The sequence below is a fragment of the Papaver somniferum genome, chromosome 9 (assembly GCF_003573695.1).
Source record: "Papaver somniferum cultivar HN1 chromosome 9, ASM357369v1, whole genome shotgun sequence".
Taxonomy (NCBI): domain Eukaryota; kingdom Viridiplantae; phylum Streptophyta; class Magnoliopsida; order Ranunculales; family Papaveraceae; genus Papaver; species Papaver somniferum.
The window spans coordinates 54,798,342-54,870,430 of record NC_039366.1 but is presented as its reverse complement, the minus strand read 5'-3'; the positions used below and the strand labels follow the sequence as shown (position 1 = coordinate 54,870,430).

The following is a 72,089-nucleotide window of genomic DNA, read 5'->3' as shown; positions in this document are numbered from 1 at the left end:
CGTCTCCGCTTAATCGACTCTTGAATACATGTTTGCCTGACATTTACAATATATAAACATGGATTACGTACTGGAATTGAGGATGGATCGGAGAACAATACTGACTGAACCTTCCTTCCACACTAAGATTATAAAGTAGAGGGGGCCTTTCCGGATACCAGCTAAACAATCTCTGACAAAGAGAGCTGTGAAACTGCGGTCAATCGAAGTGGATACCAGCAATAAGGGCATTGAGCAGAAACCCTCTTTAGCTCCTCCCACCAGTCAATGATTTGAGGTCCCCTTGTTTTAACTCGAGGTATTTCCCGAGCCTGAAACAACAACACAGTAGGTAAGTGTGGAGCATTAAGCGAAGTGGAGACATATGACTTGTGCATATTGTGAAGAATCCCAAATCGAAAGTTCCCAGAATGGAAGTTAAAAAAAGGATTACCCAAGGTCTGAGGGAAGTCTATAACCTCCTATCCGCAGACGCTTCAGACAGTGGATCTGACAAAGGACAAGAATTAGCTAGAATTTAAAAAAAAAACAGTTTCGGATTCATACTGTATATAGGCAAGGTGTACATGGATAATTGTAAGAACGCCTAGCCAAGAAAAATAACTGTTCAAGAATCTATTGTAAAAGTGTTAACGACTTAACGTCACTAATGCTTATACACAACATAACACTGGTGTAGGTCTTGGCAAATAGTAGTATATGTTTTACTTTTTCTGAAGATCAAAATAATTGAAGTTACTTGATTTGATACATTAATTGCAATTTCTTTTGAAGATAAGTTCTAAGGGGATAATTAAAACCATGAGTTACAAAAGTTTAGCTTGTACGTTTTAAGCCTGAAAATATGATGTTAAGAAACCAAATTTTTCAATAAGCTGACTAGCTGAGAACATTCCTAAGTAACCTCTAGCCTCATTTCTCTTCTTTTTTTTAAGGCAAGCCTCAGTTCCATTGATTTCAAAGACAGGATAGATTACAGGACTATGATCGGTTACAGGACTGACCAGGAGGTTTCCAATCATCACACACATTTCAAATTTTTGAAACAGACAACCTTCACGAAGACACTTAACAACACAGTTACAGGACAAAATCCAATGTAGAATCCTAACCACTCCATACAATTTTCTAAGTAACAGAACTAGTTTAAATGGCCTAGTTTAGATTGAAAGTAGCATAACCAAAACATGTAACAAATCTACAACTGGTAGAGATGTTAGAATCCAAAAATCCAACCATTTCTGAAGGGTTTTTTCCAGAACATGGTAAAACATATGATATAGGTAAGAAGGGATCCATAGATATCTTATGCCAGTCCCAACTTTAAGTAAGAAATTGCATAAAAATAGAAAACAAGAATCCTGCTTGTTCAATAAACAGCATACCTTAAGTCCAGCATTCTTCACAAGTTCTCGGACTTCATGATTTCTCCCTTCATGTACCTATAGGAACATATAAATGGATTCAGTTGTCTCAATCATGTTTTTAATGAAAAAGGAATATAAAATAAGTGTCAAATTCAACAAAAATGTACACAGACACTAGTTAAATGATACTGGCGAGTCTAACGTACCACAATTCGAAGCCGAGATCTAGATATATTTGGCTGTTGCGGTAGTAACTCTACAGCATCAGGTATACATTTGGCACCATCAATAACTGTACCTTCACTGATGGTTACTAACTGTCGTTTACTAACAACACCTTCAACGGCAGCAATGTATCTGCGTTTACAATATGTTACTGCTCAGATCCCAGGATAAACTATTAGAGTGCCACTAAACCGATAGTTTGAATTCAAAAAGTACACAAATAGTTGGGAACAACAAATGTACAAAATATCACAAACTGGTGGTAGACCTTTGTATTTAACACCAATAATAGCTTCGATAAAATCCATCAAAAAACCTAGTGCAAAAAAGGCACTCAAACCTTTTGGCTAGCAAAGTTGATTGTATGAGAAAAGGAATATAGGAATGGGTGCAATCTTACTCTTTTGTTAAGTTGGATGAAGGATGTGAAAGTTTTTGAGCGAAATCCCCTGATAAAATCGGGAAAATAAAGGTTTTTTATTAGCACCAATTAAAATATATAATTTAATAGTGCAATACGAATAATTCTTCCACTAATTTTTCTTCTATAGCTCAATTAATTTTCACTGTCAAATCAATAGCTCCAATGCAAGATACAGATTAGTGAGCACCAATAAGTATTCCAGAAATTACCATCATTAGTAACAATAATCAGCCCAGTAGTGGCAACATCAAGTCTACCGACAGTGAATAGCCGAGGCCTTGGCAACCCTGTATTTTGTTTACTCTGAAAATGCAACCAACTAAGTTACACTTCTGTATAAGTACAACAAAAGAGCTAATAAAGAGTAATGTTTTAAAAAATCTCATAATTCAGAATGCATCTTAAGAGAACATGGAGGGAAACTTAAGCTTATATTTGAAACTCGGACATACCCAACCCTTCCAGTAATCATCAAGCAATGCAAAGACAGATTTCAACTCCTTATCCACATTAGAACAAATATAACTACATTTTTTTAACGAAATGTTAGACAAAATTGAACTTCAACACCTCAAAATTAATGAGCAGAACAAAGCAAAATAGAGTATAATGAGTCCAAGTATTATGCGAAAAGGATGAGAACTAACCCTTTTGGTTTATTAAGAGCTAAATACACCTTTGGAGGAAGCTTCTTAGAAATGCGGTTTCCATTAACGTATATATTATCCTTTGCCAGGTCTACTTTAGTCTACAAACCACACAACCAATACTTATACTTAATAAATCAGCTCAATGTATCGGAAAGACGCAGTTAAACAAAAGATACCTGAGGAGTGTTACAAACAGAACCATTGACGGTTACACGGCCATCAAAAACTAGCTCTTCGCATTTCCGCCTTGATGCCACTAACAAAAAGAAATATTCAATTCAAAACCCCTAATTACTAATTGAACAAAATTAGGGCTAAAATCATCCAAAAAAATGTCATAGAAACCATGGAGTTGTAATTGGGGAAAATTTACCTCCAGCAGCAGCAAGAACTTTACTTATACGTTGAGGAGGATCTCTAAAATTCTCATTATAAAACCTTCTTGCAGCCTTTGAATGTTTAGGTACAGAAGTCAAAATCCCTTTAGTAGCACTGACTTTCTTCTTCTTCTTGGTAGGAGTGGATGTATTTGCAGTAGCCATAGCATGAAGTAATGGAGCAGGAGGAGTAGATTGCATTTGAAGTTTCCCATCTTCACCACGAACAATCCAAGGAATTAAAAATGGAACTGAGGGGGTTGACGATGATTCAAAACTTTTTGATGATTTTTTTGATGAATTTTCTTCTTTAGGATTTAAGGTCTTTGTGGTACTTCCAGATGAACCAAAAGAAATGTTAAATTCAGTTTTCTTTGAGGTTGAAGATGATGAAATGGCAGACCTAATAAAGGGAATTCTTTTAATGTTTCTACAATTAAGATTAGGTTTTGAAAAAATTGATGAAGTTGATGATATGGATAAGGATGATAATGCTATTGATGCTGCTGCTGCCATTGCTGATGCTGCCGCCATTGTAGGTGTTTATTTCTTTCCCGCGCTGGCAGAGCGATGTTTTGGGAGTTCTTAGTTTTCCAACTCTCTACTACGTCGTCTACAAGATAATGTGTACTGAGGTGGGTGATCTCTACTGCCCTGTGAAAAGGGTTATGGTCATTACTAACCTTAGACGCGTAAAAGGAGGAAGGATTTTTACGCCCTCGTATTAGGACGTTCGGTTCGGACACCGCATGTTCAGCCCAAGCCCGAACGTTCCGTTAGGCTCGAACCCCATCATGGGCTGGTCCAGCCTCACCGGATCTATTTAACCGGCCGACAAGAATAAGAATTTCTTTTTTCATATTCTATTGTGTGTTCTTTGCTTTCTTGCTTTATAGTTTCAGAACACGTTATCAGCGGAGGCGTACTTAATAAAGCAATAGCTTCGGAACAAACAAGAAGTCAACATTCCTCCCAAGAAATTAAATCAAACACAATATATAACGTGGAAGAGTTCTTATCATAAACCTCTTTTTCTTTTGAGTAGATATGTATTATTCTTTTTTCACTCTACATCTTTAACATTATTTAAGTTACTATATATGTGAAAAGGAAAGGAGTTGGTACCTAGTATATCACCAACTTTTTCGTTCGTGAACCTACAACACAATCCTTAGATAATTTTTATTTAAGATTGTAATCAACAAGGATGATAACGTACTTATTTGATTTTACTTTAATTATAAAATAAATTACAATGTGGAAATAAAAGTAAAGCAAACACACCAAGATTTTTTTGACAGAGAAACTATAATCTTGTAGAAAAACTCGGGACCTAATCCAGACTGAACGCACATTGATTTAATTTGTTACATTATTTTCCTACTATCATATACCGACTAAATGTAATCGAGACAAATTATATCCTCAAAGTTGCATACTTCAGTTTTATTCAAGCGCATGTTGAACTCCTAGCCGAATCACAATTCTCTTTAGAAGATTCCCTAGTAAATATTCTAGTAGAACGCCAGCTCTTTATAGAAGATACTTCATAGTCCTTAGTGGAGACTAGTCACACCTAACCTCCAACATGACACCTATTTAATTTCCTACGAATATGTTTCAATCAAGGTAATGGAAATCTATTTTCTTTTAAGGATCCTCAGGTAATAAGGATATCAAGAAAACTTCAAACAATTAGGGTTTAATCTCTTCAAAAGGTTATAGAGACGCTTAGTCAATTTTGTGAGAGCATTGCTTGGTTGAACTCACTGGCGTTGGTACATCAAGTCTATTTTCAAATTAAAAATCAAAAGGCATTATTGATTTAGTCTAGTAGAGCAGGTTTCAGCTAGATTAGGTTTTACATGATTGCTTGGTTGAACCCACCAACCATTGGTATGTCAAGTTTGTTCCAAAACTCAGAGTCACTTGAGGAATTACTAAAGTCAAGTTTGTTAGGTTGGACTGGGAACATAGAAATGATGAGACTTTCTATAATTACTCATGAAGACGTATCGAAGATAACGAAACAACATTCTTCAATTCGATGTTAGCAATTATAGACTTGACTTGTTCCATATTTATCCTTTGTTCTTTCAAGTTTATATTCATGGAAAACATAACATGCAAAGTTAAGTTTTTTTTCAATGACTTTGTATTGGTGACTTGGTTATTACACTATGATCAAAGTATCATTAGGAAATAGTATACAATAGTTGTTTCTACAACTTAAGTATATGGCGTTACGAAGTATATATTATTTATGGACTTCGTGTTCTCGACACTGGTAACTTGTTATTATTTAGGGTGTTGAACTTCCAGATGAATTCAAACCTCATAATTATGTTTGAATGCAGTTTCGAAAACATAGTTTAAGGAATTAGTAGAATTGCGAAACTTGTTTCATAGTTGAAATATGGATTGAGGATCAATCACAGGATCGATCCTAAATTTAGGACCAATCCTTGGAGAGGGATAATCCCATGACTGATCCATTGTGGAAAGGATCCATCCCCATACCGATCACAGAACCGATCCTGATTATGTCTGACTTGTTCCTACATTTGTCTGTTATCTTCGAACTTCTACGAACATCGAGATGTACATGAGTTATACTAGGAATGTTCATATATGTGAATACGATGATTTGAACATGTGCTAAACCCTAATATATTATTATTCAAGTTAATGCTTTTGATATTCAACGCAAGATCCTGGAAATCAATTATTCAATACCTATTTTTGTATCGAATTATATGCTTACTATATCCCAAAGGCTTTCATATCTCTATATTTCAATACCTACCCTCGACACTGAAACCTAAAAAAAAATGTTTGGTTTTGCTGATGTTGGGTATCTCTCTGAACAACATAAAGATCGATCCCAAAATGACTATATATTCACCATAGAGACACAATGATATAATGGAGATCTACCAAGCAAACTCTCGTGGCTACCTCTACAAAACCACGCTCAAATCATTGCCTTAATTGAGGTGGTTCGTGAGTGTATATGAAAAATATTTAAGGGACAAGTGGTTTGAGTTCTACCATTTAAGATCTGAATTGTACTTGTGAAGATATTGCATCTTGTTTCGTACAGATAAAACAAGGTAAATCAAGTGTGATAATACTTTTGCAAAACATTTACAAAATTTCTTTTGCACTCAGCAACAATATTTTCTCTTAAACATTCAAGTCAGCTAAGTAAAGTGTGATGAGAATGTGGCAGACTTACTTATTAATTTAATTGCTAACTCCTTATTTTAAAAGCATATGAAGCTTGTAGGACTAAGGAAATTTTTAAAACTCCCCTGAGAGCAATCAGGGGCGATGATGTCATCAGGATTAGTATCCAAAGATATGATGTATACATAGATAGGTATTTTGAAGTGTTTTTCCATTCACCGAGATTCCTTGTTCCCACTGGGTTTTGTTACTCGACAAGGTTTTTAATGAGACAATATCAAGATTATAATTTGTCTATTGAGGTTATTCTTTTTCCTCATTTTTTAATAGGAAAAGAAAACTTATATAAATCATATAGAGTTTACATGGAGTTCCTTTCTAATGAGAATTTATAGCCAGATAGGACCAACGGACTTTCAATTCATTGGAACAGTACTACTACTTGCTTCCTTAGCCAACATGAGTTATACTATTCATTTTTTTAGGAATATGAGAAACAACCCACTTATTAAATCTTTTTAAAAATTCTAAACAATCTCTATTAACGTAGTTATTTTTCCACTTGAAAGCCCCTATTTGTCATTCAGAGCACTAACCACGTTGAGACATAATCCTTTTAAGTGCATTTATTATGATCCCATTTGATTGCTTCGAAAGAAGCTAGTGCTTTAGCTTGCTCCGCGTCCTCTGCTAAATCTAGGATTCACCTTGCTCCACAGAATTCACCTGCATCATCAAGCATAATCATACTAGATCCTATATATTTGTTATCCTTGTAGAAAGAGGCGTCAAGAGTTATTTTGTTAATGGAAGAATCAGGGATACTCCATGGTATAAGAATGACATTAGATTTAACATGACTCCGCCTAGTAGATAGTCTCCTGGTATTCTCCTTCTAGTCATGGATTGACTATTTAATTTGATACACTAGATTTTCCACCTGTATCTGAGCATTATATCACAACACATATGATCTTCCATGTATGCCATAGTGCATGACTTGCAAGTAAAACCATATTATATAAGCCATTCATGTTAGTACCAGTTCCATTAGAAAACCAGCTTGTTATCCAATCTGACATAGATAATTGTTTAGCAATCCTATAAAGTTAAAGTTTAGAAAATTCTAGATTTATTTAGCTACATGATATTCAAGAAAAAATGATCCAAGGACTCAATAGGATTGTGAGGTAAGGAGCATTGGGGATTTATATCAAAAATGTGCCTAGCAATTTTATCTTTAACATGAAAACAACCTTGCACATACTTCCAAAGGAAATGAAAAAGTTTTTATGACAAGTCAGCCTTCCAGAATTGGTTCCATGGGAAGTTCACAGGACCACTAGAAGCATTATAAGTACTACTTACAACATCAGCAGTTTTATAAGCACTCTTGACATAAGATATTCCATTTTGAGGAGGTTTCCAGATAAATCTATCATACTCTTTATAGGTATTCTAATTTTATATATCTCACTAATAGTACTACTACCAAATAATGCATTTAAAGTATCTAGATTCCGGGTATTACTATTAGGGTGCATAAGTTGGTCTACAATTTACATTTGTGCAAAGCTAAACCTATAAGAAAGTAGTTAAGATCTATAAGGAACCTACTTGTACGGCCGAATTGATATATTCTTCATATCACCCACCTCCCAATAGAAGATTTATCTAACTATATCAAATCTCATACAGACACCCCTACACACCCATGATCCATGTTTACTAGCATGATGTAGTGGATTGTGTTCAGAAAAATATTTATGCTTAAACACTTGAACCCACTTGGAATCAGGATCTTTGAGCATACTCTATCTAACTTATCAAGGAGTGTATTATTCAAGATAACAGTCTTCTTGATATTCAAACCACCATAAATTTTAGGTTTAAAAACAAAATCCCTCATTTCATAGTACATACCCATATCTCCTTACTTATTATTCCACCAGAAATTTCTTTGAATTTCATCCAACCTGTCAGTAAATTTCTTAGGCATGGGGAAAACAACAAGATGGTGAGAAGCAAGAGAACCTAAAATAGAATGAACCATGACAGTTCCAGCAGACTGATCCAAATACTTATCTTTCCTACTAGCTAGTCTTTCATGAAATTTATTGTGCAAATGACCAAAGGTTTCCATTTTATTTTGTCGAATAAGGATATGAACTCCTAGACACTTGTATTTAAGAGAAATATTTTTAATATTCGAACTACCCACAATTTGGTTATTGATATTACTGTTCATCTTTCGGTTAAAAGTCACTCCAGATTTGTCAAGATTTACAGATTCGAAAGAAAATCTACTAAAAGTTTGTATAATAGTATCCAACTATCTAGCACCTTTAAGGTTATCTTTGGAAAAAATACGGCAACATCCACAAAAAATAGATGACTTATAGTCGGACTAGTTTAGAAGCATTAATACCCAACAATAAATTTTCATTTCAGCTTTAAACAACAATCTGCGAAAACATTCCATACATATTATGAATAAGGAGACAAAGGGGTCTCCATGTATATAACCCCTTGTAGGATAGAACACCTCCCCAGGAGAACCGTTAAGTAAGACAGATGTTACACAGTTGATATCCGTTCAAATATCATGTTATACCACTCTTCAATCTTCATGAAAGCCTAATTTCCTAAATATTTCAAACAAAAAATCTCACTTTATTCTGGCAAAGGGTTTTGATATCCATGATCCCTTTTCTAGCTTTACATTTTCTCATGGTATCAACCAATGCCTAAATAAAGAAAAAGAAGCTTAAGGACTGATAGATTTTTCCATCACCAATTTAAGTCTACTAAATAGAATCTTACTAATTCTATTGTAAGTTACATTACTAAGACTAATTGGTATAAATTCAGAAGCGTGTTTAGGAGAAGCATTCTTAGGAATCAAAGATGCGGAAATTATGATTTAACTGCTTTAAGAATGATTCGACCATCTTCACAGTATCATCACCCACAATATGACACATTTTATGATAGAACCGGGAATGTATCCATCTTGACCTGGAGAGGCCCAAGGTTACATTTGGAAGACAGTGTTTCTAACTTCCTCTTCAGATGAAACTCTAATTAGCATATCATTCTCAATATCAGTGATAAGGGACAATGTCACTAAAAAACAAGTAGAATGCACGTGCGCTGCACGTCGATAAAATTAAAAATTTTGATAATTAATTTTATGACGTTTGTCGCTCATTTATTTAAGGTACAAAAATCTTTGTTTTATTTTTTGTTTTCATTTCAGTTCTCCAGGAATAAAAAAAACTCTAAAGTGCACGTATAAGTGGCTTTAGGACCAACACATGAAACTTGGACTTGGGCCTAGGGCTGAACATGGTTTCGGTTTTCCGCTGGAACCGGACCGAACCAGACCAATTAGGAAGAAACCAAACCGAACCATCTACTAATGGATTGGTTATGGTGTAGAAAGTGGAAAACCGATAGTGTTGGTTTTGGTTTGGTTTGACCTCTAAAACCGAACCAAAAACCATTGAAAAACCGATTAATTTTTAAATTTAGTTTCTACCTTGATTTACAAGTATTAGATTCTACCCATTGATTTAGAGGATAAATAGAAACTCTAAATCTAATATTTCATTATGATACTCTCCCTCTTTCTCTTTCTCCTTCTCTCAGTCGCCTCCCTTCTCCACCCCTAACTACAACAGTCACTGCTGCTACTCGACTTTTTTCTTCCCTTTTTTATTCTTTTTTGTTTGTCAATAACTAAATTAAGATATATTATATATCTTCTGTTGATCTCTAGATTTAGAGTAAGCTTTAACTATTCTTGATATTTTTTTATTTATTTTTTTGTCTGTAAATTTGTGTAAACCAATATTATCGGCAGCTACGATTTTTTTATCTGTAAATTTGTGTATTTTTTTTTGTTTGAGTCGTTTGACATAACTATTGGTTAACCAAAAACCACTGGGACAAACCGAAACCGGATGGAACCATTTGGAAACCGAACCAATGATTAATGAATTGGTTTGGTTTAGATTTTTAGAAACCGATAGTATTGGTTTCGGTTTTGGTTTGACTAGAAACCGAACCAAAACCGACCATGAATAGCCCTACTTGGGCCACTTGGCTTAATTCTCTGGGTTTATAGCGACAACTGTTACTTTCTTTTGCTTACATGTTCCACACGGTTAATGCAAAAAGACTAACCTTTACCTCCTTTTACTGCTTTCTAGGTGGCTCTGTTCCTTCTTCTTTATCCCTGTCTGATTTTGCCTCTCATCACTATCTCATCAGGCAAAACCAAAATTAAACAAAAAAAAAAAAAACGTCGTCTTCCATCTCTAGAGACGGAAGATGTCAACATACTCTCAACTCTTTCTTTGTGCGACCAATTTCTTTGTTTTTTTCTTCTCATTTCAATAGGTATATGTATGATTTAAAAAAGAAATGACAGATTAAAATCTCTATCTTTTGTATACATGGGTTTTCTTTTATATCATGTAATTCATTTAATTAATATTACTCTTAAAAAAAATCAGATTAAAAACTTGTTTTAGGTCATATTTTCCTGAGTTTCTCCATCTCAGTAAAAAAAATCTGAAATCAGTAATATGTATTTGAATCAGGTAGAAACAGAGAAATCATGTGTGTGTGTGTTGAAATCATGAATATGAATAATGGTTTCAATTTCATGAATCCCCAATAAACATTTTTAATCTTTCGATCTAATCAGAAAATTGCACGATCTATTTTTCAGATCATAACTGAGAAGGTTCGTTTTTTAGAAATTGGTTTGTGAAGTGAATGGGTTAAGATTCTGGATGTCTGAGAAGAGAGAGTTGAGGCCTGAGGGAGAGAAGAAGAATCTTCGATCGAATAAAAAGAAAGAAAAGGGTTTTTGTTTCAGTATAAATGGTACTTTTGTAATTTTGCAAATGAGTCGAATCGGACGGCTGTAATCGGAGTTAGACTTAATCCAACGATAAAGACGAAAAATACGTGTGGGATACGAAAAATACGTGTGTGAGGTGAAAGATACGTGTGTGGGTGGGGTGGGGGTGGAAACTTGTTAATGTTTTCGGGAAATCCTTGTTGTTATTAAAATGGGGGAGATTATCAGGATTGAGGGAACTAGTAAGATTTAACAATCTCAAAAAAAAAAAAAAAAAAAAAAAAAAAAAAAAAAAATCACTGGCTATAAAGGCTCTGTAGATGGTGGATTTTCAACAAAGGGCAAAATCGTAAAATCATGAGGCATGTTTTTTGACGCGGCTTTGAGACATGCAACGATTCATATATTTACGAAGCCATGATGAATATGTTTTCGAAAAGCCTCCACCAGCTGAGCGTTCGATCCCTGGCATTTCATCGTGCCCTCTATGCATAATAACATATTTGGGCGGTTCTCCGTAGATTGAGGACTTAACGCCTTCAGGACGTCGGTGATACTCATTGTTCCCTGACTGCAGGAGAGTGACCCAACTCCACATAGAAGAATAGTTGGGCGGCGGACACCTTCAGGACGTCGGTGACACTTCACCTTTTCCTGATTATGTGGAGAGAGTGCATAGATTCAAGCGGTTCTCCGTAGATTGAGAACACTAACGCCTTCAGGTCGTAAACAACATCGTGACTCCCTGAATGTGCACCACTCAGAATAGATGTGACGCTTTAACTGGCTAATTGGCGGGCCCGGAAATGTGTATAAAAATGATGCAATGAAAACGGGCCTACAGTAATACCGCAAGTGCACGGTTGTCGGTTGTAACTCGTGCAAGTACGGGTCGATCCACAGAGATCGGGTGTGTTTCGGAAGTGTTTTAGCTAAATGGGTTCCTAGATTTGCTTTGGGCTTAGAAGCCCTTTGGAAGTGTTGGGCTTAATGTACTATTGGGTTTGAATGCCCTTTGAATGGATTGGGCTTAGTGGGTTTGTTAAACATAAAATGAACTGAGCTTGGGCTCAGTTATATTTAAAGTGCAAATGGGCTTTGGGCCTTAGTGAAATGGACCTCAGTGAACTAGACCTTGGGCTTTTGGTTCAGTCAAGAATCTGGGCCTTTGGGTTTCACTGATTTGAATTGGGCTCAGTTGGTTTGGAACTTGGGTTGGGCCTCAGTTTGTGCTCTGGGCTTTTGGAAGTGAGCTGTGGAGAGCAAAGCAATCAGCAGCAATGCAACAGCCCAGAGAACTGGATTGGCAGCAGCAGCTGCAGAAAGGCAGCAGCAACAGAAGAATTGGCTTGGCTGCAGGAGAAGAAGGGGCAGCAGCAGCACTTTGGCAGAGCAGCAGGCAAAGAAGTGGCAAAACAGCACAAGGCCAAGAAGAGGGAAAAACAGTGCAGCAGCACAAGTGCTGCAGCAGCAGTTGCAGCAATAGAAGAAATGTAGCAGGGAAAACGAGTAAGCAGTGAAGATGCAAAACAGAAAATGCAGGTAAACTAAACAAGTGAAAGGAAACAAGACTATCAGTTGAAGATGGATTTATGGATGACAGGGAAGGTTGATGGCAAACTAGGGCATTGATTCCACCTAGACTAAGTTGGATATTCCAATTGCAACCAAATTGTCCTCCCAAGGTACTAGCTATCTGATTAAAGCATAACTAGTCTGAGGGTTGGACTATAAGCAATTAACATGGGCTGCTGCACTTTCAATCACAGGGGTATCCTAACTACAATGTATGCCTGACATACAATGTGAGAGCAAAGTGATGAGAGGCCAAAATTGTAGTCTCCTACACAGTGGCATTAAGGTTTCATCTTCACCCTAGTGGTGAATTAGAACATGCTAACACCTAGAACTAAACAGGAACAATTACAAATGAACAGGAGCATTAAACTAACAACACATCAACAATTACACAACATCAAACACAACACAGTGAACAAGAAGAAAAATATGCAAATGATGAAAATTGACAATGAAATTAAAATCAAACCTAACCCAATTAGGGGGAAACTTGGCTAGTCCAAGAACAAGTTTTTCATTCTACAGCACCTCCCTTTTATACCCAAATTAACAAATTAGGGTTTCAACACATTTTCCCCAAAAATATCACTACACAGTACAATTAGGGTTTAACTTATTACCCAAAATTTAGCTTCCAAACTCCAAAATTTGCTCGACCCATGCTTCTTGATGTCCCTCTGATGCTCTTCCTGCTCCTATTGTCCCCTAATTTCTAGCTATTTTACTCACCCCAAAACCTAGGGTTTCAGAGGTTGTGAGATGAAGAAAATAGCTAGGCTAGGGTGTTGTCGGGTGTTGGAGATGGTGGTGGCAGTGATGGAACTGGTGGTGGTGAGGGAATGGTTGCGGCAGAGGAGACAGAGGAGGAGGTGGTGTTCTGGTGGTGGCAGGACATGGCAGGGGGGTTGCAGAGTGTTTGGGGAAGAAGAAGATGGTCGACTGATTTTTGGGGAGAAGGGGGCGTTTGGTAGAGGTGTAGGGTGTTTGGTACTGTAGTGTTGAGCGGTTTCAGCGAGGGATGATGTTTCGCGATCTGGTCCGTGGGATGTGATGATGGTAGGTAGATCGGATGGCTAGGAGAGAAGCAGTTTGTAGCGACCGTTGGATGCGGAACACAACGAAGTCAACGGTTCTAGATTAGGTTAGGTGCTATAGTGTTGGGCGGAATCATCGGGATTTGATGCACAGGCATAGGAGCGACCGTTGGATTCAACTACCATCTAATCTGAAGGCTTGGAATTTCAGCGCTGTGGTGCTTGGCAGAGACTTCCGATTTTGATGCTCTATGAAGGAGCGACCGTCGGATGCTTCTGAGAACTGATCTGATGGCTGAGAACGGAGGCGCTTTTGTGTGTAGAAAATGAGGTTGTGCGCCCCACTCTTCGCGGTTTCCTTGCGTAATTTCTCCCGGCTTTTCACTACTTTTCTGCTCTTTTCGCTCCGCGACTCATCCGAACTTTATTTATTACCTAAAAATGCAAAATTAATTAATAAAAATATTTATTCTTGAAAACAATGAAAATACAGAATATGGGATAAAATGTAGAATTAATGCGCAAAAGATGAGTTAAAATGCCAACAAAAAGGGATAAATATATACAATATTTGGCACTCATCACTAATATCTTTTCTGAAGTAGATTACCTCTGTCGTGACATTCACTACCGAATTCCAAGAATAATCTATCATTGCTCCTATTCCATGGTCGAATCCACGGCCTGATCCCATGGAATGGCAATAACAATTGCTCCTATTCCATGGTCGAATCCACGGCCTAATCCCATGGAATGGCAATAACAATTGCTCTTATTCCATGGTCGAATCCGCGGCCTGATCCCATGGAATGACAATAAACAATTATTCTGATTCTATGATCAAATCCACGACTTGATCTTATAGAATAGCAATGATACAACTGTATTATCTCATTACTCCGTTTTCATCTAGTGGTCTCATGAAATGGTGATAGATAAATCTTAATTACTCTGATTCTATGGTCGAATCCACGATCCCATAGGATGGTAATGCTCGTTTTATTATTCTGAATACATAGTCGAATCCACATCTGATCCTATGAATTAATAATGAACAACTATTCATTTTTATTACTCAGTTTCATGAATTATTCTCCACTGAATTTCATAAATTAGTAATAAATACTCAACAATCGGGCATCTGGACCATCACTGAGTAAGCCCCACAAAAATGTTGCAAGTGTACTCGATAATGATGCACGACTGAGCACCCAGATGCACGAACGAGCATCCAAAAATATGAAACAATGGGAAATCCCTCGCAAAATAGGAGAAAATATTAAAATAATAATAAAATAATGGAGGCGCTCGCGGTGGGCCGGCCGTGCCTTAGCCACGGTCGGTCTGCGCCCCTCCAATTATTTTTCCTTATCTTATTTTCATAAACTCATGAGGGTTCTCCATCTTAGAAAAATTCCTTATTTTGTGCAAAACTTGTGAATTCTCCATAACTTGGTGGATTCTCCAAATAATATTATAAAATAAGGAAAAGTGTGCGGGACCAGGTAACCCAGCCGGCCGGCCATTCCCAAGTCGTGGACGGTCCCACACCTCACAATCATTAGCTTTTTATAATTAAACTCCTTGTTTCGATAAAAACTCATGGATTCTTCATATCTTCATGGATTCTCCATATCTTCAAGGACTCTCCATAACCTCAAGGATTCATGAAAAATAATAATAAAATAGGAAAAGGTGCGAGGGACCGGGCAACTTGGCCGGCCGTACATGCCTTAGCCCTGGCCGGTCCGACACCTTGCAATCCCTAATTTCTCATAATTATTATTTTCCCAATTCATGAAACTCTTGGGTTTGAGTAAAATTCGTGAGTTCTCCATATTTTCTCAAATATTGCTCGAATCACGAAAAACAAAAGCCAACATGGTCACACGACCGGCTAGCCTCTCACGACAATTTTAAATATTAAAACATTGTTATTTTAATATTTTTAAAATATTGATGAATTGAGCATACATGCTCATTCCACCAAAAAATCGAGAATTCTCAGCCAAGATGAAACTCTTCTGAAAATTCACGATATTGCTCAAATGCGCATCAGAAAATACTGAAACTCTCAGTATAGAGACACGGACATCATGGTAACAAGTGCGTGCCTCTATGACCGATCATGTCGTTCATAGGGCTTGCACGAAGCCGGTCCCACACATTTTCGCAATTCTGACCTAATTTGCTCAATTGCTCATACTGCCGAACTCTCTTCAACCAACTGGAGAATCCTCCAAACGACCAACAACCGGTCACGTGACCACCTAGATCCGGTCTCATACCCTCTTGATCGGTCCTCATCTCTCATACCTAGGTTTTACATCTAATGTTGAACCCAACAATATTTTCAGTAAATGGTGAATCCACCATTTATTCATGATTTCTCACCAACTCTCAAACTGAGAATCCTGGTGCGAGTTCACTCAAGCACTGGACACCACATGGACGTTCCTCATCCCATGTGGTCGGTCCCTATCATTCATGATCAATTTTCAGCAATTCCCCAATTGATGGAGGATTGACCAAAAATTAGGGTTTTCAAATGAACGCTCTGTGAAACCATCATTTTGAGCACTTTTCGAAAACTAATAAAATTTACGTTGATTCACTAATCAAATCAATATTATAATTGATATTTTACTGGGTCACGTCACCAGTAAATAATTAGCTGAATCGAGCGACACTTGCTGGATTACCCGAATATAATCAATATTCGGCAATTCATCGATAATTCGTCAAATTGAGCAATACTTGCTCAGTTGCACGTCAGATTATCAAAACCATTAATTTGGTGAATTGAGCAATACTTGCTCAGTTGCCCATCAAATTCTTAATATTCAGTAATTTGCAGAGTTGAGCAATACTTGCTCAGTTGTCCATCAAATTCTCAATATTTGAAGAATTGAGCAATACTTGCTCAGTTGCTCATTAAATTCTCGTAATTAGCAGAATTGAGCAATATTTGCTCAATCGCTCAACTAGTTGGTAATCCATCATACTGACATCTTTTCAGAGAACTACATGTTCAACCCATGAATCGCCGAGCATTCACCATCCATGCTTGATTCACCAAACTTAGACTCGTTGTTTAATCAGTCAACAATTGACTAATCAAAACACGTCTGCCCCGCAGACTCCACGATTTGTGAGACATCAATCACGTCACAAATGGGGGGATATCACTTAGGGTTTTGGTCTGGTGGTCTACGGCACGTGGATTCATCCACAACGAGAAATGTGCGTAAGTCGTGTAAACGGTTGAAGGAGTTAGCAAAGTAGTGGGTGCACGATCAGTCAAGTCTCCACACGACATAGAACTGACTTTACCACGATCTCCCACTTTTCCACTCTTTCACTCAAGAAACCGTCACACTTACAGGGATTAGTGGTTCATCATTCTTGCAATATAAATAAGTCAAAATCAAGGACAACATGGATCATCAGTGTCAACGTTTTCCGTCAACAACTCGACACAAACTTATTCACAGAACTCAACTTCATCAGTTCACCATTATTGCAGAAACCTTCAACACACCCACAATCCTTGATCATCACTGATCCCATACAATTCTCAGCTTCCCTCCTACAGATCAACCCATCTCCCTCTTTGCGACCGAATTGACTCTGGAACGGCCATTGTCTTGGTTTAGGCTGGAGTCATACAGATTGATTTCCCGAATCTAATCACCCCCTTTGCAGCGGTGCATCTGTGTGAGGATTAACATTTTTCCCGGCTGAGGAGTCTCGACAGCACGCTCATCTCTTCACTTTCCCGAAAAACCGGAGACCCGTTTTTCCCTATCCACAGATTGGCGACCATAGTTGGAGATTAATCTCTCGGTTGCAATCTCTCATTTTCGCAAAGATGGTCGGTCTTGGACTAACTCAACCACTCCAAACCCTATCCAGGATATCCCAAATGGTAAATCTACTCATGTTCCTCCAAACAATTCTGGTTACAATGAACTTTCATACTTTACCTCTCCATTTATCTCTGTTGAATCAATTGACGGAGAAATCCCAAGTTTGGATGAATTGGCACGGAGACAGGAAGACTTGTCAAGAAACGTGGACCGGATGAAGAGAGCAATTGATAACTTCTTCACTTGCCTGGTGCACCAAAATGATATTAATTTTTGAATGATGTTGTAGTAACGAGGTTCAAACTCTCGGACTTGTGAAGATTAAATTTAAAGATTTAATAAAATTATATACAAAAATATTAAAAAAGTGGGCGAGAGGTATGAGAAAATAACCAAGACACTGATTCCACTATTACACATGAATTAATGATGGTAAATAATCCAAAACTCTAATTATCTTTTAAGTCCTTTATATCTTAACTCACTAATAATCAAGCAAATTCTCAAACATCAATTGTATCCCTTAAGCATATATTATCTAAACAAAGCATAACCTATCTAATTGAATCACAACTGATTAGGAAAATTACGCAAACAATTTAAAACTCTGCAAAAGCAGTGATTGAGTGAATTATAATTAAATATTAGAGAAAATAAAATAGTTACCAATTATTCATGCGTAAATAGCTTCCTCATTGCCTTGGTTGTGGGAGAATTAGCCACTCATCATGTTGGAAACACGCTCAAAAATCATTATTATTGCTCAAAGGGTGTTTTTAAATGATGAAAATGGAGAAATAATTCAAAACCGGGTTTTGTAACAATTATATTTGTTACAAACCAAAAAAAAAAAAAGACGATACAGAGGATTGTCACTGTTACTGTTGCTCTAAGACCCACGGCGTTGTGTCGCAAACGCTGGCAAATAAGTCTGCCTCTGATGTACGACCCACGACTGTGAGTCGTTGTTACTGTTGAAAAACGACGGTCTTGGATGGTCCGTTCTTCATGTTCTTCATGTTCATCATCATCAGCAGCAGCAGAAACCGAGTTTGGGAAAAACTCGAATTTCTTCTTCTTTGGCTCTCCTCAGCCCCCCAGACTCTCGACACCCCTTCTCTGAGTCCCCAGAAACATATTTTTACCCGCAGGAACTCCAAATATCTCGAGTAATTGCAAAATATTTATGATTATTCTCCATGCAAGATACAGAATATTTTTTTCTTTTTTTTACCTCTTCACGCGCCTTACAGCTGCACACTCTCCTTATTTATCTCTGACACGCTCCAAACTATTGCTCGAGTCAACAAACATGCTCAGAAATCGTTCAGACTCATGCAATCCCGTGAAATAACTCTCCCATGCACGTACTGCCCTGTTTTGCTTCTCGCGGAATATACAGCCAAATTGGATCGAACCAAAGGCCCATACCAAGCTTTTTAGGCTATATCACGTCCACCCATGAAGTTTCAGCGATTTAGTCTACCTCTAACCCATCCAAAATCCGATCGAGAAAACTGCCAGGAGCTGCGACTATTTTCCCGTCAATATTCAGTTTCAAACGAAGGGGATGAAGGCGCCTCTTAACCAAAATGTGGGCGCCTTTAACAGCTGGGGTGCCTGGGGGTGCCCTTATCCAAAGTGAGGGTGCCTTTAGTACTTTTCTCCGGGAGTCCAAATAGCACTTTTCGAGCAACTTTTTCCACACAAGTGTATTTCTCCAAAAACGCCTACACAAACATAAAAACACCATAATAAGTACAAAATCAAGCACTAACAATAGAGACACTGAGGATAATTCGGACACAAAAATGTGTCTATCAGTGCACGTGACAAGAATTTTGGGAGCAGAAATGGTGGAACCTCTGAATCCCTCAATTGACGCTCCTCCTCAAGCCAACAGCTTTACCACTTATGAAAAGCCGGTGGAACAAGAGGTCACACTACTGATCGAGAACCCATGTGAACTTCTACATTTCTCCAGAGATCAGCGCACAGACACTTTTGCTGCACTCAACAAAATATCATCTGACGTGCAAGTCGTCTAACCATCTCCAGTGACCGAACAGGTGTCCATGATGTCAGAACTGTCGATTAATAACATCACCTTCACCGAAGAAGGCCGAATGGCAGAATAAGGACATAACCGCGCTCTGTTCGTAACTGCTTCCATCAAAGGTGCCGAATTCAGGAGAGTCCTCATCGATACAGGTGCTTCTACAAATCTCGTCACCATGAAGACTCTCAAGGAGGCCAAGGTTCCACAAACCAAAATCGTTTATCATCCCATACTGATGACGGGTTTTGAAGGAAGCCATAGTCATACATACGGTTATGTTTACGTGGATCTGAAGGTGGGGCCGATTCAATCCACTTTCAAGCTTCATGTGATCGAGAAAGACCCTGATTATCACATAATACTCGGAAGACCATGGCTTCATGACAACAAGGTTGTTCCCTCTACGTACCACCAGTGTATGAAGGCTTTGCTCAACAAAACAATTATCCATATCCCGGCTTCGGTGTCTCCTTATGCTCCGGTTCACGATGCCGAGTTCATGGAATCTCTAAAGAGCATCCCCGGACCTCCAAGAAAGATCTACAGTACTCCACTCCCAAGTTGGAAGTCTATTGAGAAAGCTGACAAGCCGTTACCTGCGGATGCTAAACTCATCAAGTCGTCCACCACACCACTCAAACGCCGTCAGGGTCAAGGTACAACTCATAAAAGGTCCAACTTCATTACTGATTATGATGCAGAAGGGAGATTCATTTATCTCCGTCGTAAGGATTAGCAATTAACAGGGGAGGTCGATGAAAAGTCTCCTCGCCCTGAAGAATCATGCCAGAGTGAGCAATCACTCGATGAAGAAGTTCGAGACGCACCACGACAGCTGCAAGATGGCACGGATTCCATGACTGACGACCTCAAAACTATCAACATCGGAGCAGACGAGAGTCCAAGGACAATTTTAATTAGTTCTGCTCTCTCGCCTGAGGAAAGAGAAGGATTGATAAGTCTGTTGAAAGAGTATCAAGATATCTTTGCTTGGACGTACGAAGAAATGCCCGGCCTCGATGACAAGTTGGTTACTCATCATCTGCACATCACTCCCGGTTCCAAACCCATCAAACAGCCACCCAGGAAGTCCAGACACGAAGTCGAGGAACAAATCAAGGTGGAAATCCAGAAACTACTAACAGCAGGGTTCATTAAACCCATTCAACATCCAACGTGGCTGGCGAACATTGTCCAAGTCAAGAAGAAGAATGGTCAGATCCGGTGTTGTGTAGATTTCAGGAACTTAAAAAAGTGCTTCCCAAAGGATGACTTTCCACTACCAAATATTGATATGCTCGTAGATGCAACCAGCGGTCACGACATGTTTTCATTCATGGACGGTTACATCGGATACAACCAAATCAAGATGTATGAGCATGACGCTAACAAGACTGCATTCTGAACTCCCATCGGTAACTTCCATTACACAGTAATTCCCTTTGGTCTGAAGAATGCAGGAGCCACTTATCAGCGAGCCATGACTGCAATATTTCATGACATGATGCACAAGCAAGTAGAAGACTATGTTGATGATGTGGTGGTGAAATCAAGGACTCGAGCATCCCACCTGGACATTCTGAGACAAGTCTTCGAGAGGTGCAGAGAATACAAGCTAAAGATGAATCCTCTAAAATGTGCTTTCGGCGTTTCTTCCGGAAAGTTTCTCGGATTCCTAGTCACTGCGGAAGGAATCAAGGTCGATCCATACAAAACAAAAGCCATCACCACCATGCCTCCTCCAAGAAATGTGAAGGAACTCCATAGTTTCATGGGCAAGGTAAACTACATTCGGCGTTTCATTCCTGGACTGGCTCAACTCATTGCTTCATTCACTCCTCTGCTAAGGAAGGGAGCAAGTTTCACGTGGACGACCGTCCAACAAGAGGCATTTCAGAAAATACAACAAATATTACTATCACCTGCTATCATGAAATCTCCAGTACAAGGACGGCCTCTGATACTATACACAGCTTCCAGTGATGTCGTTATTGGAGCACTCCTCGCCCAGGAGGATGAAGAAGGCATCAAACGTCCAATCTATTACTTCAGTCGAACAATGAGGGATGCTCAACTCCGGTACCCGAAGGTTGAAAGGGCGTGTATAGAATTGGTTCACGTGATCCAGAGGTTTAGACATTATCTACTATCAAATAGGGCCGTGCTGGTAGCCAAAGCCGATCCCATAAAGTTCTTACTGACGAAACCTGCTTTAATTGGAAGACCAGCGAAGTGGCTACTTCAAATGTCAGAATTTGACATAGCATGTGTTCCCCCAAAAACAATCAAAGGACAAGCAGTCGCAGATTTACTTGCCGCTTTCCCTGGAGAAGATATCACGATGTTACATGAAGAAGTGCCCGGTGAGTTTCCAGAGATCTCAATTATTCAGGAAGAAACGTGGCTATTATACTTTGATGGGTCTGTTACTCCGAGCAACGATACTGGTGGAGCAGGTATTGTGCTGGTATCTCCATCCGGTGAAGTCTTCTCACATTCCTTCAAGCTGGATTTTCATTGCACCAACAACTTGGCAGAATATGAAGCTTTTCTCCTAGGACTATCTTTGGCTAAGAAAGCAGGAGCAAAACACCTAGAAATCAGAGGGGACTCGAAGTTGCTGGTCAATCAAATAAATGGCATGTACTCTCTCAAATAAATAACACTTGCCCCATTCAGGACTGAGGCACAACGACTATTAACTCATTTCTCTGATGCAACAATTGTTCATACTGGCCGCACCAACAATAGACATGCCGATTGTCTAGCGACTCTAGCATCCAAACTGCAGTTCGAAGGGTCCGAGAAATCCATCACTGTGCAAAGGCGTTCTGTGTCATCTACCTGGCTCACTCAAGTCGAGGATGCTCAGTCGAACGACTGGCGAGCGCCCATCATTCATGAATTGAGCAATTCTCTTACGGGGGGGAAAATTAGCCTCAAGGAATTGAAAAGCTTTTTCTTGCTGCACGGAGCATTATACTATCGCAATCCTGATGGATCCCTGTCGCGATGTCTTGGAGATGAAGAAGCCAGTAAACAACTCAAGCGCATACATGAAGAAGTATGTGGGCAAACCCTGGTAATCACGCTTTACCGAAAACTTCAGAGACTCGGGTATTATTGGCCCTCCATGGAGACTCAGTCGAGAAAGTTGCAAGGGTCCTGTCCAAATTGTCAGACACCACCTCATCACTTGGAGGTTCTAACACTTCATGAACTGGGGACTGGAGAGAACCTTACATAAAGTATCTTCGTGACAACAATCTTCCATCAGAGAAGAAAAGTGTGATCAAACTCATTCAAAGAGCCAAACGTTTTGTCTACTTGGAAGGGATTTTGTATCGCAAAAGCTTTGGTGGGAATCTCCTGAGATGCCTGGCTGAACATGAAATCCCTACAATCCTAAAAGAGATGCACGAGGGTGAGCACCAAGGAAAGAAGAAATTATTTCTCCAAATTCATGAGAAGTATTACTGGCCAACCATGGAAGATGATGCAGCCGCCTATGTTCGGAGATGTCATCAGTGCCAAGTTCACGGTAATCTCATCCACACTCCTTGTCTCCCATTAAATTCGGTGAGCAGTCAGTGGCCCTTCTACAGCTGGGGACTGGATATTATTGGGAAGATCAACCCAGCAACTTCGAAGAAGCATGAATACATCATCACGGCGACAGAGTATTTTACCAAATTGGTTGAAGCTATTCCTCTCCGGAGCACTACTGGAATTACAATTGCTGCCTTCATCAAAGAGCACATCATATGCAGATTTAGCATCCCTAAGCACATCATCAAAGATAAGGGAGGACCCTTCTCCAACAAACATGTCACATAATTACTTGAAGAATACGACATTAAACAAATCTTCTCCACGCCATACTATCCTCAGGGAAATGGGCAATCGGAGAACGCCAAAAAAACTCTAATCCGGATTCTCAGTTGAATAGTTCATGACAATCCACGAACGTGTCATGAAAAATTGCCCATGGCTTTGTGGGATTACCGCACCGCACCAAGGAGTTCAATCGGGACTTCACCATATTCTCTCGTCTATGGTGCTGATTCCATCCTCCCAGCGGAGATCAAAATTCCCTCTGCAAGAATTGCAGCAGCAAGTGGGGTGCAGTGGGACGAAGCCGAAGTGTCCAATTCGAGGATTGCCGAGTTAGACATGCTTGATTCGAGAAGAGCCAAAGTAGAAAAATATGTGGAAACTTACAAACAGAGGATCTCCAAAGCGTACAACAAAATGGTAAGGCCTCGAACATTTCAAATAGGAGATTTGGTTCTGAAAACAGTAAAGCATATCCAACAATACATGTCCGCTCCCAAGTTCTCTCCTAAGTGGGAAGGGCCTTATGTAGTCATCAAGGCAGTATCTAGTGGATACTACAAAATCCTAGTTGTTAATGGAGGAATAGAAGGAAACATCATCAACGGGAAATGGATTAAAACATATTACGCCTGATCCGTAGAAAATCATTACCTTTTCATCAATTCAAGCATTTCTCAAAATGTAATTTATATTCCTCCAAAGAGTATGCAAAGTACTCCTTTGTTCATTAAACATTTCATAAATGAACAAAAATTTCTTTATCAATTATTCTGCCTACAGAAAAGCCTGAACCTATTAAAAAAAAAACAATCATAAAGGCTCACTCAGAATAAACCATCCAACACAGGGTCATTCTTAAATACAGCCATGTCTAACTTCTTTTGAAAATTCTCGGTCTTCACCTTCAAATCCTGGACAACTTTCTCAACTCTCGCCGATTCCAGGGAAAGTGCCTTCTCCTCTTCCAAGAAAGGAGTTGTGGTAGAAATTGCATCAGCAGCAGCGGCTGCCCTGTGGATTTTGATCATCTCAAGCCGACGACGAAGCCAGCTTATGTTGAACCGTAAAGTTTCACAATTCGAGATCATTTCATCCCACCTGTGCAGTTCATGGTTCTTGACATCTCGCAGATTCATCTCGTTCATCTCTTCAATGATCGGTAACAATCCGGCGACCGTGGTCAGAAGGATTGGGAGAAAACCCCTCCATATTTCCGTCGCAGCAATGTTCCCATAACGCCTCCAAATGTAGGTATACAAAGGTACATGACATTTTGGAATGACGAATCCACCGACCACGCTATTATTTGGAGAAGTATTAGTCATGGGAACTTCAAAAGGGAGTCCAGCTGTTGGATACTCGTGAGCCACAGCCCTAGCTTCCACGGAATCAGTAGAGTCTTCATCAACATGGTTGCTGCTATCGTCGACCACGACCACGGATTTCCCATTCCTTCGTTTTCTAGCATTGACCACAACCTGAATGTCAACCTGCAACGATGGAACATTCAAAATACATGGAGCATGCTCGGTCAAAGAAAGATCTTCAGTCGAAGACTTACAGACGTCCAAGTCCTAGCTTCACGAGCAGACCTATAACGTGCAGGAGCCCTGACAGTCCGTTTAGGTCGGGATCCATTCCCCTGATTGCCCTGCAAAGGATCATTTTCTTTGATCAGGATTGATTTCTAATCACATGAAAACGGTAGAATACATGCTATACTCACTGGAATAGGCGTCCCAGGCTCATGCTTTGTCGAGGATCCATTTCGAGAAGAAGCACTACTACCAGACATGTTGATGAGAGGTATGATTATGATCAAAAAAATTCTTCTGATAGTGTGCAGCGAAGAAGATGTGTTGAATCAATATCAAACCTAAGTATTGAAAGTCAAGATGAAGATACTTATTACATAGCGATAAGATGAGTCAGTTACGGTTTCTGCTGAAACCCTAAACCTCGAATCAGATGCACGGAGATATGGGAGGAGCGCAACAATACTGGAGACTGACAGTTCAGCTATAGTCAACGTTGCGATTGATGACCTAGCATGTCACGTGTCTCCCTAGCCATCTCATATGGTTGTGGATCATCATTGCCTACGAGGATCTTGGGTCATTACTCAAAGCTAGAGTGTGGAGAAGTTTGGTGGAGAAACGATAGAAGATTATTGTTCAAAAAATAATTTCTAGCAACATCTCTACAACCAAATTAATCAAATAATTAGAAAGTATCTACTTCAGCAGAAAGGAAATAATTTCAGAAAAATTCATGAGCAAGATCAGTCAGACTCATCAGAGGCGTTGGATTTGTCAGAATCATCAGGCCCATTATCATCGTCTTATGCTGAATCCTCTTCATGCTCTTCATCAGAATCACTATCAGGGTCGTTGACGAAGTCTGGGTGAATATCTTCTTCATAGGTGTCCCAGCCAGCTTCCTCCTCACGCTTAGCCTCGGGATCAGCTCGGGTCATCTTCTCAATTTCTCTAGTGTACCGGTCCGACTTGATTTCACGCTCTGGTGGTCCCCACATAGATTCATCCTCTGAAGCATCAGAGTCTGAAGCTACCCCTTCAGCACGGGAATGAAGCTTATCCTCATCCTTCGCTATCCGACGCTCAATTCGGGCTCTTCTTCGTAGACGATCCTCCAACTCGTCATCTTCAGCTTTTCTCTTCCTGAGCTCAGCATAAGTGACTCGCTGATTGTCGACGGGTATATCACGATTCTCTTTAGTTCGAGTTTTGACTGTGGAAGGTTTGAAATCCTCTTTTGAAGAGCTGGAAGAATAATCGCAGCTGCTGCTAGAAGTCACCATTTTCTGAGACAAGGAATATGGAGTTACAAACATGCTGGTATTAACGCCTGCAAAAATGGTATTCCTCAATTGTTACCTATTTACGATTTCACGAACTTAGTGATAACAACGTAAAACCCCCAAAACTTGCTCGTTCTTTCAAACCTGCAAAATCGAGCATGAAACATATTATTCAAGAGTCAACACCGACTTTTCGAGAAACTATGAGTAATTCACATAACCTTATATGTGAGCACTCGCTGATTTTTGCGCGTACATAGGCTATAAAATCGCTGAATTCACACATACACTGTGAATTCACCAAACTCATAAATTGTGTGTTTTCAAAAACTCAATTTTCATTCAATAAAGCGTGAATAAGTCACGCACACAAAAAAAAAATTATAAAAAAAAAACTTTTGCTCAATCGAGCATTCGTCTATGAAACGAGGATTCGCCATTTTTGTAGAACTCTCCATATTTCAAATAAAATTTCGAAAGTTCTCAACAGATTTTCATCATGAACTCCAGGTTTTTTCAAAATTATTTTAACTCTAAGGATTATTATTTACTACTTTTACGAACAAACCGACGTTCTCAAAAGTGTTTGCAAAGTTCATGATTCCAAAAAACAACTTGGGTTTTCATGAAACCTAATAAACAAAACCTTTTGCTACTGCAACTAGGTCACATCTATTCAAAATTTTATGTGTCTCTTCCATATTAGGAATTTTTTGCTCGTTCCTCCGACTAACGAACAAACGTGCATATACATACGTTTTCTAAAAATCCTTCATAAATCATATGCATGCAACCATGGGGTTTTTGGTTTTGTGAACAACTCATCAATCATAAAACCTACAACAAAAAAAATAATTCAGACTTACCTGTTCGGCGCCGGTCGGAGCTTGGCCGGACGGCAACGATGGCGATCGGTGACGACTAAATCCGGCGAAAAAATTCTCCTCCCGCTGAACTCGTGTGATGATGGAGAAGAGAGGGAGTGTTGGTCGGTCGATCAAAACACAAAATAAAATTTAGGGTTATTCCCTTTTATATCAAATTTATTTCCAAAAAATCTAATAAAACATGGTTTCCTTTTTTTGGGCTCGGGCCCGCAAATACTAAATCGACCATAACCAAGCTTCCAAACACCCGAATCAGCAGTGCCTCATCTCTCCACGCTCATGATGTGACACTCTACCTTACTATCAGAGTTCTCATCTGCGCATTTGCTCGTACATAACATCATTGGGGCAAATCGAGGATTCTGAAACTACCTTTGTAGACTGAGTTCAATCACTGATCTCGTAGACTGAAAATCACCATTTAATGCATACTGCGGAACATGATTGTTCCCCACTAAGCAGGGGACTTAATGTAAATGGTGGATTTTCAACAAAGGGCAAAACCGTAAAATCATGAGGCATGTTTTTTGACGCGGATTTCAGGCATGCAACGATTCATATTTTACGAAGCCATGATGAATATGTTTTCGAAAAGCCTCCACTAGCTGAGCGTTCGTTCCTTGGCATTTCATCGTGCCCTCTATGCAGAATAACATATTTGGGCGGTTCTCCGTAGATTGAGGACTTAACGCCTTCAGGACGTCGATGATACTCATTGTTCCCTGACTGCAGGAGAGTAACCCACCTCCACGTAGAAGAATAGTTGGGCGGCGGATGCCTTCAGGACGTCGGTGACACTTCACCGTTCCCTGATTATGTGGAGAGAGTGCATAGATTCAGGCGGTTCTCCGTAGATTGAGAACACTAACGCCTTCAGGTCGTAAACAGCATCGTGACTCCCTGACTGTGCACCACTCAGAATAGATGTGATGCTTTAACTGGATAATATCTTTTCTGAAGTAGATTACCTCTGTCGTGACATTCACTACTGAATTCCCAGAATAATCTATCATTGCTCTTATTCCATGGTCGAATCCACGGCCTGATCCCATGGAATGGCAATAACAATTGCTCATATTCCATGGTCGAATCCACGGCCTGATCCCATGGAATGGCAATAACAATTGCTCCTATTCCATGGTCGAATCCACGGCCTGATCCCATGGAATGGCAATAAACAATTATTCTGATTCTATGATCGAATCCACGGCTTGATCACATAGAATAACAATGAAACAACTGTATTATCTCATTACTCTCATTCCATCCACTGCTCTCATGAAATGGTGATATATAAATCTTAATTACTCCGATTCTATGGTCGAATCCACGATCCCATAGGATGGTAATGCTCGTTTTATTATTATGAATTCATAGTTGAATCCACATCTGATCCTATGAATTAATAATGAAAAACTATTCATTTTTATTACTCAGTTTCATGAATTATTCTCCACTGAATTTCATAAATTAATAATAAATACTCAACAACCGGGCATCTGGACCATCACTGAGTAAGCTCCACAAAAATGCTGCAAGTGTACTCGACAATGATGCACGACTGAGCACCCAGATGCACGAACGAGCATCCAAAAATATAAAACAATGGGGAATCCCTCGCAAAACAGGAGAAAATATTAAAATAATAGAGGCACTCACAGTGGGCCCACCGGCCGTGCCCTAGCCACGGTCGGTCCGCGCTTCTCCCATTATTTTTCCTTATTTTATTTTCATAAACTCATGAGGGTTCTCCATCTTAGCAAAATTCCTTATTTTGTGCAAAACTTGTGAATTCTCCATAACTTGGTGGATTCTCCAAATAATATTATAAAATAAGGAAAAGTGTGCGGGACCGGGTAACCCAGCCGTAAGGCCATGCCCAAGCCGTGGCCGGTCCCACACCTCACAATCCTTAGCTTTTTATAATTAAATTCCTTGTTTCAATAAAAACTCATGGATTCTCCATATCTTCATAGATTCTCCATATCTTCAAGGACTCTCCATAACCTCAAGGATTCATGAAAAATAATAATAAAATAGGGAAATGTGTGCGGGACCGGGCAACTTGGCCGGCCGGCCATGCCTTAGCCGTGGACGGTCCCACACCTTGCAATCCCTAATTTCTCATAATTATTATTTTCCCAATTCATGAAACTCCTGGGTTTGAGTAAAATTCGTGACTTCTCCATATTTTCTCAAATATTGCTCGAATCATGAAAAACCAAAAGCCAACATGGTCACACGACCGGCTAGCCTCTCACGAAAATTTTAAATATTAAAACATTCTTATTTTAATATTTTTAAAATAATGATGAATTGAGCATACATGCTCATTCCACCAAAAAATCGAGAATTCTCAGCCAAGATGAAACTCTTCTGAAAATTCACGATATTGCTCAAATGCGCATCAGAAAATACTGAAACTCTCAGTATGGAGACACGGACATCATGGTAACACGTGCATGCCTCTATGACCGATCAGGTCATTCCTAGGGCTTGCACGAAGCCGGTCCCACACGTTTTCGCAATTCTGACCTAATTTGCACAATTGCTCAAACTGGACCCGAACTCTCTCCAACCAACTGGAGAATCCTCCAAACGACCAACAACTGGTCACGTGACCACCTAGAGCCCGTCCCATACCCTCTTGGTCGGTCTTCATCTCTCATACCTAGGTTTTACATCTAATGTTGAACCCAACAAATATTTTCAGTAAATGGTGAATCCACCATTTATTCATGATTTCTCACCAACTCTCAAACTGAGAATCCTGGTGCGAGTTCACTCAAGCACTGGACACCACATGGACGTTCCTCATCCCATGTGGTCGGTCCCTATCATTCATGATCAATTTTCAGCAATTCCCCAATTGATGGAGGATTGACCAAAAATTAGGGTTTTTGAATGAACGCTCTGTGAAACCATCATTCTGAGCACTCTTCGAACACTAATAAAATTTACGTTGATTCACTAATCAACATCGATATTTTAATTGATATTTTACTGGGTCACGTCACCGGTAAATAATTAGCTGAATCGAGCAACACTTGCTCGATTACCCGAATATAATCAATATTCGGCAATTCATCGATAATTCGTCGAATTGAGCAATACTTGCTCAGTTGCACGTCATATTATCAAAATCATTAATTTGGTGAATTGAGCAATACTTGCTCAGTTTCCCATCAAATTCTTAATATTCAGTAATTTGCAGAGTTGAGCAATACTTGCTCAGTTGTCCATCAAATTCTCAATATTTGCAGAATTGAGCAATACTTGCTCAGTTGCTCATTAAATTCTCGTAATTCGCAGAATTGAGCAATACTTTCTCAATCGCTCAACTAGTTGGTAATCCATCATACTGACATCTTTTCAGAGAACTACATGTTCAACCCATGAATCGCCGAGCATTCACGATCCATGTTTGATTCACCAAACTTAGACTCATTGTCTAATCAGTCAACAATTGACTAATCAAAACACGTCTGCCCCGCAGACTCCACGATTTGTGAGATATCAATCACGTCACAAATGGGGGTATATCACTTAGGGTTTTGGTCTGGCGGTCTACGGCACGTGGATTCATCCACAACGAGAAATGTGCGTAAGTCGTGTAAACGGTTGAAGGAGTTAGCAAAGTAGTGGGTGCACGATCAGTCAAGTCTCCACACGACATGGAACTTACTTTACCACGATCTCCCACTTTCCCACTCTTTCACTCAAGAAACCATCACACTTACAGGGATTAGTAGTTCATCATTCTTGCAATATAAATAAGTCAAAATCGAGGACAACAGGGATCATTAGTATCAACGTTTTCTGTCAACAACTCGATACAAACTTATTCACAGAACTCAACTTCATCAGTTCACCATTATTGCAGAAACCTTCAACACACCCACAATCCTCGAGCATCACTGATCCCACACAATTCTTAGCTTCCCTCCTACAGATAAACCCATCTCCCTATTTGCGACCGAATTGACTCTGGAACGGCCATTGTCTTGGTTTAGGCCGGAGTCATACAGATTGATTTCCCGAATCTAAGCACCCCCTTTGCAGCGGTGCATCTGTGTGAGGATTAACATTTTGCCCGGCTGAGGAGTCTCAACAGCACGCTCGTCTCTTCACTTTTCCGAAAAACCGGCGACCCGTTTTTCCCCATCCACAGGCTCTACCAGTAAGACAAACACCAATATCATACTGAAGAGAGTCAATCATGGGTACTTTTTTTCTTATATTTGAATTTGTCATGTAAATATTTGGTATTGCTATCATCAAAATTCAAAATGTTCTCCTTGTATCTTTGCATATAATAATCATTTTGATCATCATATAAAAATTCAAGTTTGTTCTCTAAATCCACAAGTCCACTATTTCCCCCCCTAATAGTGCTATTGGTTTGAGTGAAACTAACAATTTTAGACTGAACATCTATAATCTGAATTTGGAAATTACCAAACTTATTTAAGTTCCAATATTTTAGAATAAACTTGACATTTGTAGAGATTTAGTCAATTTGAAAGCATGATGTTAGAGCACTGCTCGGTCGAACTCGCATGCATTGCTATCTCAAGCATGTTTGTCAATGTTAGTGATCAAAACTATAAGTCTTGATTTCTAGTCTACTATTAGATAAGTCTCGGACTAGGATAGAAAGTGTAGTTGAGCTCAAGACTCCATGACGATCATCATACAAATACGAAGAATTACTCAAGGAACTGGTGGAACTTCATCGACTAAAAGGTATGTGGAGACTTGAACTTATATATCACTCAAAAGTCTATCTATTATATCTCCTATCTTGAGACAAAATTCTTTTTGCTATATAGACTTTGATTATACACATTTGCTATTTCGAGCCGAGTTTATCTCGCTTATCTATTTCTCGAAATATGTGTTGGTAAGCTTTCGCTTTGGGCAAGTTCATCTTTACTAGTGACGAAAGTCATGTTAAGTTTCAATCACTTGAAAATCGCTTTGACGAAAAATGGTTTGTGAACAACAACTATATAACGTCCTCTAAGAATGTTTCAATGATTGAAATGAGAGTTTAGATTATATAACCATTGTTGGATATAAGCATTGTGTGATAACTCATACATGTATAAGTCCTTATTCCTTGAACCAAAGTATGCGTACTTTGTTGATCAGGAAAACCGGAACAGAGTCCGCGAACCCAGTCCGCGTACTGTCGGGGGTTCTCTTCCCGAGAAAATATACTGGAGTTTGTGAGCTATTGACAAACTTATTCCGGGTACTTAAGTCCGCGTACTTAAGTTGGTTATTTTCTAAAAACGATTATTAGTGAACTTAAACTTATATGAACTAAGGAATGCAAGTTTGCAAACTGTGGCTATAAAGTTCATGAATCGATTCGAGTGAATCAAATCGTTTTTGTTTCAATTGTGTATATTATAAAGATCTAAGCAATTGAACAACTCTCTAACTAGTTCATTTGAGTCATTTGAACTAGTTGTGGTAAAGAAGAATATGGTTGATATGAAAGTGCTCATATGGCTAACCATTTGGTTAACTATTGTTGAACCAACTAGAGGTACAAGTTTGGGCACGGTTACACAAACCTAGATAAACGTGCATTTCATTTGTGTGTAACAAGATAATTTTCGATCTAACGGTTGAAAGATATTAGTTTGAATCTAATCAGGTTTTCATCTGACGGTGAATATTGAATGCTTTGTTACTAAGCTAACATTGACTGCAAACCCTGATTTGAAAGACTATATAAGGGAGAACTCTAGCAACTGGGAAACCTAATCCCCACACCTCCTATGTGATACTAGTTGTATTAGATAGAATCGATTCTCCTTTAACCTTAGGTTTCTGTCGAGACCATGTAGGTTAACGACTTGAAGACTTCATTGGGATTGTGAAGCCAGACCGATACTACTTTCTCGTAGCTGTGTGATCTGATCTTGCCGTTTCTATCGTACTAAGTACAACCGTAAGGATTGACTTGAGATTGATTTCTCCGATAGGCAAGATATAAAAGTAGTCACAAACATCTTCATCTCATCGTTTTTGATTCCACAATATCTAGTTTCGCTATCATACGATTTAGATTAATGTGAGGTGATTGATAATACTAGGCTGTTCTTCGGGAATATAAGTCTGGGTTATCAATTGGTTCATGTTCACCTTGATTTATCAAAAGACGAAACAAAAACTCGTAGTTATTTTTGTGGGAGACAGATTTATCTATTACCATGGACTTTTCTGTGTGATACATATTTGTTTATTAAAGTCTTCGACTTTAGGTCGTAGCAACTCTTAGTTGTGAGTGAGATCAGATAAGGGAATCAAGTGTGTAGTATCCTGCTGGGATCAAAGACGTAGGAGCGCAACTGTACCTTGGATCAACGTGAGATTGATTGGGGTTCAACTACAGTCCAGACCGAAGTTAATTTGTAGTAGGCTAGTGTCTGTAGCGGGTTAATACAGTGTATGTTCAATCTGTACTAGGTCCCGGGGTTTTTCTGCATTTGCGGTTTCCTCGTTAACAAAACTTCTGGTGTTTGTGTTATTTCTTTTCCGCATTATATTTTGTTATATAATTGAAATATCGCAGGTTGTGCGTTTGAATCAATCAATTGGGAAATCCAACATTTAGTTGTTGATTGAAATTGATTGATACTTGAATATTGGTCTTTGGTACCGTTCAAGTGATTTCTCTTGTATTCAATTAGACTCGCAGATCTCTATTTGCTTGAATAAGTATTGAATCAAGAAAGAGAGATGTAACTCCTTTGTATACTTTTATTAAATTGAGTCTGACTATCTAGTTGATTCTCTTAAAAGTATATTGGAGTTAGTCCATACAGATTGCCAATCGAAATATTGGGTGTGGTTGTTAGACCCCCGCTTTTTCACATGAGACCCATTAACATTAGCACACCAATGATTTTTAATCAAATCAACAGAAGAAGTGTTAAGAAACCAACATTTGTTGAACTTATAAGGCTTTCTAGTATGATTATACTCTCTAGCACTTGTCTAAAGCATCGCTTTTTCCTGTACCAAATGAAAGGTATTAGAAAACAAAACACTTCTTATTCGTAGTATCTCAATCACAGAGAACATATATAGGAAACATACTGTTACCCTAACAGACTTCCTAAGAAAAAGCAAAATAACTATTCAGAAAAATAAGTGCAAACTAGATAGTCCTAATCTTATCAGAAGACTTATTCAAAATTTTCTACACTCCCCCTCAAGTTGGTGCATAGATATCAGTCATGCCTAACTTGCTTACTAAATACTCAAAAACAGGCTTGAATAACCCTTTGTGAGAATATTTTTTATTTGTTGAGAAGTCGGCATAAACGGTAAACAAATCACTCCATTCTCGATTTTCTTCTTTATGAAATGTTTGTCAATTTCTATGTGCTTTGTTCTATCATGCTGCATTGGATTATGTGCAATGCTTATAGATGCCTTGTTGTCGCAATACAACTTCATTGGTCTACTCATAGGCACCGATAATTCTTCAAGAATGCGCTTCAACTACAGTAGTTCACATATTCCATTATACATGGCTCTAAACTCAGCCTTTGCACTGCTTCTTGCAACCACACTTTGTTTCTTACTCCTCCAAGTAACCAAATTTCCCCACACATATGTGCAATAACCATAAGTTGACCTTCTATCTTCAATAGAACCAGCCTAATTTGCATCAGTAAAAGCTTTAAGTCCTTTTTGATCATTCTTCTTAAATAACAAGCCTCGTCCAGGAGAGCCTTTCAAGTATCTCACAATTCTGTAAACTGTATCCAAGTGCTCTTTTCGTGGAGAATGCATGGATTGGCTTACTCATATAATAGCGAAAGAAATATCAGGACGAGTATGTGACAAGTAAATTAGTCTCCCAACTAGCCTTTGGTACCTAGCCACAGGTTAGCTTTCTCTATGAGCTCCAAGTTTGGTATTAGCATCAATGGGTGTTTCAACTGGTTTACAACCACTCAAACCAGTCTCGTGAAGAAGATCCACCACATATTTGTGTTGTGTTACTGCTATGCCATTACTTGATCTTGCAACTTCCATACCTAGGAAATATTTCAAGGGTCTCAAATCCTTGTGAAAACACCAGGGTACCAAAATACACCACCAACTTTTTATTTGTCAATCTGCATGGACAAACTCAACACAACTACGAGAGTTAAAACTCAATCAAGGAAAGTGTCTAGAGTTATATCTCTCTCTCTCTTTCTCTCTCTTGTTGTTAGAACGTTTACAAAACTGAATCCATGAACCTAACTACAAAGAGAGTTATTGGGCGGTACCAAAGACCAATATCCAAGGATCAATCAAGTCTTACCCAACAAATTATGTCGGACCTATCTATTGTGATTGATCAACGCACAACCTGTGATATTTCAATTATAAAGATAAACAATATAATATGGAAAAAAATAACACAAACACCAGAAATTTTGTTAACGAGGAAACCGAAAATGCAGAAAAACCCTGGGACCTTGTCCATATTTAACACCAAAAAATATTAAGACTCTACAGACATTAGCCTACTACCAATTAACTTCGGTCTGGAATGTAATTGAGCCCAAACTCAGTCTCTCACCGATTCAGGTACAGTCGCTCTCCTTACGCCTCTTGAATCCCAGCAAGACTCCACGCAATTGATTCCCTTAGAATATCTCACACCAACTAAGAGTTTGCTTCAAATCAATTGAAGACTTTAACCAAATCTTCCTCCCACAGATTAAGCTTATATAACTGATTTCCTGATTTATGATCTAAACAGATGATCAGATCAAATGAAAGATCCAGGTGATGGAAATCGATAGCAACTTGACAAAAGTCTGGCTATCTTCAAAATCCGGACTTATGCAACCCGAAGTGCAGCCTAGATTATTATTTACCTCACAAGTAGAAAAATTGTGGAATCACAAAGTTTGAGACGAAGAGAACTTTGTGATTATTATCTATCTTGTTCAAGTGATAAATCAACAACCGAACAAGATCAGGATACTTAAGTTATCAAGATAAAAGTACTGGTGGAAGTTGTTGAGGAACAAAGTTCAGAGGAAAGTATGAAAGTTTCAAAGCCTGGTACAAAAAGTGTTGCAACTAGCAAAGCATCTAAGGACAACAATAAAGCAGCACAGTCAAAAGGTATATCTCTTATAACAACAAGGAAACTTGCTGGGAAAAATTTAGTTAAAAATAAAGGCATGAGAGGACCTGAATCCTCTCAAGTTAATTCTTCTCAATGAGGGTAGCCTTCTGGAACATCAGAGGCCTCATGAGGACTAGAGCAAAAGATAAATTAAGAGCTTTAGTGAATCAATTTAGCCCTTCTCTGATGTGGTTAGCTGAGCCTAAAATAAGAGTTAGAAACAATTTTGTTAAAAATTTGAGATTACCTGGAATGAGTCATATGTTGATCCATAACTCAACAGGTACTGAAAAGGAAACATTTGATTACTATGGCATTCTTCTTTGTCAACCCCAATAGTAGTTTCTAGTACTAAACAAGCAATTACTGTCAGAGTTGGAGAAGTTTTGATTACTGGTATTCATGTTGCATGTCTAACAGTTGACAGAAGAATTTTTTGGGAGGAGTTAATGAAGATCAGTCAAATGAATTGTCCATGGCTGATAACTGGAAACTTTAATACTGTTTTAAACTGTGATGGAAAAATAGGAGGAAGAAGTCCTTTAAGAATTTCAATGTCAGATTTTCAACAAATGTTTAGATTACTGTGCTCTTTTACAAGCTCCAAGATCAGGAATCAAATATTCTTGGTGCAATAATAAAGTGGGTAAGAAGAGGATATTATGTGATCTGGATAAGGCTTTTTTTCAATGTAAAATGGATGGAAAAGTATGATGATTGGAGATATAAAGTTGGAGTGAGGGGAGTCTCAGACCATGGTGCATTGTTGGGAGGTACTAATGAATTTCCTAAGCCAAATAATATACCTTTCAAATATCAAAATGTATGGACTTCTCATCATGAATTTAAGCAGTTTATACTTGGGAAGAAGAATGTTCAGGAAATCCATCTTTTAAATTTATGAGCAAACTGAAAAGATTTAAAGTTAGTGTTAAGACATGGAATTGGGAGGTTTTTGGTGACTTGAGAATTAAGGTTAAAGAAACTGAAGAAGAAGTGCTCAATGCTTCCTTACTTTCAAATGCTCAACCAGAAAATGTGGAATTACTTAATAAGTTAGTAACTGCAAGAGGAAAGCATGAAATAGTAGCTAATCGGTATAATGAATTGATGAGGTCAAAATCAAGATTTAAATGGGTGAAAGAGGGTGGTGCAAATACTGGTTTTTTCCATACTTCAATGAAGGTTAGAAGAGCGCATAATAATATTGTTGAGCTTGAAGATACTACCGGTAATATTGTTATAAATCAAGAAAACATGGCAGAGTTACTTGTAAGTCATTTTAAGAAGAAATTTGAATATCATGAAGTAACACTAGAGGAAGAACTTTTTGACATTATTCCTAAAGTGATAACTGATGAAGACAGTGCTCAATTGAATAAATTGCTATCAGATCAAGAAATCAAAGAAGTTGTATTCTCAATGGATCAAAATAGTTCTCCTGGTCTTGATGGTTTTCCAGCTAGCTTATATAGATTTTCATGGGACATTATTGGTAAAGATTTGATAGAGGCAATACAATACAATATTGTTGGAGGTGCATATTCATACCAAAAGGGATGAATTCTAGTTTTTTATTTTTGTTACCTAAAGTTCCAGGAGCTAAAAGAACTGAGCAATTTAGACCTATTGGTTTGTCTGATTTTTGTTTTAAAATTATCACAAGGATTATTACAACAATAATGCATTGTGTGATACATAAAGTAATCTCTTGTCAACGAGGAGCTTTTATAAAAGGAAGAAATATTCAAGAAAAGATTGTGCTAGCTTCTGAGCTAGTAAATGAGTTGGATTCTAAGAGAAGAGGTGGTAATGTTGGTTTGAAGTTAGATATCACCCAAGCTTTTGATTCCATGAGCTGGGAATTCATCTTCAAAACACTTAAACATTTTGGTTTTTCTGAAGTTGGCATAAAATGTCCGAAGACTATTTTTGAATCTGCAAGAAATTAAGTTTTAGTTAATGGAGGGCCATTTGGATTCTTTGATGTAAGAAGAGGGCTCAGACAAGGAGACTCACTTTCTCCCATATTATTTGTGATTGCAGAGAAGGTATTAAGTAGGAACATAACAAGAATGGTTCAAGTTGGTCTAATAAAAGCAATGATTAATAGAAACGAATCCCAATGAAGTATTTGATAGTCGCTAAACCCTAAAAGGATTTCTGTAGAGGAAGACTCTAGATACAACTAGGACACGCGAAAAAATAGTGTCGGGATTCAAAGATCCCAGTTGCCAAGAGTTCCCCTTATATAGACTTCAAAGCCTATGTTGCTTTAGGTTTAAACTAAGATAGCTTTGGAACCAAGCAAACAATATCCACCATTAGATGAAAGCTTTGAATCTTATTCACATAGACAAGATATACACTATGGTTAGGTAAACCATAACCGAACCGTGTATAAAGACTATGTCCAACATGGTTAGCCGAAACTAGCCGGTTTGAACTTAAAATCTTAACACTCATTTCCCTGTTCACTAAGACATTAATCTTCAGTCACAATCATGCGATCAAATGAGTCTAGTGTTAATTAGAGAATTGATCAAATGCAAATTATCTCAGAGAAATAATGTAATCGCAATTGAATCATAATCGACATAGTTGGTAAATGCACAAAGTACAAATACTTAAGTAGTTCTTGAATCGGCTGAGTTACAGTACGCGGACCGGTTTGCAAACTTATAAGCAATAACCGAGTTCCGGAGTTGATAGAACTTTTTCAATCACGTACCGGTTGCAAACTTAAGACCTCACCGGTTCTGAAGTTCACGGAACCTTTTCAGTTTTCATACCGATTTGGGTACTAAACTGGTTCCAAAAGATAGAATTGTATTGGCTCGCATACCGGTTTGAATACTTTGACCCGGTTCTCTTACCACGGTTCCAAAATGGTTTGTATATAAAAATACATACCTATCTGGATCACGAAACAAACTGATTTTCCCATGATATGCATACGAATATGTGTATCACACAAATCTAAAAGTCGATATATAACTACTTCCCTACGTGTACGAATACATGTAATATGGTTTCAGATGTATAACAGTTTTCCCAGTTTATAAGACTGATAACACTGTCTTGTATTCCGAATATAGTAGTTCTATATTTCTCTAAATCAATTCGAAACATTCATGAATAACATCAGTGACACGTATCATTGTTCCAGGCTATTTTCGAATGATAAACTTGAATCAAGGATTGGTTCCAAACAATAAAGTGTTCTCCACCGAATTTGATCAAGTATGAACAAATGTTCATTAATCTTAGTCATTATATTTCGAGAAATTCGTAAACTAAATAATTAGTTCTCGACTCGAAATTCTTGTCTATGCAAGCTAGTCTAATTAGTTATGCGACAACCGTTTCAAGGATAGAAAGCTGAATATAACTTGAGAAATATGTGGTTCAGTCTTCACTTAACTTTTGTTGATGAAGTTCTCCAAAAGCTTCGTTGGTCTTCGCCTTCAAACGGTAGAATGCAAATGATGACCGGATCGTTTCTCAACTACCTCTATCCTAGACCGAGACTTAACTAATTGTAGACTAGAAATCAAGATATAATTTTGACAACTAAATTTGACAACAAGTTTGATATAGCAACACTTGTGATTTCGACCGAGTAATGCTCTAACACCTTGGTTTCAAATTCCTTAGCTATTCCTTCCTTCAGCCTTTGCAGCTCTCTTATATCATCACTAATTACTATGATATCGTCAACATACACAAACAACATGGATACCTTAACTTCCTTCGAGTGTCTTGTAAACATTGTGCGATCTCCCTGAGCTTGAGTATACCATTCTTTCTTAACTTCCTAGGTAAACCTTTCGAACCAAGCCCTAGGAGATTGTTTTAGGCCATAGAGAGCTTTCTTCAGCTTGCATACTTTCGAGCGAAACTTCTCCTCAAACCTGGTGGTGGTTTCATGTAGATTTCTTCTTTGAGATCACCATTTAAGAAGGCGTTCTTGATGTCAAGCTGGTATAATGGCTATTGGCAATAGGGACATTCAAATCAGATGATGGAGTATTGTCTTGAGGTAATTGATTCTAGAGATATGGAGAAGTACTTACACTGGTTGGAGCTTACCTTGGTTCAGATTCATGGAAATGTATGAGGTTGATGGTGTATTCTTTCTGTTTGTAAGGATTTCTTCTTGAATATATTTTATCGAAGTATTTTGTTGAAGATTCTGGTTCAATAAGAGAATTTATAGGATCTTGCATACTAGGGGATAAGCTTAAACTCATATTTTTAAGCACCGGTGAAGTGTTTGACTGATCAATTTCAGAATTAGGTGAAGAATCTGTTGCAAGATTTTCTGAACTGTTAAGAAGATCTCTCTGATTTGGCTATCTGTTTACAACAGAATTGAGATCTAGGTTTGAATACTGAACTACATTATCATACTTATCTTCAATATCCAACTGGAAAACAAAATTTTCCAACTCAGTTAATTCCACTGTGAATTCAGATTTTTGGCTCCCCCGAAAGTCTAATCTTCTCATATGTTTCCCCCCTGAAGATGAGATTTAAATATGGCTGAGATTCAAAGAATTTGGCATCAAAGGATGCATAGTTTTTTTAGAGATAGGGTTATCGCACTTGTAACCCTTTTGAGTAGCTGAATATCCTATGCAAAAACATTTTTAGCTCTAGGATCAAGTTTGTTGCTGGCTTTATCAAATACATAAAGCGTACAACCAAAAATATTAACAAGTAAAACACTGTACAATCGATCATTTGGAAAGTGGCTGTGAAAAATAGCTAATGATGTTTCAAAATTGAGGACTTTTGATGGCATATGATTGATCAAATATATAGTTGTGAGTATAGAATCCCCCCACAAGTATTTCAGAACATTGTTGGTGAACCTAATAGCTCGAGACACTTCTAAAAGGTGTTTATTCTTTCATTTAGCAACTCTCTTTTGATTAGGTGTATCGATGCATGAACTTTGATGAACAATTCCTTTCTACAAGAAATATTTCTCTAAAACACTATTGAAGAGTTCTCTTCCATTGTCACTCCGAAATATTTTAATGTTTGTGTTGAATTGGGTTCGAAACATGTTGTAGAAGCTCTGAAATATTGTTGCTACTTCAGATTTTCTTTCATCAAGAATACCCAACCTAGTCTGGTATGTTCACCGATGAATGTAACAAACCATCTTTTCATAAAATATTTGGAGTTCATGAAGGTCCCCAAACATCATTGTGGATTAGAGTGAAAGGCGTGATAAGTTTATATGGTTGGATTGGGTAAAAAGATCGATGATGTTTAACCAAAGTACAAAATTCACATTGGAAAAAAGCTGGATTTTTATTGATGAGCAGACTTGGAAACAATCGTTTAAGATAATGAAAGCTAGGGTGACCTAGTCGAAAGTGCCACAACATTATTTCAAGATCAAAGGAAACTGGAACAGACTCAAAACAAGAACTATGAGCAGGGAACACATATTTCGAACCATCACATATCTATAAAATCCATCAACCTCTTTAGCTTTGCCAATCATCTTCCCCGAGACCAGATCTTGGAATTCACAATGAGATGAATAAAAATGAACACAACAGTTGAGTTCACGAGTGAATTTACTGATACAAAGTAAATTACAGAATAATTTAGGAACATGAAGTACATTATCAAGAGGTAACTGAGGAGAAAGTTGGAGAAATCCAACACCGTCTATAGCCGAAAATGAACCATCTGCAACTCTGATTTTTTGATTACCAACACATAGTCGATAAGATTGAAAGAATTGATCACAATTTGTCATGTGATACGTTGCTCCAGAGTCTAGAATCCGGGTAGAATTGGAACTTATAGAGGAACTAGAGATAACATTAAAGGAGATAGGACAACTTATGTTACCTTTATGAGGTAAAGAACAAGAGGGATTAACGTATGTCTGACCATCAGGAGATTGGATAAATTGTAGGAGACGTTGAGAAAGCTGATCAACTTGTTCCTTTGTGAAGGAAGATGCACCAGAATTCTCTTGATGCTCTAGCGATTCCGACGTGGTTGTTTACAATGCTCTACCAACGTTTCTTTTAGGATTTGTAGGCTTCAAGTGTGGGTGCAATCTCCATCACTTCTCACGAGTATGCCACGACTTCTTACAATGATAACACCATGGTTTCTTTCTCTTTTCTCCATCTATATCAGGTCCATGGGAAATCAAAGCAGAACTCTCATGCTGAATCGAGGTTGTAGCATAACTCGCTTTCTATATTCCTCTTGTCTCAACTCTGAAAATACTTCTCTTAACTTGGGAAGTGGTTTCTTCCCCAAAATTCTACCCTTTAGTTCATCTAAACTTGGGTTTACTCCAGCCAAAAACAGATAAACACGATCATTTCTTCACGATTCCGAAAACGAGTACAATCATTTGGATGTTCCCATTTATCATCATAACATTGGTCTAACTCCTGCCACCAAGCCACCATTTCATTGAAGTATGTGGTGATGCCTCTCTTACCTTGCTTGGTACTCCATAAATTTTGTGATGAGTTTTCTAGATCTGAATACGTTGCACGAACTGAGTCCCAAATCTCTTTAGCAGTGCTCATGAACATATGTGGTTTTGAGATGGAATTTTCCATGGATTGGAGAATCCATCCAGTAACCAAGGAATTTTCAGATCTCCAAGTTTTAAACTTGGATCAGATAAGCTGGTTTTTTCTCATCACCAGTAAGATATCCAAATTTTCCTCAACCATCTACAACTAGTTTGACAAATTGTGCCCATTCTAAATAATTTGTACCATTCAATTGATGAACAGTTATGCGGTAAGAAGAATGAACAACATTAGTTGGTTGAAGATTCTGAAGTTGTGACTTCAAAAGCATATTTAGGCATTATTTTTTATTTGGTTTTTCTTTTCTAGGATCGGTGTGCGCTCTGATACCATGAAAGGTATCATGAAAACACTTTCTTAGTCTTAGTAGCTCAATCACATAGAACATATATATGCAACATATTGTTACCCTAACAGACTTCCTAACAAAAAGTAAAACAACTATTCAGAAAAATAAGTGCAAACTAGATAATCCTAGTCTTCTAAGAAGATTTATTCAAAGTTTTCTACACTAAAAATTAAGTGGTTAATCAACTTGGTTGACGTCGAACACTTGTTGCAGATCCTTTAGATATCAACGAAAAGTGGAACTCTACTATGATTCACTCAATTTTCCCTACAAGCATAGCTACCAGAATAACTAATATCAAGGTTTTTACTGATTCTGAGAATAATCCTAGGGTTGATAAGATCAGATGGTTTTCAACATCTTATGGAGATTTCACTGTTAAATCAATATATAACAAGCTGAACTCCCCTGGTATGGAATCAACTAATCTCAATATGCACGATACTTTTGGAAAAGGTTATGAAATATAGGGATTTCACACAAGATTTAAAATTTTCTTTGGAAGTGTCTGCAGAACGTACTTACCACAAACTCCTGACTATTCAGAATCATAAAAGACATCTCGCGTTCTTGTTCATATGGTTGCAACAATAATAAAATTGTAAAAAGCTTGTTTTCTCATTTCCCTTTTGCTAAATTTGTGTGGCTACTACCTCCAAATCCTATCCAGATTAACTTAATACCTCTGATAGATTCATTGATATTTGTAAAGAATGGATATCAAAATATAATTTCTCTATGGCCTTCAAATTGTTATGTCCAAAATGTGGTTCATATGGAAAGAAAGATATGTCAGAGTCTTTCAAGGAAAACAAAACACATCCCTCCCTCCATATAGCTTTAGAAATCCAAAGACATCTAAACTTACGATGTATAACAAATAACAGAAGTAAGCAAAGTAGAACAATCACAGAGGAAACCAATGATCCTTGGATAGAACCCGAATCCGGGAATCAAAAAATTAACGTCCATGTAGCTTGAATCTCTAAAAATGAGCCATCTGGTTTTGCACAAATTCTCAGAATAACAAGAGCAGGACCAACCATAAGAAGCAGTCCAGAAAAAGCAGAAGCACTAGGACTTCATATGCAACAATTTGGGCCTAAGAGGAAAAAAAAGAATGATTTTTTAGGGACCATGGTTTTTTGGGCCCATGGTCTTATTAGGCCACCTTCCCTATAGTTATAAGGGGTGTCCTAGAACATTGAAATGACTAACCTACCCTTAACCTAATTTAATTTAAAACCAACACAATAACCGCCTCTCTCTCTATATATATATATAACCACCACCTCCTCTCACCACCACCTCCCACCACCGCCGATTACCACCACCACCACCACCACCCACCACCGCCGATTACCACCACCACCAACAACAACCACCGATTACCACCACCGCCCACCACCGCCGATTACCACCACCACCACCTCTAATTATCACCACCAACAACCACCGATTACCACCACCACCTCCGATTACCACCACCACCACTATATATATAGCTTAATTTAAAACATTAACAAAGATATTCTCACAAACCCATTACTTGGCATTCTTTTTTGGTTGAATAAATGAGAACTAATCATCAAAATGAGTTGAAAATGGAAGTTGCAGAGAGGTTTAATGGAGTCTTTTTTTTCAGTAAAAAGTTCGGTTATCACAAATTATTTTTTTCTTAACCGAACTCAAAGTTCGGTTGATTCGCAAAAAAAAAGACTTTTAACCGAACTCCTTGTATTAGACAATACAAGTCCATAAGTTCGGGTCGTTCGCAAAATTATTAAGTTTTCTTTGTAACCGAACTCTACCTATAAGCCCAGTTCGGTTGATTCGCAAAATATGTTGAAGTTTGCGAACCAACCGAACTTCTAACACTAGGTTACTTTTAACCTGAAGTTCGGTTGGGAACTTGGTTGCGTTGAAGTTTGCGAACTAACCGAACACACAAGATGTACTCAAATAAATTGTCAAGTTCAAAGTTCGGTTACCTACCATTTTATCCTAGGTAACCGAACATTGCACTGTACGACCAAAACCTCCATTAACGAGCGAGTTCGGTAACCTGCGTGTTTGGAAAACGTAACCGAACTACACTTTCACGTGTGTTCGGTTACATGTTCTTGACATATGGTAATCGAACTACACTTTCAGATGTGTTCGGTTACATGTTGTTGACATATGGTTAACCGAACTGGCCCAAATTTACATAAAAAAATTCATTTTTTTGAAAGTTTGGAGCAATTCAACCAACATTATCTAAGTTTGAAGCATACCTGGGTACCCAAATACCCTTCCTCCGGTTGTGGTTGGTAAAATCCATCGTTTTTCATGTTTTCCTTCTTCATGTTCTCTAGCTTTACTCTCTCAATAATTCTACTTCTTTAAAAAAAACTCATCTGATTTTTAATCTCACTAATTATCTTTAACTTAATCATCTCACTAATCATTACACTAACTATTATCAACACTAACTAATCATCACCCAAAATTAATCAGAAGGGTAATTTAGGTATCAATATAAATATCTAGATAAGAAATAACCTAGATTTACTTCTAATATCTTTACCCAAAATAAAACCATGATCCAAAAAAAAAACCATCATCCCAAAAAATCGATTATAAAAAAATACAAAACTTTAGCATGATGGGTAATTGTAAGAATCTCATTGATGTTTTAAATGGACATACTGTCTCCATTTACTGGCAGGCAGAGTAGGGCAATTTTGGATGAAACAAACAAACAAATAACCGGCTGTCAAAATTTCATTGGTTTTATTTTTGTTCAATGAAGTAGCTGATACTCTTGGGTGAAAAAGACTAAAAACTTTTTATGTAATCTTAATCGGGGAAGAATGCCTTCCATATGCATTAGGCAAAATCTTGAATTAGATAAATCCAATAGGGGGAGATCAAATTAAATCGCAGCATTAGATAACTCTACTAGTTATGTACTAAGCTCCACTAGTTCCTTTCCTGTTTGAAATATGGAATCTATATATCATGCAACTGGAAATTGCCATTTCTTTTCTGTTTGAAATCAAAGATTCAACCGTGAAACTAGATTATTGGCTTGGGGGTTTTCAAATTAGCAATGCTTGAGGATAGGACATCCCAAGAGAAGGTCAGGAAGCCAGGATAGATTTCATTGATTTTTTTTTTACAGAGAATCCCCCTCTGATGAGGCTAAATACAACATTTGGGGTTATACACAGAAATACAACAATTTTTATTTACAGAATGCACAAATTGTTTTTCTGAGAAATGTTTCTGTTGGTGGTGACTGATGCACAATTTTTATTTACAAAAAATTCCATTGCCAATAAACCTTCTCAATGATCCCTCCACCAGTTCTCACTGCAAGGTGAAGCGGTTCAGAAGCCGGAGGAACACCCCACAGTAACGGCACTGCCACTGTCATTTTTAACTTCTCCTGTAAGCCGCCATTGCTTGCTTTCTCTGTAGCCACAATCTGAGGATAGAAGATGTTTTAACATTAGCTCATTAGGTAGTGAAACAAAGGAAATATGCTTTCAGGTTAACTAAAAAATAACTAATTTACACTGGGTAGTCAGCATCATGAACTAAATGATTTTGAGGTAACAAGGTCTAGGGAGGCTAGTAAAATCATTGCAGAATCCCATGATAAAGAAAAAATTAGAGGTCGGTGTTGGCCGAGGACTTCTAGTAATACTAAACAGTTACTGTGCCTTCTATACGTTCTCTTTTTCCTTTTCGGAAAGAATCCATTCCAAATTATGCAATTATCTGCCAAAAACATATGATAATCAACAAAGAAACCTTCATAGGACATAACTGTCGAACCAAAGTAACAAAGCACGAGAAAACTTATCATTTTTCATAGTGAGGTGCTATTTGAGCAAGGTCATTCCATATTACGCAATGATCTACCTAATACATATGATAATCAACCGAGGAACCTTGATTGGTGAAAACATCAGAAACAAACCACAAAGCACAACAACACTCACTATATCCTTCGCAAGATAGTACTCATATTACAACTACTGACCACTTTATGCATACATACCTCTCCACCAATTTCCAGAACTGTTTCTTCTACAACGTCACTTAGCATCTCAATGGAGCGACAAAAACCAAATATGCATAGTCTTCTGCCCATATCAAGTCCCTAGAAAATGTGATACACAACATACAAGATTAAGATTTATAAATGATATATAACGCATCTCTAATGAAAATACAATGATGAGGCTTACGTTTGTTGCTGCAATATCAAAGAGTGCACCAAGACAAAGTCCTTGATTTGGGTCCATGTAATCACTCTCCTGAAAGCGTTCGATTTTACGAAAAGCTTTGGATCTCCCTTGCTTCTTCTGCACATAAATGAAACCAGTTGTGTTGAAAAAAATTAATCAGATTGGCAAGGTTGAGAACAGCAGTATGAAACCGTAAGTCTATGTACTTCATATTAATTTGTACGAACCACTTCGACTTCGGCAATCCTACAATATCAATAACGTCACATAAAAATGATGTTTAGATGGAATATTTATAACATACATCTGTAGAAGAGATACGTTTAGGAATTAAAGAGCCTCCTATTTGAACGAGCCCGTCTGTAGTAAAAAGTGTGACTCTATCCTCCGCTACCCATTGAATAGCTGCATATCCATGTGAAGCAATCAACACGAAAGTCTGAAGATATTAAGAAAATGTACTTTGAATAAGGTAAGGAAAACTCAATACAAAGCTGTTAGTGAATTCCATTAAACCCCCACATTCTCATGACTCGTGAGAATGTTATAGGTAAACCAAAGCTGAGTTGATAACTCTAATATGTGAAACACAGCCTTCATGAATCCCATATTTTTCATTAGGATCCATGACAAGATACACCATTGTTCATAATTAAAGATCAAGAGCTTCAAATTCCACAACCAACAACGCAAACTTACTGCTAAGGCTGTCATGCCCATAAAGAAGTACAATATCCTCAGCTACAATAAACTAACTGTGTTTTAAAACCTCTACATTAGAATGCATGTACTTTTGTACAAGTCCTAAAAGCTCATCTTTTGCCTAATAGTAAACCAAATCATCCCTTTTGTTTGACAAAAATGTTCGTCCACTGAAACCCAAATCCACTGCATTTCTCCACATAGATCTGAGACACATGTGCCCTAAATTTGAGAATCTAACCCTAAAACAAGCACCCAGTCCTGAAATGTGAAATGAAATCTAAAACACATTAATATTTCTATACCCCCTAAACAACCATAACAACATCATAAATTCATGATTCAAAAGAATCTACAAATTTCCAATTCATAGACCCAATTGGTTTCCAATTCATTAAAAAAAAAAAGTGAAATTCTTACAGTTGTTGTCTCCATCAGGCAAAGAAGATTCCCATGGATAAAAACCAAAAGGATCATCAGAATCCTTAGCACTACACTGAATAGACCAACGAGATGATGATGGTTGAAGACAAAGAGACGACGATGGGGCGCAGGAACCAAAGGATAGTTTTCTGGCGGGAGAGAATCGGTGAGATAGAGTTGAGAAAGATGGGAAAGTGGAGAAACAGAGAGCAGAAGAAGAGGATTCCGCCATTACCAAGATACAAAGAGAGAAGGGGGAAGAGATATTCTTTTGCTGCAATTTTACTTTTTTGTTGAAATTTTGAAAGATCAACCGAAGTTTTAAGTCGATACACGGATGTGAGGGACCGACAATTATGACTTCGTGTTCATTGTTTATTCCACAGTAAAGAAGAAAAATGGTGATCCAGAAATGAGGTCCAAACGTGGTGGACATTACATATGTGGCGGTAGAATGGACCCCACACAACCCCAAATATCAAGGTTCAGTTCAACATCGTTAATTTTAGATTGAGTGGATCAGCCGTTGATATCTTATAGCTTGGTTGGATATATGAAACGTTACTTTCGGATTTCTTTTCTAAAAGGCGAAAAGCTAAAAATTAGTTTGGGTATGAAATTTTAAAACGATTCTAAAAACAAAAGAAATAACTTTTTCTGAAAGCAAAATAGTTTTTGCTTCTGAATTGTGCTTCTCCCTTTACTTCTGGAAAAATGGAATCACTTCTGCTTATGGGATACAAACACGTTATTAATCTGAAAGCAAAATAGATTTTGCTTCTAAGTTGTGCTTCTCCCTTTACTTCTGGAAAAAAGAAGCACTTCTGCTTCTGGTATCCAAACACGTTGTTAACCTTCAGAAGAAAAACTGTTTTTATCAATCCATTTGGTAGGCATTTCCAAGAAAAAGGGAAGAGTTTTCTGTTAAGCAGTATGCCTGCATAAAGATCTTTGAAATTTCAGATTAGAAGTGTTATTTCTTAGGGAAAATCTATCCCAAAGAATTAACCCGATGAAGGATGATCCTTGTTTGAGGCGGGTTCACTCCAGTGCATTGGGGTCTCTTGATCAGCTGCTATCTCTTTTTATATTGAAGCTCCAATAGCCAATGTTGCAGTGCAAGGTGCTAATGTGCTCACCTACAGAATAATTCTTTTTCTTTGCCGCAAAGATATGGCTGATCTGAGTGGTCTTCCATCAGCTTGGAAGGGGGTACGTGAGAACACACAAATATATGCAACTTTCTGAACTGTTAACAGTATACATAATGGTGCATAGAGTATGCCTGTATGAGCAGTATGACTGTACACACAATTTGTCAGCATTTGTTAATACCAGAGAGAACCATAGAATTACTTTCAGAACCCAGTAATAGATTATTTATTTACCAGTATCTTTTAGCAAACTGTATCCATCCTACTGAGTATTATTCAACGACCAACACAATCCTAATTAGCAATACTAACCCACTGAAAAGCTTCATTTTTAGAAGATGCAGAAAAATAGAAGAAAATTTAGTAAAGGTTCTTCTTTTTATTCTCATCTTCAAGTTTACTCTTTCACCATGATAACAATAAACCTAGTGAGGCATGGTAAAGCCCAGCCACGCACAACAGGACCCAACTTGAATTGTCCTGCAACATAACAACCATGGCTTAATTTTCTCAAAAGGCAGTTCGTCAGAATGAGTCCAATATCCTAGACAATAATAATAGATGCTTCCTCGAGTGCAATATGAGAATTCAACATTGTTATACTATTAGATAATCAGGATCCAAGACTGAGGTGCATTTTCACACTGAAGGACCAAAATTCAGGCACCCATGTGGATAGAGCATTTATGCTGGGAGCTAACGAGATAAAAAGTGGGGTTTTCATGCCCTATTCTGTAATGATGTATTATAGAAGAGAAGTCAAGTAAACTTCCCAGTCCCCACGAAAGATATACGTGATGCCAATGTCATGTCATCATCAGCCACATCATACAAAACAAGTAGAATGTGGTATTTTGGTATTAACAAGGAGCTAACTTATATCAAAATTTCACGTCTCTTTCAAATATGCTAACACGAGTGTACATTAAATTAGCCAGTTCTAGTTGTTTGCATTGATGGTGTGTCTGCAGAGTGGCACAGGCTATACACTTGTACCAAGTGGAGAGAGATATGCCTTGGCGATATAAAGACTCCGATATAAGAAATTGAAAAGATAAAAGAACAACAATTTCCCATCTAAGTTTAGGCTGACCTTTTGCTCAAGCAGCAGCAGTGGTAACATTGCCAATGCTTTTAAGGTCAAAGATCTCAATCCAGTAGCCATCGGGATCCTTAACGAATGCAATCCCTTTCATTTTTCCTGCAGTTAGATCAATGGGTGTAAATATATATAAGCAAATCTCTATGCCAGGAAGGTAAACAAAAGCTTAACAAAAAAGGACACAGATCAACAGTGGGAGCGAAGGAAAGTCAAAAACAGAAGATAGTGCAAGTGTGTAAAGAAAACTTTGCTGCCTGTTGTTTAGGTTTACTAATTCAATTGACACGAGAAATTACCATCATCGGGCTTTTTCACAAACTCTACTCCAAGACTCTCAAATCTCTCGCATGCCTTGTATGTGTCATCAACAGTGATACCTATATGGCCTGCAAAATCAAGATCAATTAGTTAACATTTCACATCGTCTATCAAAAACTAATATCTATAAATATAACAGGGGACCACAAATGAGACACAGAAAGTTGTAAGAAATACAGTCAGGTTGTATATATAATACTCCCTCCGTTACTTTCTAATATGCCAGTTTCTATAAATAAATATTTCAAAAAAATAGGCCAGGTTCCTAATTGGGAAAGTCAAATGTTACTTTAATTTTCTGGGACCACTTTTCTTTTAACTTCTTTTGATGACAAGTGTTATGTGGACCATTTCACTTATTTCTTTGGCTGACAAGTGTCATGGGGACCATTTCACTTCACTTCTTTTATTGACAAGTGTCTAGAGGACCACTTTCAATAATTAGTTCTCTTAATTTCCTTAATTTTCTCAAAAAAAAAAAATGGCCTATTAAAAAGTAACGGAGGGAGTAAACATTTTATACAAATCTAGCAAATCAATTACCATTTTGATACTTGACCTACAAGATTACACCCGCTAAAGATTAGATAAACGCAACCATTGATAGTTTTGATTATTTTCCAAAACTTCTCACAGTGTTAACCTTTTCTTTCTTATAAATCTTAATACCCGTGATCTTAGTCGCCAACTTTTCACAGATCAAACTACTAGCACTAAAAGCATTCAGATAACAGAAACATGACCTACTTTCAGAATTACAATGTTCAGCTTTAATCATGTAATCAAGCATTTGAGAGATGCATACCAAAGCCACGAGGATCAGAATTCCCATTGTGGTATCCTTTAAACTCTGGATCACTTTCAGTACCCCAATTACTGTATAGAAACACAAGATTGTAAGATTGTGCTTAGTGTAATATAGCAAAATAAGATAACTCTTTTTTGTTTTATATAACAGCAAAGATGAGAGCAAAATTCCTCTCTTACTGTGTAAGCTCAATAGTAGCCTTCTGACCGAAGGTCCACACTGTTCGTTGCGAGGGATCAGTTGGAGCCGTCTCTACTTTCTGAACCGGAAAGGTAGATAATGTTACACAAATTGCAAAGTAGAATATATTTGCAAACAGCATTCTCATATACAATCTACCATATTTACCTCATATCCCATAAAGTACAAGCTAAACTTCATTTCAGGAAAATCCAATCTTTTGAGTAACCTAAAATAATCAAGAAATAAAACAAAGAAGTAAGCATTGATTTTGTTACTACCCTTAACTCAACAAAACAGTGGAAGAAAAGATTAACTTACGACATTCCCAACACACGAGAGTAGAAATCAAGGCTGATTTGGGGATCTTTAATTCGAAACATCTGAAGCAAAACAACCCAAATCAAAATCATCATTTCTACTGAAATATACGGTAAATTTTGCAACTGGAAATGAATATAACATGGTGAGGGAATTTACAGTTTGCTGCATAAAGTATCCTTTAGTAGCTTCATCTGAAGTTGAATGAAGACCCGGATTGTTTGAAGGAGATTCTTTCGGCCCGGACGCCATTGATGAACAAACTGGTCGAAACCTATTCAAATTCTGCAATAAACCACTTTCAGATAAACACAGTAATGAGAATTATCAATTGGATTACAACAAACAAGAACGAGAAAAAGCGAGAAAGAGACCTTTATTTTATGGTTAATGTTAAAAGGGGTCGAAAATAATGAGATTTTAGTGGGATACTGGAAGATAGAAAGGCGAGAGAAAGATGATGTGATTAAAGATGAAGTCATCAAGACAACACAAGATTATAAAGAGAGATAAGAACTAACCGAATCGATCAAGTAGAAAAAGGACTATCCCCAATTTTTTTCTCTGCTTCAGTGTGTTTCCTCCAGGGAGAGATGATTCTAGATCATAAACAGGTAATGAGCTAAACCCTAACAATGGTTTTGCTATGTTAGTAAGCCCAATACCAAGCCCAAGCCCATAGGCTTAGGTAAGATTTTATTTGAAAAGGAATTACAAATTTATTTATTTTTGATGGGAAAAGTAAATATATTAATCAATCAATAAAGTAAATCAGATTTACAATATCTTTCTTTCCAAAAATATTGGACATCACACTAGATTAGGGCTGCACAAGGGTAGGGTGGGTAGGATATGGCCTATACCCGCCACCCTACCCGTTTATTGGCGGTTAAGAAAATCTTTACCGTCACCCTATCCGCCAAATAGTGGATAGGGTAGGATACGGTTAAAAAATTGGCGGGTAGGGTAGGGTTGGCGGGTATGGGTAGGGTATGTGCACCCCTAGTAGGAATTGCTTGAAGACCAGTAGGGTAGGATAATTTCGAGCTTTACCCGCCACCCTACCCGTTTATTGGCGGTTAAGAAAATGTTCACCCGCCACCCTACCCGCCAAATAGTGGATAGGGTAGGATACGGTTAAAAAACTGGCGGGTAGGGTAGGGTTGGCGGGTATGAGTAGGGTATGTGCACCCCTACACTAGATTGAGATATTCTTAGCTGAATTTGGGTAGAAATATGATGAAGATTCTTTACACGAGCTTCTTTTGCTATGTGATCCGCTGCTGAGTTAAATCTTCTGTTAATATATTGCACCTTAGCTTGTGGGAGTTTTTGCATAATATTTTAAGTCTTCGTTATTGTGTTATCCGCGTTCAAATTTGGGATCTTGTCCTCCTTTCTGATTGTTTCCGCTAACATCTTGCAATCTGTAACTAAAGTGACACTAGATAAAATATTCTCACTTAGCCAAGAAGACGCTTTTAATAAAGCTTTTGACTCCGCATGGAAAGCTGATAAAGCTCTATCTGCTCCAGCTGCAATGTGCATAATAGTTTCGTTGTCCGCTGAGTATAGGATAAAAGCATATCTCATAGTTGAATTTTCCTTTTTGAATGCCGCATTTATGAACAGTATCCAGTCTGAAGATAAACATGACCATTTACCCTTGTAATCCATATTTGGTTGAATTCTTTTGGTCTTCTCGATATTCTCTTGTGGATATTGTTGCATGAATTTGTTTATTTGCTCAATCAGAGTATTTGGGTTTGGGTTTATTTTGTCGAAAACTACTGAGCATCGGTACTTCCATATGAACCAGGATATTGTTGCAATCTTTCCTGAATAGTTAGCGAACTCAGGTTCCTAAATCCAATTTTTAATCCAATGCACCATAGATTCTGTATTAATTCTTGTATTAACTGCATCTAAAGAGATACCAAACCAAATCGCTCTAGCAAAAGGACAAGCTCTTATCATGTGTTGTGCTGTTTCTGTCGATTGTGTATTGCACATTGGGAATTCTGTGATAAAATCCTTATTATGAGCTCCTAATCTAGCATTGGTTGGAAGAGCTTTCTGAGCTAATTTCCAAATGAATAACTTTATCCTCAGAATCACATTGATTTTCCAGATTTTTTGCCAGGGGAATTCACCAGAGTTGGTGTTTTCCTGATCTTGATCTATGAGGAAAGTGTAAACATTTTTCGCTGAGAATATTCCATAGGGGTGGTGTTGCCATCTAATTTTATCCTGTTCTTGTATATTTGGCGATATGGCTAGGATTTTCTCTTTAATATTATGGGTGAATAGTGTATCAAGTTTCTCTATATCCCAATCTTCATCGTGTGTGATCAGTTCACTTACCTTTTGTGGGACTGGATCTGTTAAACACGTTGGTTTTTGAAGGTTGTTTTCCTATGGTAACCAGTTATCTTCCCAAATCTTTACCGAAGCTCCATTTTTAACTTGCCAAACGAAATTTCCTTTGATAAGGTTTAGACCTTTTTGTATGCTTGTCCATATCCAAGATAGATTCGAAGTCCTAGAAGCTTCTAATGGGTGATTGTTAGGAAAATATTTGGCTTTTAATAATCTTGCCCACAATTGATCATGTTCTGATATCAGTCTGCTGGCCAGTTTCGTTAGGAGAGAAATGTTGAAAAGTTTATCCCAAGACATCCTTGTGAGATAGGTTTGCATATGTTTACCCAAGCTTTAAAATAACCTCCTCTTTTTTTCGTCTTATCCTTGTTCCACCAGAAATCTCTTTGTATTTTATCCATTTGATCTAAGGTTTCCTTAGGGAGGTTAAGGATTTGCATTTGATAAGTATGGTAACCTTGTAGAACCGATTTTATTAGCACCGTTCTTCCAGCTTGTGAGAGAAGTTTGGATTTCCAACCTTGCAGAGTGTCATAGTATTTTTCGAGAAGAGACTCAAAATTTTCCTTTCTTTTTTTATCAAAAAAAAGAGGTGTACCTAAATATCGATCATTTTTTGTCATCAGATGGACTTTTAGAATTTTGGCGATGATTTTCCCATGTTTCGGATGGATTCTTTTGCTGAAAAAAATACCGGATTTTTGAAGGTTTATCATTTGACCAGTGATCTCCCCAAATCTGGATAAAATATCCAGAAGGTTTTTTGCCTCCCCTAAATCGGCTTTGGTGAAAAGGAAGCAATCATCAATGAAGAAAAGATGGGAGATGTTGGGACCATTTTTGTTTATCTTCATGCCAGAATTTTTTTTCTCCAACACAACATTTTCTATAAGTATAGAAAGAATCTCCATACAGATAAGGAATAGGTAAGGGGAGAAGGGGTCGCGATGTCTTAGCCCCCTAGAAGTTTTGAAAGTAGGCCCTGGAGATCCGTTAAGAAGAATGGAGAAATAAGTGGTAGAGATACATTGCATAATGAGATTTACCCAGTGAATATTAAAGCCTAAAGCTGAAAGAGAGGATTTTATAAAATTTCATTCCACTCTATCAAAAGCTTTTGAAAGATCTAATTTTAGAGCGAAGTGACCCTTTTGAGCTTTCGAGGTTTTCATTGTGTGGATAAGCTCATGAGCTATGATAATATTATCAATGATTTTTCTATCGGGTAAAAAAACTGATTGGTTAGAGGATATTATTTTATTAAGAATTGGTTTGAGGCGATTGGATAGGATTTTAGATATTATTTTGTAAATAGTATTACTTAGGCTAATGGGTCTAAAATCCACCGAGGTTTGAGGGGTGGAAATTTTTGGAATAAGGGTTAAGAAAGAGTGGTTTAAATTAGGGTCTAGAGAACCAGTTTTGAAAAAATCTTGAACTGTGTTTGTAATATCTGGTCCCAAAATATCCCAATTAGCTTTAAAGAAACCCGGCTGGAAGCCATCTGGCCCCGGGGCTCCCCATTGATTCATATTGGATAAAGTGTCCCAAATCTCTTTTTTTGAAGGGATAAGAGATAGAGAGAAGTTTTCTTCATCAGAAATACAAGGAGTTATAATGTTGGACAGATCTTCCACGTAGTTCTGAATCTGTGAGGTTCCTATATTGGAGAAATGGCTGGGAAGAAGGGAATATATTTGATCTCTTTTCGATATCCAAAGCCCTGAGGACTCTCTAAGAGAATGGATAGCATTAATTCTTTTCCTATTAGAGGCAGAATCATGGAATTATTCGGTGTTTTGGTCATATTCCTTGACAAATTTATCCATAGAGAGTTGGTGGTAATAGTCATTCTTAATCTTGTACCAATCCCCTAATTCCGCTTGTAACTTTTTAATTTTATTCAGGTTGGTAGCATAATTACCGGATTTATGGAGGAAGTCAATCCTATTATTTAGGGATTTTATATCTTTATGAATATTTCCGAAAATATCAGAATTCCATTGGGAGAAGTCGGAAGAGAGGAGATGAAGCTTAGAATAGAAGTTATTATTTTTATCACTACTAGAATGAAGAGTCCAAGAATTAGCTATCATGGCGGAAAAAGTGGGGTGAGTGAGCCAGGATCTAATGCAGCTAAAGGGTTTATGTAAGATTTGTTTATCCGGGTGGGAATCAAGTAAAAGTGGAGTATGGTCTGAACCAAATCTAGGGAGATGACTGACCTTGGTATTCGGGAAATTTTGTGTCCATTGAAACGACGTGAGTGCTCTGTCAATTCTTTCACATATGTTGGCCTCTCCTTGTCTGTTATTTGACCAAGTAAATGGATCTCCCTCGTAACCCGCATCTTGAAGCCCCAAAGAGTCAATTGTATGAATTATGAAAGATTTGCTGCTGGAACTGGATTTGTTTCCTCCTTGTTTCTCGTCAGGATCAAGTATCACATTTAAGTCTCCAATTAGTAGCCAAGGTTTGTTGAACTGTTGAGCAGTATTAGCTATGTAAGACCATTGTTCTATTTTGTCTTTCGCTTCCACTGCACCATAAGCACATGTTAATATCACCTCCTTTTCTCCAATTTTTGTATCAAAGTGGAAAACATTCAGGTTTGATGAAATCAGATTCATTTCTAAATTATTGTGTCATGCAATCGCTAACCCTTTTGCAATACCCACGGACGGAACTATAAACCAGTCGAAAAAAGAGATTTTTTAAAAGAAAGGTTCCATTTTAGACAGTTGGGCTTTGGTTTCAGCTAAAAAAACAATGGCAGGCTTATAATAAGAGTTTAGGTGATTAAAATGGTCTTGGGTTATTGGAGTTCCAATTCCTTGGACATTCCAAGAGACAATCCTCATAGTTAAACCCAAGACAGGAACCAAAGAAAACAGAATAAAGCCCAGAGGCCTGAACTGAAACCTTAAAAGAAATGACAGAGAAGCTTGAGATAAAAAAACCCAACAAACAAGGATTGGCAGAAAAATTGAAGAACACCACTGTAAACTAGACTACCAAATACAAACAGGAGAACTGTAAAAACAAGAAATTGGGATTCAAACAAAGAAGAAGCAGTGCACAGAGAGTAAAGAGCAGAGACAATTGAGAAAATTTAAATCAGATAATTGAAAACAGGCAGAGAACTAGAGTGGAAAGTACACAGAGAACTTAGAATGCAAATTAAAAGTAAAGTAAAGACCTAGATAATAACAGATTACAAAAGATAAGAGTTAAAACCAGATTACAAGAGAGGAAGAGATCTACTAAAAAGATTTACTATTAAAACAGGAAAACAACTATACAGAGAAGCTAAAAAAACTTTACAGGGATTAAAACAAAAACAGCAAAAAAATTTGCAGAAATTACAAGACAGCAAAAAACACAGGAAACTGGATAACTATCAGATTAAATTTACATAAGCCATAATGGTTTCCTGTGGCAGTATTTCCAGATATGGATATAACTCAGTAGTTGGATTTTTAGCCCTTTCTTTTCCTTTTGTAGTAGCTAAGCTTGCCTGTCCACTAAACCAGTGATGTGGATGGTCCAAGTTGGATTCAGAAGGTTCAATCACTATGATGTCTCTATCATTAGCTGCTGCAGTGTTACCATCAACCTCATTTAGCTTCAGTATTTTAGCTGGCCCACTTCTATCTTCACTGAAATACTTTTCCATAGTGTTTCAGTTGTTCCAATAATCTTTTCAGAGGAAGATAAAGGATGTTGTGATGATGAAGCACCAATACTTGTTGTTGTAACATCAGCACCAGTTGAGGCAGGAGTGTCCAAAAGGCCTAACATGTTATGAACTTGTTGAAAATCTGCTTGTCTAGGGCTTTTCTCTTCTTGACTGACTAACTCATCATCAAGTTCTCTTTGCAGATCAGAGAAAGTAACCACAGATGCAAGAGAGCTAGCTGAGGAAGAAGTAAGGGAGTCATCAGTCTATTCCATACCTTCTTGCACCATAGCTGGTTGTATGTCTTCATATGCATGAGCATTGTCTGGTTTGTTCTGCATTGCGGCTTCCTGTTGTTGTTGTTGTTGCAAGGAATCCATATAAGCATTTATTTCAGCTTGATGTAATTCTTCTTGCTGAATTGCAGCTTGTTGTTGTGCCATCCCATATCTTACACAATCACCAATTTTATGGCCAAGCAGATCACAAAAACCACAGAAAAGTGTTGGGAAATTGTGGAATTCAAAGTTCACCCCATTGTAAAAGCCTAGAACATTCTCAGCATTAACCGAAAAACGGATTTGAGCTCTAATATTAACTAAGGATTTAACATTTATAGAAAATCTGCCATCACGATGGCGATGAGGATAACCAAAAGAAGTTATGCGACCATTGACAGAAAAGTACCTTCTTAAATTTTGACTAGTGACTTGCTCAGGGAAAAGGTTATGAATGGTGATAAAAAACATCTCCATGGTTGGAAACCAGTTTTTAACATCATCAGTGATTTCTAGCTTTTTTATGCAAAATAAATCCCCAAATACCCTCCTAGTATCCAAATATAAAACACGATTCCTCTCATGCTCTAATTCAAAACGAATAAGAAAAACAGCAAATCTACTTTTAGAGGTTCTTCTAACTGAAATTCCTCCCTGTATTTTCCAGAGAAAGATAAGAGCATTTCTAATGTCGAAATTTTTTCTATTTTCAGGTATAGGAGAAATGAACCTACCAAGGGCTGTGCTGGTCCAGAGACGCCTAGAGTTTTGAAATCTATAGGGTATAATTTGACTTAACACAAAATCATTCCCATTACTTAACACAAGAGAATTATGTAGTTGATCTGAGAGTTGAGAAACATCACCATGCCAAGCACACATGATGATACAGACAAATTGAAAACCAGCTTAAAGCCACAGAATAAGATGCAAGAAGTGCAAAGAAAAAATAAGGAAGATCAAAATAAAGATTGAGAGTACTAGACTTACAGAGCATGAGATACTGACGTTGGGGTAAAAACAAAGCCATCACACAGTGTTTAAATAGGGGGAAATTTGATTGAGGCGCAAGGAAACCAGAGAGAAAAATCAAAAAATTCATTTCTAAGGCAGGAATGATTATAACCCAAATTAAAAAACCCTAGAAAAGACAAGGGTTAGAAGGAATTCTTCAAATGAGCAACAAATGTAGAAATTAGAAGAAGAAATCGCCAAATGTCAAAACCCTAATAAGAAATTCCATTAACAAAGCACAGTAATCTAATTAAAGCAATTAGGGTGAACTTCACACGTTAATTCTCATCACTAGGTTAATGATTACCTGAATTAACCATTAAAGAACTCTCTGAGATAGCACTATGAAGCGTGTTGAAGTTGATATAGCGATAGGAAAAGATATTGTTGCAGAGGAATAGAAAACTCCGTCTTCATAAATTAATCTGTAAATCCATATCTAATTGGTAATAAAATCGCCAACAGTAGCCACTAGGGCCTAAAAAAGCTAATTAGCTACTCATGCGGCTGAAAGATTCACAAAGATTTGATGAATTTGACTGGATCGATGAGGAAGAAGAGAGGGGAAGGGGGTTCGAACTGGTTATTTTAGGGGTTTTCCGTGGGAAAGCAAAAACCGGGTTTTTTTAGACTAGAGTGTTGAGTTAATCTGAAAGGAATTACAGATTAACATCATGAATTCCCTCTTTGATCTCAGTTGCTATGTCAGAGGTCAAATTACCAAAATATACATGTACATAATCAGAAACTTTAGATCATACCTTCTTAGGCTTAGTCTTATGGTTTTCCAATCTAGCATCTAGATTGGAAGTCCACGTCAGCTAGAATACTCTCCCAAGTCTTATGATCATTCAAATCTAGCATCTAGATGTGTTGAATCATTCTGCGAAAAGTAGGATTTTGGTCGCGCTGAATGGAACAGCGTAACCATCTCAGCCGTCGGATCAAAAAATAAAACAATCTCGCTGAATCATTCCGCGAAAAGTATAATTTTGGTTGCGCTGAATGAAACAACACAATTATCTCTGGCTACTAATTAGTAAGAGATGAATATGCAACGCTTTTTGTCTAACCTTGTTTTAATTTTAATAAAAACAGTAGGAATTAAAATCTTGTTTTAATTATTCCATTTGGGAATTAAAAACTTGTTTTAATTTATCCGTTTAAAAATTAAGAACTTGTTTTAATTTTAATCTTGGTTGACTTGTACATCTGCATACAAGTACTAGGCATCGCAAGTGTCCCATGCCTACCCATATTTGCATTTCTTCACTCATAAAAAATGAGTAAACATCCTTGGAACTTTAGGTCCTAGATCAATTCTAATCATATTCTCCAACAGTCCCCCACATGAATGAAATACCGATAAAAAAAACAGAAATCGGTAAGAGAGAAATACCACTATAGGAAAGAGGTGTTCATGAGGTCTTGAACCTTTGCTTAGTAAAAATTTCCGGAACTACTTGATGGACAGTGAACGCGATGTCTTGAACTGCCATTGTTTGGTGTGTAGGATCCAAATATCGCACAAGTATTTGTAAGTGTGCGGGATTCATAAAAGGTTGTGCGGTAATGTCGCACGGAGAATAGGAAATAAAAGTAAATAGGAAATAAAAGGAAATATGAGCTGTCATCCACTAGGTAGCATCCTATATAAAGAGAAAGGTAGGAGAGAGAAAAGGGACTGGTATTATTATCTTCTTATTCTTCCCCAAAAACCAGAGAAAGAGAGAGAGCTCCAAATACTCATTAATCGAGTCTCAATGTAATTCATATGTAATTCAATGATCATAGTGAAACCTAACCCCGTGGATGTAGATCAAATTGATCGAACCACGTAAATCTTGTGTCTTATTTTCTATTTTCATTATCTTTATCTTTATTTTCATATCAAATAAGTTTAGATTTAGAAATCATAGTCATGATAATACAAGGGGTGTGTTGTAGGATTTCCTGCAACTACATAATGGCGCTAGAAACAGGGAACGAGTAAAGGATTTATCCTTCCTGTAACTTGTTGATTCAAGAAATTTTCGTGAAGATTAGCTACTGTTCATATTTTTCTAGATCTACAAAATTTAGGTTCAAAAATGGAAATTTTATGGAAGAAATCACACTTTCAGGGAGTAAACATCATCAACAATTCAAAGAAATGAAAAGAGTGAGAGAAAAAAATTAGTTGTTGTGGTGAAATTTAAGGAGAAAATGGAAGTTTCAGTGGAAGATTTTCATCTTAAGGAGAAGAAGGCAAATGTGAAAGAAGTTAAGGAAGGACGAAGAAAAGATAAGAGGCAGATGCTGCAATTTCTATCACAAACAGAAATTCGCACAGATGGTTTGAGCTGGAGCGAGTAAGCGATAGGTCACGGGTTCGAATTTCGCAGAGACTCATATTTTTCATTTTCTTCTCATTTGCATGGGAGAATAAAAGAATAAGAGAAAAACATTGTGCGTTTATTTCGCAAAGAGATTCTTGAACAATTGGTCAAGAGAACAATATTTCGTAAACAAGAGGTAGCACAGTTGGTCAAGCTTCGCTAGAGTGAGTTGTAGGACTCGAGTTCGAATCCCTCATCAAGCTTAATTTTTCGCACATTTTTGAAATCCTAAAGGCGAAGAAATGGAATAAAGTACAACATTGTGTGTTTCTTTCGCAAGCAACAAGTAGCGCAGATGGTCAGAGAAGGAGTATGCAAACTAGAGGACATGGGTTCGATTCTCCGTGCGACCAAATAATTTTTGCTTCGCAAATATTCATTTCGCAGAGTTGATATTTGATTACTTCCAACAGTCTTTGATTATTTTGCAAGAGAGGGTTAGCACAGTTGGTCAGGAGGCATGAATGCAAGAAGCAGGTCGCGGGATCAATTCTTGCTTCTCGCATGTTTATTTTTATTATGTGAAATTTATACAGAGTTGCCTCTTACACAGTCGGAATTTGATTACTTCGCAAGAACTTTGATTATTTCGCAAAAGAGGCTTAGCACAGTTGGTATGGTGCGAGAAAATCCAAGAAGCAGATCAAGGGTTCAAATCTCACTTCTCACACTTCTTTTTTGCTGCGCGAAATTCATACATTTCAAGGCATTTATTCACTTCTCTGATAACAACAGCGACTCACATGAAAGATAAGTACCACTTCCTTGAACATTTTACTTTATACTAAGAACGAATAAAAAGATTTTTGATTTGATTTACAAAAAGCGATTCAATCGCACAATAACAAAAATTTCAAGATTACAAAAATTACTAAGATTTCAAGATTTTTAAAAAAAAAAAATTCCATTTATATATATTTCTAGAATATTTCTTTTACAGAAAATAAAAGATTTTTGATTTGATTTACAAAGATTTCAAAGATTTCAAGATTTCAAAGATTATAAAGATTACTAAGATTTCAAGATTACAAAGATTTCAAAATTATAAAGATTACTAAGATTACAAAGATTTCAAAATTACAAAGATTGCGAGATTTCAAAATTACAGAAAACTGAGAAAATTCAATTTACATATTTCTCTAGAATATTTCTTTTGCAGAGAATAAAAAGATTTTTGATTTGAGTTACAAAACGCAATAGAATCGCAGAATTACAAAGATTTCACAACTACAAAGATTTCAGAGTTACCATGTATTAGAATTTCTCTTGAATACTTATTTTGATTCAAATGATATGATATTATGAGAATGAAAGAATGAATGAAAGAGATGACATAAATGAAAGAATGAATGAAAGAGATGACATACATGAAAAGATGAATGAGAGAATAAAGAAACGCGAACATTTTGCAGAAACAAAGAGACGCGAAAATTACGCAGAAACGCGAATAAAATTTCGCAGATAGGGGCGAACCTTTATGGCGTACACCCTAGTTCGCGAATAAAATTTCATAAGAGGCAAATGTAAGACCTAAAGTACGTCATATAAGGGGGTACCTGTTGCATGGCTCAGAGAAAGGTTACACCGCCCCCGGAACCTGAGTCATGGAGATTTGGGGTCAATAAAGCCCATCCGGGAGAGGCACCTTGGATTCTCAGCTTAAGCATATGACTTAGGTTGGGCGACTAAGGTAATAAGGACTCTCCCAAGGAGTGCAGAATTTGATCAAGGCGCCGAGGTACACGGTTGAGTCAAAAGTGCCAGGGGCGTTAGCGTCCTTGCCATTCTTGACAAGTCTTGGCTTATACTGCACTCGGCCCGAGAAAACCCCACTTAGGGTGCAGTCTCGTAACCATAATCCCTATAGGTAAAAGGGATAAGAGGCTTCGAAAACAACTGGTTGTTGTTGAGACCGGATGGGAGGAACTAACCTTGTATGGTAGAAGTACGCCTCCTTGAAGGGGAAACCATGGGAGAGATAAGGGCGGCACCCTCCATTAGGGAGCTGATAAGTGTCTTAAGACGCAAATGTCATGAGGCTTTTTACTCGCAAGGGTATTAAGTCTTGTCATATTTGTGCAACAATCCTGAAGAGGCAATAATACTGGAGAAAAAGATAAGACGAGATCAATGGGTCATTACATGAAAGTGTGAAGACGTCCTGCGATTTCGTCGCAAGACGGCAATGTCATGGGGATTTATTTTCGCAAGAATATTTAGGCCTGTCATATTGTATCAACAATCCTGAAGAGGCAATAATATAAAAGAAAAAGTTAAGGCAAGATCAATGGGTTTTTGCATGAAAGTGCAAATACGTCCTGCGATTTTGTCGCAATGACAAGAGGTGGAAAAATAAGACCTTTAACTAGGAAGGAAAAATAAGACCACGTAAGAAAATGAGTAAGCAAGTAAGCTTGCGAGAATGATTATATGTAAGCAAACAAGCTTGCGAATATGTACATGGAAATGAAATTGAGGCAGTGAAAATGCCGCAGACTTGATATTATGATCATACTGTTATGAGATACTAATAGTGCAGGAAAAAGGAAAGATGAAACACAAGTAAGAACTTGTGAGGAACAATAACTACACGAAGAGGAATGCATACACTAAAGAAAAATCCATAGAAATGGAGAATGGAGGCAATTTAAAGCTACGTCAATTTTAGCGTGCAAAATGAGCTAAGTAACGCAAACATTAGCTATACATTGCAATAGATAAGCATTCTCATCATACAAACATCGTACTCGCATCATAAAAGCATTGCATAAGCATTTCATAGCATAAACATCGCATACACATTTCGTAACATAATCATCAGATAAGCATTATATTCACAAAAGTACTTTACAAAACTGTACGGAATAATATTGCAGAACTTCGCAATAATATCGCAGAATTTTTCAGAATTTCGCAGAATTTTTTCAGAATTTCGCAGGATTATTCAGAATTTCGCATGATTTTTCAGAATTTCGCAGAATGTGTCAGAATTTCGCAGGATTATTTAGAATTTTGCAGAATGTGTCAGAATTTCGTAGGATTATTCAGAGTTTCGTAGGATTATTCAGAATGTGTCAGAATTTTGCATAATGTGATTATTTCACAGAATGTGATTATTCCGAACGATATGATCATTTCGCTCAATTATTTCGCACAATTATAAGCAACTTGAAGACATTATACTATCGCATGAGCACAAAACATGAGACAGAGGAAAGATGAGAATGAAGAAACAATTCGCACATTCAACATTTTCTCAAAGATTCTACCCTCATAGATAAAGAACAGAGGCAACTATGGATTACCAAGAAAACATTTTATGTTCTTTATCTTCTCGGCAAGAATCACCAAAAATGGAATAATAATTTCGCATGAATAGAGGCAATACTTATTATTCTCATTCAAGAACGGATACTTCTTACATTTTGAGAATTGAATATTTCTTATACTTCATCAAGGATACTTCATGCTTCTTATACTTCTTCAAGGATACTTCATACTTCGCATACTTCAAAAGATGATACTTCTTATTTACTTCGCAACATTCCGTAACTTCACAAAAGAATAGAGGCAAGTACGTACTTTTCAAATCCATTATTCTTTCGCTCGTTCCTTAATCAACAAAGATCAAAGACTACTCCAACAACACGTATCTCGCTCCAACAACTACAACAACGGATTTTTTTCCTGAAGATCGCTCTTCAAGCAATATTCAAGAAAAAAGAGGCAAGATGTAGGATCCAAATATCGCACAAGTATTTGTAAGTGTGCGAGATTCATAAAAGGCTGTGCGATAATGTCGCACGGAGAATAGGAAATAAAAGGAAATAGGAAATAAAAGGAAATATGAGCTGTCATCCACTAGGTAGCATCCTATATAAAGAGAAAGGTAGGAGAGAGAAAAGGGACTGGTATTATTATCTTCTTATTCTTCCCCAAAAACCAGAGAAAGAGAGAGAGCTCCAAATACTCATTAATGGAGTCTCAATGTAATTCGTATGTAATTCAATGATCATAGTGAAACCTAACCCCGTGGATGTAGATCAAATTGATCGAACCACGTAAATCTTGTGTCTTATTTTCTATTTTCATTATCTTTATCTTTATTTTCATATCAAATAAGTTTACATCTAGAAATCATAGTCATGATAATACAAGGGGTGTGTTGTAGGACTTCCTGAAACTACATGGTGTAATTCGCGATAATAGCCAGCATGATATCTCTCTAGGTGTAATCAAGTTCGTTCCTTTGTGTTCATTTTTTCCCTGGACATATCCCGTTTCTTAGAATGCTCTAGAGAATCAGCTCCATTCTCATAGGAAGCGAAAATCAGTTCTATTCTCATAGGAAGCGAGAATCGGCTCTATTCTCATAGGAAGCGGCCCATTTCCTCATTCAGATAGGAGAGTTCCATAAAGAGTGTTTACTGCTACACCCCACTTCAATCTTAAATTGAAACTATAGAACTGATAAAGACTTAATTAAAAATCATCCTCCACATGCAGTCACACTATCACGTCTACACCATAGGGAAGGGACAGAAAATGAAATTATCTGATAGTGTTTACCTTAATCCACCACAAATTAGTTGTCTTATTCAAAACCTTAATCTTGGGATCTCCAGTCAGCAAGGTTGAGCATCCTTCATCGCAAGTTTATTTAACGAGCCTAAGCCCCATCCCCTTGATGCATTACTTGTTAGAGCATTGCTCGTTCGAACTCGCAAGCGTTGCTATTTCAAGCTTGTTTGTCAAGTTTAGTTGATCAAAACTATATACTTGATTTCTAATCTACTTATAGCTATGTCTCGGATTATAATAGAAGTGTGTAGTTGAGATTTAGACGTCACGCCATTCACCAATTGAAGAAGAAGATCTATTGAAGAGCTTGGAGGAACTTCATCAACAAAAGGTATGTGGAGACTAAAACTTATCTATCACTCAGAAGTTTATTCTATTCTATCTTCTAAAAGGGACTAAGTCGTATAGCTATATATACTTTTACATTATACACAATTGAAATTTCGAGTCGAGTTTATCTCGTTTATATATTTCTCGAAATACGTGTTGAAAGCTTTTAGCTTTAGCTAAAGTTCATCATCTACTTGACGAGTTTAGTTGGAAACAATTTATTTGTTGGAAACTAAATATTAAGTCAAGATGATCATGTGAAAATTACCTTGAATATCTTACATGGTTTATGTAAGACAATCATTTGATGTTAATGGGAAGTTTCGTATTGATCGATTAATCACTTGAAAATTACTTGAAGCTAGTGTAAGATTACCATTGTTATCTTCTAAGGATGTTTCAATGAGAGTTTGGAACTACTTCCAATGTCTGGCTATAACATGGGTTGTATACTTTGTATACTAACTGTGTAGCTCTGGTTCAGGTCCAGAACTCTTGTTTGCGAGCTATGTTTACGAACGGGTTTACCTGTGAAAACGTACGGAACTGTTGTTCGCGTACTCTGTTTGCGAACGACTAGACAAGGCTGACTCCGGAAATGTGGTTCGCGTACTCTGTTTGCGAACGGCCCGACAATGACAAAGTTCAGAACTGTGGTTCGCAGTACTCTGTTTGCGAACACAGTGGTAAGGTTCTAAAATCGGTAAATATGAATTTCATACTCATGAACTCAGGTTCATTTGCGAACTAAAGTCCCTGGAACTTTAATGAAATAAGGTATGCGAACTTGTTTTGCAAACTGTAGCATTATGTTCACAAATTGGTTCTTGTATAGTACTTTGTACAATTACAAACCAAACCAAATATGTTTCAAATTGTTCATAGGTATTTCTACGAAATAGTGAACATTTGAACAACTCTCTTGAAACACATTTAGATTCATTTGATTATGTATCATGATTGATTGATCATCATATTTGATCTATAAGTGTTAGATGAATGTGGCTAAACTATAAGTGTTCATGTGGCTAACTTCAGTTAACTATTATTGAGCCAACGGTTATACACGTTTAGGTACGGTTCATCCATATCTAAATATAGGTATATTTCATTTGTGTATATCAAACTAATATCATCTAACGGTGGAGATTAATTGCATAGTTTTTAAACAGACTTAGCTTGAATATTAAATCAGGAGTTCATCTAACGGTGAATATCAATTGCTTTGTTACTAAGCTATCTTAGATTTGATTGTAAGCAACCCTGATTTGAAATACCATATAAGGGAGAACTCTAGCATCTGGGAAACCTAATCCCGACACTTCCGTGTGTCCTAGTTACAAACTAGAGTCGATTCTCCTTTAACCTAGGTTTTCCAAAATCATTATTAGGTTAACGACTTGAAGATCATTTGGGATTCGTGAAGCCAGATCCAACTATTTTTTCTGTAGTTGTGTATTCTAATCTTACTTGTTATATCGTATTGAGTTTTATCTTCTCTAAGATTTACTCGAGACTTATCTCCGATAGGTAAGATATCAAAAATTAATCACAACAATTCTTCGTCTCATACTCTTGTGATTCCGCAATAACTTCTTTTGTTAATCAGTTAGGTTATTGTGAGGTGACCAATATTTCTAGGATGCTATTCGGGTGTATAAGACTGGATTACTAGTTGAGTTTCCTATTCACCTTGATTTATCCAAAGACGGAAAGAAAATCAGAATGGGCATATCTGTGGGAGGCAGATTTTTCTATAAGTCTTCGACTTTGGGTTGTAGCAACTCTTAGTTGCGGGTGAGATCAGCTAAGGGAATCACGTGCGCAGAGTCCTGTTGGGATTCAAAAGGCGTAAGTAACGCGACTGTACCTTAATCAGTGTGAGACTTGGTTAGGGCTCAACTATATTCCATACCGAAGTTAACTTGTAGTAGGCTAGAGCCTATAGCGGCTTAATACAATGTGGTGTTTAAATCTGGACTAGGTCTCGGGGTTTTTCTGCATTTGCGGTTTCCTCATTAACAAAATTTCTGGTATCTGTGTTATTTCTTTTCCGCATTATATTTTTTATATAATTGAAATATCACAGGTTGTGCATAGTTCAATCACAGTTGATAAATCCGACCATGTTTATTGGATAAATCCGAGTTATTATCATATCAATCAGTCTCACGGATTTCTATCTAGTTGATTTACTGATTGTATTGAGATAAAGCTCTTCGATACCTTTCTTGATTGAGTCTCACTGTTGGTACTCTCGAAATTATATTGGAGTTTAGTCCATACAGATTGTCGAGCGAAATATCGGGTTTGGTTGTTATACCCCCGCGTTTTCATTACTAACAATCTCCTTGGACAAACCTTTCGTCAAACGATCCGCGATATTCTCCTTGGAAATTATCCATTCAATGGAAATAACGCCTGTTGAGATTAGTTTTTTCAAGGTATTATGTCTTCTACAAATGTGTTATAATTGTTGTTTTTAGCGTTAGCTATTGCATATTGACTATCACATTGTATAGATATAGTTGGCACAAGCATATGCCAAAGAGAAATGTCTTTTAAAAAAGCATCTTAGACATGCGGCTTCCTCTCCTGCTTTATCTAACGCAATAAACTTTGATTCCATAGTGGACCGTGCTATACATGTTTGTTTGGAACTCTTCCAAGAAACAGACTCGTCTGCTGGAGTGAAAACATATCCACTCGTAGACTTAGACTCCTCTGAGTCTGATATCCAATTTGCATCACAAAATCCCTCAAGGACGGCATGATACTTCTAATAATTCAAACAAGAGGTCAAAGTGTACTTCAAGTACCTTATCACTCTAAAAAGTGCATCCCAATATTCTTTCCCTAGATTACAGGTATACCTACTTAACCTGCTTACAACATAATCAATGTTTGGTCTCGTATAGTTCATCAAATACATCAGACTTCATATAATTCGTGAATATTCAAGTTGTGAAACTCCATTACCCTTATTCTTTTTGAGTCTACAACAAGGATCATGCGGAATATAGGCAGGTTTACAATCAAAATGATTATATTTTTTAAGTACGGATTCAACATAATGAGATTGACTAAGACTATTGATGAGTGCCAAATATTGTATATATTTATCCCTTTTTGTTGGCATTTAACTCATCTTTTGCGCATTAATTCTACATTTTATCCCATATTCTGTATTTTCATTGTTTTCAAGAATAAATATTTTTATTAATTAATTTTGTATTTTTAGGTAATAAATAAAGTTCGGATGAGTCGCGGAGCGAAAAGAGCAGAAAAGTAGTGAAAAGCCGGGAGAAATTACGCAAGGAAGCCGCGAAGAATGGTGCGCACAACCTCATTTTCTACACACAAAAGCGCCTCCGTTCTCAGCCATCAGATCAGTTCTCAGGAGCATCCGACGGTCGCTCCTTCATAGATCATCAAAATCGGAAGTCTCTGCCAAGCACCACAGCGCTGAAATTCCAAGCCTTCAGATTAGATGGTAGTTGAATCCAACGGTCGTTCCTATGCCTGTGCATCAAATCCCGATGATTCCGCCTTACACTACAGTACCTAACTCCATCTGGTGCCGTTAACTTCGTTGCACCTCAGAATCCGACGGTCGATTCACACATCCTTCCATCTATCCGTTCGATTCCACTCAGATCCAATGATCCAACATCTCAGCTCGCCAAACATCAAAGTTTGATGAACCCGCTCAACACCCTAAGCATCAAACCCATCGACCCAAAACAAACACCACACCTTCTTCTTCCCCAAAACTCATTTCCCCCAAATTTCTTCTCTTCCCCCGACCATGGCAGACCCTGCCATGTCTGCTCCGCCGTCTCCATCTCCACCACGACCACAAGGACGCCACCACCACCATCACCTACCTCTTCCCTAGTCGTGTCTGTCTTGTTCTTAGCATTAATTTTTGATGCTACCAAGAAGACAAACATAGCTAGGGTTTCACAGTGGAGAGAAGAAGGAAATTGGAGCAGCGTTCGAGTAAAGGATTAGCAGAGGAGAAAGTACAAGCATGGGTCGAGGCCATTTGCATCAGAGAGTGAGTTTAATTTCCAATTTAAAAATTAGGGTTTCCAATTTAGGGTTTCTGAAAATTTGGATATTTTGTAAGCTATAAAAGGGAAGTGATGTGAGATGTAAAAACTGTTCTTGGACTAGCCAAGTTTCCCCCTATTTGGGTTAGGTTTGATTTTAATTTTTGCTGCACTGTTAACCATTTGCATATTTTTTCACTGTGCTGTGTATGATGTTGTAGTGTGTAACTGTTTGATGTTTGTTAGTTTAATGCTCTAATTCACCACTATGTAATTGTTTGATGTTGTGTAATTGTCTGTTGTGTTGTTAGTTTAATGCTCCTGTTCATTTGTAATTGTTCCTGTTAAAGTGCAATGTCTTGTTAATGTCTTGTTAGTGCCATTCCTAGCTCACTGTTATGCTGCTTGTCATGTTCTAAATCACCTTGCTAGGGACTAGATGAAGCTCTATTGTCTTATTGTGTAGTACATTGATCACATTGTTCTAGAAGGCTAAACAAGTTTAGGACAATACTGAACTTAGCTCATCATCACCTCACTTTCACAATGTATGCCAAGTATGCTTTGTAGTTAGGTTCATGAGCTGCTGATAAGCTGCAACTCAAGCTGAAGTCATAATCCCTTGACTAGTTGTGCTGTAGAAAGACAATTAGTGCTTTGGAAATAATACCATAGTTGTGTTTAACTTCCTATAGGAAAATACACAGTAAAAATTAGAGTGAATTCAACCCCTAGTTCCCATCCATAAATCCATTTTCAACTGTTAGTCTTGTTTCCTTCCACTTGTTTGGTTTACCTGCATTTTCTGTTTTGCATTTTCACTGCTTACTTGCTTTCCCTGCTGCATTTCTTCTATTGCT

The 72,089-nt window shown here is 37.5% G+C and overlaps 3 protein-coding genes across 5 annotated transcripts in view; all 3 read right to left on the bottom strand.

The window, feature by feature from the left end:
- The window catches only part of LOC113313946 (putative ribosomal large subunit pseudouridine synthase SVR1, chloroplastic), a 3,818-nt gene extending 161 nt beyond the window's left edge, over window positions 1-3,657 (bottom strand). Inside the window, exons 1-10 of the mRNA XM_026562718.1 lie at window positions 3,040-3,657; window positions 2,843-2,922; window positions 2,664-2,764; window positions 2,469-2,541; window positions 2,226-2,319; window positions 1,993-2,041; window positions 1,574-1,724; window positions 1,386-1,442; window positions 434-489; window positions 1-311 (exon numbers count right to left, since the gene is read on the bottom strand). The exon at window positions 1-311 is cut by the window's left edge and continues 161 nt beyond it. Coding sequence (XP_026418503.1) covers window positions 248-311; window positions 434-489; window positions 1,386-1,442; window positions 1,574-1,724; window positions 1,993-2,041; window positions 2,226-2,319; window positions 2,469-2,541; window positions 2,664-2,764; window positions 2,843-2,922; window positions 3,040-3,577 — 1,263 coding nt within the window. The 5' untranslated portion in view covers window positions 3,578-3,657 and the 3' untranslated portion in view covers window positions 1-247. The remainder of the gene's footprint in view (window positions 312-433; window positions 490-1,385; window positions 1,443-1,573; window positions 1,725-1,992; window positions 2,042-2,225; window positions 2,320-2,468; window positions 2,542-2,663; window positions 2,765-2,842; window positions 2,923-3,039) is intronic.
- Window positions 3,658-46,403: 42,746 nt separating this feature from the next.
- On the bottom strand, window positions 46,404-49,055 carry LOC113307588. The gene is made up of 5 exons (XM_026556033.1): window positions 48,647-49,055; window positions 47,829-47,929; window positions 47,525-47,641; window positions 47,335-47,436; window positions 46,404-46,755 (listed from the first exon to the last, which is right to left on the bottom strand). Exons 1-5 carry the CDS (start codon window positions 48,879-48,881, stop codon window positions 46,585-46,587), a joined length of 726 nt encoding a protein of 241 aa, XP_026411818.1. The 5' UTR covers window positions 48,882-49,055; the 3' UTR covers window positions 46,404-46,584.
- A 946-nt stretch (window positions 49,056-50,001) lies between these two features.
- LOC113307853 (lactoylglutathione lyase-like) lies at window positions 50,002-53,154 on the bottom strand. Of its 3 annotated transcripts, none has more exons than XM_026556313.1 (9): window positions 53,054-53,154; window positions 52,692-52,817; window positions 52,533-52,594; window positions 52,380-52,440; window positions 52,211-52,290; window positions 52,029-52,099; window positions 51,202-51,291; window positions 50,897-51,004; window positions 50,002-50,283 (listed from the first exon to the last, which is right to left on the bottom strand). In XM_026556313.1, exons 2-8 carry the CDS (start codon window positions 52,782-52,784, stop codon window positions 50,904-50,906), a joined length of 558 nt encoding a protein of 185 aa, XP_026412098.1. In that variant the 5' UTR covers window positions 52,785-52,817; window positions 53,054-53,154; the 3' UTR covers window positions 50,002-50,283; window positions 50,897-50,903. The 3 variants fall into 3 exon arrangements, with proteins under 3 accessions (XP_026412098.1, XP_026412099.1, XP_026412097.1); XM_026556314.1 differs by having other exon boundaries at window positions 52,692-52,830; window positions 53,054-53,105; XM_026556312.1 differs by lacking the exon at window positions 53,054-53,154 and adding an exon at window positions 52,907-53,047.
- Window positions 53,155-72,089: the final 18,935 nt, after the last annotated feature.

Bases quoted from the DNA above. Each gene is read 5' to 3' on its own strand.
- LOC113307853 (XM_026556312.1), bottom strand. From the start codon at position 53,014: ATGACTTCATCTTTAATCACATCATCTTTCTCTCGCCTTTCTATCTTC. The intron at 52,818-52,906 runs GTCTCTTTCTCG...GGTTTATTGCAG, and splicing joins ACATTAACCATAAAATAAAG to AATTTGAATAGGTTTCGACC. The intron at 52,441-52,532 runs GTAAGTTAATCT...TGATTATTTTAG, and splicing joins TCTCGTGTGTTGGGAATGTC to GTTACTCAAAAGATTGGATT.
- LOC113307588 (XM_026556033.1), bottom strand. From the start codon at position 48,881: ATGGCGGAATCCTCTTCTTCTGCTCTCTGTTTCTCCACTTTCCCATCT. The intron at 47,930-48,646 runs GTAAGAATTTCA...ATGGATATGCAG, and splicing joins GCCTGATGGAGACAACAACT to CTATTCAATGGGTAGCGGAG. The intron at 47,437-47,524 runs GTAAGCCTCATC...CACATTTTCTAG, and splicing joins TTGATATTGCAGCAACAAAC to GGACTTGATATGGGCAGAAG.